The 72,089-nt window shown below is 36.5% G+C and overlaps 1 pseudogene; it reads right to left on the bottom strand.

The window, feature by feature from the left end:
- Positions 1-50,436: 50,436 nt before the first annotated feature.
- LOC116466469 (keratin, type I cytoskeletal 18-like) lies at positions 50,437-67,913 on the bottom strand (annotated as a pseudogene).
- Between the last annotated feature and the right edge of the window lie 4,176 nt (positions 67,914-72,089).

The raw sequence follows: 72,089 nt of genomic DNA, 5'->3' as shown, positions 1-72,089 counted from the left end.
CATCCATGTCCCTACAAAGGACATGAACTCATCATTGTTTATGGCTGCATAGTATTCCATGGTGTATATGTGCCACATTTTCTTAATCCAGTCTATCGTTGTTGGACATTTGGGTTGGTTCCAAGTCTTTGCTATTGTGAATAGTGCCGTAATAAACATATGTGTGCATGTGTCTTTATAGTAGCATGATTTATAGTCCTTTGGGTATATACCCAGTAATGGGATGGCTGGGTCAAATGGTATTTCTAGTTCTAGATCCCTGAGGAATCGCCACACTGACTTCCATAATGGTTGAACTAGTTTACAGCCCCACCAACAGTATAAAAGTGTTCCTATTTCTCCATATCCTCTCCAGCACCTGTTGTTTCCTGACTTTTTAATGATTGCCATTCTAACTGGTGTGAGGTGGTATCTCATTGTGGTTTTGATTTGCATTTCTCTGATGGCCAGTGATGATGAGCATTTTTTCATGTGTTTTTTGGCTGCATAAATGTCTTCTTTGAGAAGTGTCTGTTCATGTCCTTCGCCCACCTTTTGATGGGGTTGTTTGTTTTTTTCTTGTAAATTTGTTTGAGTTCATTGTAGATTCTGGATATTAGCCCTTTGTCAGATGAGTGGGTTGTGAAAATTTTCTCCCATTTTGTAGGTTGCCTGTTCACTCTGATGGTAGTTTCTTTTGCTGTGCAGAAGCTCTTTAGTTTAATTAGATCCCATTCGTCAATTTCGGCTTTTGTTGCCATTGCTTTTGGTGTTTTAGACATCAAACCCTCTATTACTGGTTGGAAATCTTTTCTCCCTTCAATGGAAATGGGATATTGTTTTCTGCAAACTACTTTTACTGGTTGCTTTAGTTCAATCTATAAGGGTGTGATTTTTAACCCTCTTCTGTTGCCTTCCCCAGCCCACACAGGGGGATTAATTTTTTCTTTCCTCCTCCTCTGTTAGGAGGCTCATCTTTCCTTTTATTTGTCCTTCCTCTATTCCTTATCCTAAACCCAGTCTCACAGTTAGTATCTACCTAGGAGGTTAGTTCCTGCTTCATGAACATATAAGAATGGCCCGTCAATTTGTTTTCGTCCCAATCTAAGTAACATTGTCTTGAATATCGGAACTGGAAATCCCTCCCCTTTTACCTCTCATACTGTCAATTTTTCCCAAAGTGTTCTGTACCCCTTGGTTGGTGAATTAGGGAAGAGCGAGCCTCCCCAGTATTAACCAAATATGTCACTCCTTCTCTGGTCCTACCTTCAAATTTATCAAGAGTTCCTGGTGGGACCTACTCAGAAGGAACCCCTGAACCCCCCTAGTCTTCATTAAGGGTCATGAAGGGGATCACCTCTTCTTCTTTTGCTCCATTCAGGACATTGTCTCTTAAAATGCCTTCGCTTTCCACACTGGTAACATCCACTTATAAAAAGTAAAATAGAGGTTCCTCTTCAAAGACTTTCCTCCCCGTCTAATTACGAATAAATAGTAACTTCTCTTAGAAGCAAAATTTATTCAAAGACCTGTGCTAACATTCTTAAATATCTGCTAGCCATAATAAAGAAATCAATGTACTTTATGTTCTTAGCTCCCACAATCTAGCCTAAATATTTGCCCTGGCATGCTTATACTGGTCCAAGCAAGCATTGGGTCATAGCCTGTTCCTCTTCCTTGTTTAAAAGTGTTTTTACCTTTCTCAGCATTCCACAAGTTCCTTCCTCCTTCCTTTGTTCTCCTCTACCTTTTCCTCTTTTAAAAAGTTCTAAGTTGCTAGCCAATCGGGACAAATACAGAATGTGAGGTCCCGTTCCAGCCAATGGAAACCAGAGACAGCAGTAGGGTGGACGCATCAGGTTATAAACGACCCTGTCTCTTTTGTTCAGTGTACTCTCGTGGCAAAACTGCTGGCGAGTGTACCCTCTCTTCAGGAAGTAAAAATGGCCTTACTAAATAAATTATATTTATGTTCAAGTGCTATTTCTTTACAGCACCGAGAAACAAGTATTTCAAACACACTCATGGTCTTAGGATTTCCCTCCATCTCCCATCTTTCTCTGTGTCAAAATCCATCACTCCCTTGTCTCCTACCAGGGGTATCTTGATCTAACCTTTTTCTGACTACCTCTTCCACAGTGGAAGCCATGATTTTCGCTTTTTGTTTCTACTTCTCTTCCTCTCTCCTTACAAAGACGTGAGCTTCCCTCAGGAATTCCTCAATCAGTTTTATTCCATCCATCAACCTTTTGCAGTTTCTTTCTGTTCTTCCTTATGTAGCCCCACCAGCCCTTTTGCAGCTTTACCAACAGAGGCCCCTGCTGGACTCTCAGTAAATCAATAACAGCCTCTCAATAAATCAATAACAAAACCCTTTTTTTTTTCTTTTTTAATTTTGAGTCTCTCTCTATCTCCAGAATGGAGTGCAGTGGCACAATCTCGGCTCACTGCAACCTTCACCTCCCGGGTTCAAGTGATTCTCCTGCCTCAGCCTCTTGAGTAGCTGGGACTACAGGCATGTGCCACCACACCCAGATACTTTTTGTATTTTTAGTAGAGATGAGGTTTCACCACGTTGGCCAGGATGGTCTTGATCTGACCTCGTGATCTGCCCACTTGGCCTCCCAAAGTGCTGGGATTACAGGTGTGAGCTACCACGCCCAGCCCAACAACAAAATCTTAATGGTCATCTTATCCATTTACCCTTCTATAACCTGAATTGTTTCTACCGCCTCCTGACAAACAGCCATCTAGTCTTTGCTGTAGGCAAACCACTACTCCTCAAACAGCTTGATCCTAAACTCCTCTCCACATCCCTTTCTCACTTGCATCCCCCAGTTCCCAGGCTCTGTCCCTCCTCAGTGGCCACACTGCACCCTTTCCTTGCACCGCCTTGTTGCTTGAGCCTCTAGAACCTTCCCCCATCTCTGCCACACTCTCCATATACTCTCACTTCCTCTTGTACTCTTTCTTCCTTTTATAGTATTTTTCTCCCCGTCTCACCTTCTGCATCTCTCTTTGATCTCTGTCATTTCCAGTCTCCTTCCTCACTCATTTTCTTCTTCTATTTCACTCTCTCTTCCTCCCCTGTTTCCTTTCTCCCTTTCCCAGTTTCTCCTTTCTTTCTTCTTTGAGGGGGAACATGGGGGCTAATTCTTTGATCCAGCAGAGAGCAGAACCTATGTCTTCTTGTGAGGATGGGGTTTTGTTATTCACATAGAGAATTAAAGCTTGGCGTGCCCAATCCTTATCTGAGCCAAACTTAGACCAAAAGACCGAAAGCTTACAAATGGAGTCTTTGGGCCAGATAAAACAGCAATACTTGATCATCTTTTGCTTTTCCTTGTCCCTGGTTCGAGGCTTGTCCCCTTCCAAACCTGCAACATTCTCCCCGAAGGACTATCCAGGGTAATGCCAGAGGGACTCTCTTTGGCTCCCTCTTTCTTTTGTCCCCTAGACCTAGAATTCCTGTCTCCCATTTTCGGCCAGTCTCTGTGTCTGAGTTTTTCCTTGTGTACTCAGCCCCTCTTACTGGAGGTTTCTTGCACACCCGTGTGTACTCAACCCCCACTTACTGGAATTTTTTTGCATACCCCGAGATCTCTGAAAATGCCCAAGCACCAAGGCAGTACTTGCAGTCCAAATTTCCTACCTTGGCTGATGCAAGAGGTTGCCTTCGTTGCCACGGTGCCTGCTTTTCTCCCTGTGTCACCTCCACTGTCTCCTGAATAACAGTCTCCAGTTGATCTATGGCTTCTGTGGGGAGCTGGTACTGCCCAGACAGAGTAGGCCACCTAAATCGGGTGGGACGCGTCTCCCTTCTCAGCTGGAGTCCCACTCTACACAGGCACAGAGATCCCGGACAGGCCCCCAGGTTTGTGAGAAACACACTCACAGGTCCAAACCCAAAGAATGGACTTAGAGGCACAAACAGCGAAAGTGAGACTTTTTAATAACTGTCTTGCAAGATTGGGTATCTGGTGGAAGGCACACCTGGGACAGTCACAACTGGTAATTTATCTCTTAGCGTGCAAGTCCCTCCCCCAGTTCCTCATTGGTTGAGTACTATGGGGTTACAATCTTCTGGGATGTCACCTAAGTTTCCTTATCCCCCTTATAAGGTTGTACTCTGGTCCCCTTCCCCACTTAAGTTTCAATTTCCCAATAAAGAAAATTTCTTCCCTTTTATGGGCTGACCCCTCCTCTACATTCTGTTCACTTATTGTGACCCTCTAGGTGCATGAGCTGTGCGGTTTGCTACATTTGCAGGCTGGCTGCCAGTACTTAGATTTATCATGTCTTGAAAATAGATCATTTAAAATGTTTTCTCACAGTTATTACTGTGACATATACCTGTGTAGCTGTAAAATAAACACCTATGTAAGGGTAGTATTGTTATAATATTTATATACATCCCTTCACTTAATAGATATATTCTGATAAAGTTATGTGAAAAGCAATTTTGATGAATCTTATTATTAATTTTCTAGAATTTTTTATTGTTCATACACATGAAAGAACTTCTATGAAAGCCAATACTAATTTTAATAGAAAAAAGACTAGTACCATCTTACAAAATCTTTAGAGAAAAAATAGAATTTTAACATTAATATATAAACTTTTTGTAACTATAGTTATATTTTCCCAGACTCTGAAAATTTCCTAGCAAAATTCTCTACATTATATGCAAGTATTTAAACTTTTAAACATTTTAATTTTGCGATTCATTTAAAACTATCAAAATTGTCAGCTAGTGTAATGAATTTGAAATGAGTGAAAAACTAAATATTATGTAAAAACAAGAAGATGTAATATGATGTAATATATTCATGTATAATTTCTTACATGCATTGATAGTGGAAAAACATGTCTCCATTCACACAGTATTATATATATGTAGCAAAATTACAAAAATTGGATTCTACTAAAAGAAAATTATTCACTCAGTCTTTGAAATTACAGTTCTTTATCATTGTCCTGGACCAATAACTAATGCACTAACACTGAGGCATAACAGAGGATTATTAAATACTTATATATGAATATATATATATACACACACACACACGTGTACACACAAGGAATAAACATTTTATTAATTCACTATATGCTACTCTAATTTCTGTCCCTTTTCCCTATGAGGCATCAAAAAGCAGCTTGTAAAACAGAAATTCTCAAACTGTAATGGAACATATATTATTCATTTCACGAACAAAAGCACATTTTTAGATTCGTATGCCATAAAAGACCAAAGATGCAATCATAGACAACTTCAAGAATTAATGGGCCTTAATTATTTTTGAGGTAAAAGCATAATGTACATAACAAAACATGCTTCTTGAAAGAATTTTAAAAAATTAGAGTTTAGTTTCTGAATGGCCATAGAAAAATTATGACTGTCACCTCAGGATGGTGGAATCAGGAATGTTTTCATTTTTTCTTTGGGTCACTGTGTTTTCTAATGTTTCTGTAGTGACTGTGACAAAGCTAATAATATGAAAAATAGTTTATTTTTACTTTTGTGCCACCAGCTTTTTCCCTGAGAATGCTGAGTATTAGCTAATATCACACTACAGAAATCACATTTCAATTCAACTGTATGCCTTCAGCCAAATATAAATCTAGAAGAGAAGGCTTAAGGAAACAAATGAATAAAACTAAATTGATAAAGAAAATGATTTCATGCCTTTTGAAAGCTATTTAGGGGCATATTTTGACCTAAAAATTAGCAAACACCCGTGTCCCAATCAGACTACAAAAAGTGATTTATCTTTGTGTCTATAAGGCAGATGATACTAATAAGTTAGGGCTTAAGGCATCATGGTCACTAGACTCAGCAAAATCAGGATTCAAATCTGATTTTCTCAAGCGAGTATATTTGATACTTCAAATTAGTCATTTGCACCTCTCTGAATCTCAGATTATTCTTTCTATAACATTAATAAAATGTTAGCAATTGTTTAGAAGGCATTTTACCTGTCCTAAATATTAATTAAAATAATGTATATAAAGCACCCATAAGGAATACACATTTTTAAAAGATTTCTTTTCTTCCTCTTTGTAAAACAAAAATTTTAAAGGTAATGATGTTTGACCAGGTGCAGTGGCTCACATCTGTAATCCCAGCATGTTGGCAGGCCAAGGCAGGTGGATCACTTGAGGCCAGGAGTTTGAGACCAGCCTGGCCAACATGGTAAAACCCCATCTCTACTAAAAATACAAAAAGAAACAAAATTAGTGGGGCGTAGTGGTGCGTGCCTATAGTGCTTGCTACTCAGGAGGGTAAGGCAGGAGAATTGTTTAAACCTGGGAGGCAGAGGTTGCAGTGAACTGAGATCATGCCACTGTACTCCAGCCTGGGTGACAGAGAGAAGACTCGGTCTCAAACAAACAAACAAAAAAAGATAATGAAGTTTATTGTAAAATGTCTCTCCCAGCCGTGTGCAGTGGCTCACGCCTGTAATGCCAGCATTTTGGGAGACCGAGGCGGGCAGATCACTGAGGTCAGGAGTTTGAGACTGGCCTGGCCAACACGGTGAAACCGCATCTCTACTAAAAATACAAAAGTTAGCCGGGCATGCTGGTGGGCGCGTGTAATCCCAGCTACTCGGGAGGCTAAGACAGGAGAATCGCTTGAACCCGGGAGGCAGACGTTGCAGTGAGTCAAGACCGCACCGCTGCACTCCAGCCTGGGCAACAAAGAGTGAAACTCCATCTCCAAAAAAAAAGTCTCTCCCTACATGGCCTTTTCCCTTCTCTGCCCACTCTCATTGAATTTGTAAAAGAAAACAATTCTGATGTTTGAAATCCATGTTTTTGCCTGCCTTTTCATGATTATACTAGTTAACAATTATTAATATTTTCACTGAAAAGTGAAGCTATCCATTTCCAATTTTCTCATCAAATGCTGAAAATTTAGAGAATTCTGCTTTGATATATTGGAATTATTCTTTTGCTTTTATAATTGTTGGTCTTAAAACAAAATTTACCTTGTCAGGTTCTGTTTATGACAGAGTTTTGCTTACTGGAATAACCCTCTCACAGGTAACAATCACAAACTCTAAACATGATGCAAAAATTGTTTGAAGGTTCTGCTGTGAGAACATACACAGACAAGAACTAGAGGCACTCAGCTCTTGATTAGAAGGTTGCAATGTGATTGCACGGCAAGGTCATCACTAGAATGACATGATAGCAGGAAATATAAAGAACATATTCATGAGTGAAAACATGTTTAAGGAATCTACATTTCTTATAATGTACTTGCAAGTTTCTCATAGGTTTGAGTTTGCTTCAAAATAAAATTATGAAAAATGAAATATGTAAATATAGGCAATTTGAATATTAATTGACAGCACATCTACCGTTCCAAATAAGCATAAAAAAGCCAGTGTGTCGCTATTAAGATAAGGCAAATTCTATCAAAAATATTGTGATAGAAATATGGAGGTAGCTACTGCAAAGGAACAAACCTAATATTCCAAAATAAGAGAATTTTTGAAGGTATTTTTTAAAAAGAATCACTACATTTAGTAAAATTCTGTGACATAAAAATCTAGCCTGAGGCATCAAATTAAAACACTTGGCATCAAATTATATCAGCTACAAAATCATCATCTTATAGTTAATAATGAAACAGGCCCTACCAGTAAATAAATAAATAAGATCAGATTTTATTGAAGAATTTCTCTTTTTTTCTATAAAACAATGGAAACATTAAATAAGCATCCCAATCTGACATGAATCACAGTGTTGCAAAACCAATTTCAACTTTAAAACATCTATATGGGAAGTTTTACAAGTTAAATCCACAAAGAACACTTTATCTGGTATGATTCTATATCTACAGCTAAAGATTCTGCAGCAAAATAATGAATGGAGTTTTTCTAACTCAGGTTGAAATGCAGGGTACTTTGTATCAGATTAGACAAGCAATGCATCTGAAGACTCTGCTTATAATCTGATTGCAGTGCTGAAATACTGTTCTATTAATTCCCTATTGGTGACCAAATATTTGAAAGTAGAATATATCATTAGAGCATGGAATTTTGATGTTTGTTATGACTCATGCATTTTTAGATATACGCATTTCTGTCATGTCCAAAATATATGAAAATCTGCCTTCTCTTAAGTTCCCTTCTTAAAATACATGAAAGGAAAATGCTTCTAGACTTTCTGGATAGGGTATAAATATTCCAAAATCGGAGTTTATTTTTTAGGAAGCTTTCTCCTGATTTTCTTACCAATGGTAGCAAATTCATTAGTAAAGATTAATTCCATCTTTCTGACTCTAACCCTTGAATTTACCCTTACTCCTTGTTCAGTGTGCTTCCGTGCACCTCTCCATTCCTCCCGACTCTTGCCCTGGAGATCACTGCTTATACAGGTAGCTATCAGGAGTATCCAGAAATTACACCACTTTTTATTACTGTGTGGAAAATCACAAGTAACAACCTTGGTTACAAAAAGACACACAGAACAGCTACATCATTAACTTCTCCGTCTGGCGTTTTGCAATCTTTGGGTTCTTTTCCATTCTCAGTTGCTACGAGATCCAATCCTTGTTAGAGTGCTCATCTTCCCAGAGTTACTTAGGTTTAATTTTTTTTTTAATGAAATACCTCCAGGTAACCTGTAGAAATTTCTCAAATGGTGGTTTCTAGTGTATCACCATTGTAGCTACATTCCCCTTGTACTGCAAAAATCAGAAAGCTCGTGAGGCTGACTGAATCAATGTTTTTTGCCCTTCTCAGCTTATTCTTTATTCTCTTACAATTCTCATTGAGATATCCTATTTGTGTTTATATAAGCCTGAATTTCTCCTACATCAAGTGCTATTTAATATCTCTGACATTTTTCATGATACATTTCCACCCACTTATGAGTTTATATTTTAAAATATGCAGATTTATATGGATAAATTGCAGAACAAACACAAACCATATAGTTTTTGTAACACAAAGGGTACATAGAATATAAAAATTTGAAAAGATTTGCTACGTATCTTTGTCAAAAAGTTTACAAATCTCTACCCTTGATAGCATCCCTCAATAACATTACATCATAAGAATATTCTGGGTTTGCTGTACAAAGGTGCCCTCTGTGCAAAGCTGGATGAACTCCAGGTAGTTTATATGCTGTTGTTGGCACAATGCACAGATTTATACATCATTCTTTATTTTGACAGTATGCTGACATGGAGTTGAGCCAACATACAGACCTTGCAGTGTCCATGTGGCTCTGCCTCTGTGAGGGGTTGGGACACATTATGCTTTGTGCTTGTACCTCACAAAAGAAATCACAATGCAATTGAGATGATTCTATAAGTCGTAAGTGTTATCCAGAAATTTTTCACAGCCGACTGAAGTTTCTATTCTTGTTGTATTTCTTATTTGAATGGCTTGAGGTCAAGTCTGACTTCAGTACAATTCCTGGTTGGACTGAATTCTGAAATAATACAACTTTTCTTTTATCTCATTCTGTCCCTTCCCTTGGTTGATCTACCCTGACTGCCAGCCCCCCTCCAGTAACATGAGGAGTGGATGCTATTCCCCACAAGCAACTCACCTTAAATGCTTAGTAGTTATTAAGCCAGAAAAGATGGATTTAAAGCTCTTAAGAAATGTCTCACTTCTTACTGTAATAATTACAGTTTCCTAAAGAGTAGCAGGTATCTAAAAAAGCAAAAGCAAAAAATAAATCATTTATAAAGTATTTTGTGCAATGTGGTCTATAACAGATACATTTTCTCACTAGTCAAAACCAGAATAAGTTTTCAGATGCAAATTTTTAAAAAGGACAACAATGCCACCTAACAATAAAGCTTATTGGGATCTATACTGGCTTGGCAAAAACAAAAGGATTAAAATCATAATAATTGTACATAGATAAATGTAATTAATGTAATATTATTTTAAAATAAGCTAAAATTTTGTACCATGATAAAAATAAAATATGAATAATATCTATCAATTAGAAAGCACCATTCAAAATGTGCTCATTTCATCCAAATACTTTTAAAATAACTTCTTTTGACAGTGTTTAATCTTATGAAGGTGATATGTTCAACTCTCTTCAAAACTGAATTCCATTTCAGAGTATGATAAAAAAAAAGTCACTGAAGTGTCTATCATCATTGAAATCAAGGATTTCAGAATATATTTTATCTTCTTGTATTGGAATATCAACTCTGGGTGTGATGACCTGAATTCTGAAATATCTCATTTTTAAAAACTGTTGTAGCCTAAAAAATGAAGAGATCCGAGTCCTTACCTTGAAATTAGTCTATAGATAAGTAGGATAGACCTAATGACCTTGGGCAAGTTATCTTTACCAAACAGAACCTGAAATTCAATTTTATAAAAAGATCGGATCAAATGAATTGTGACAAATGATCTTCTATTTTATTTCAACTCTGTCTAGGTTGTCTTTAATATTTGGCTATCTTGATCAGAAATTACTAAGTCCCTACAATTGACCATCGAATACGGTTCTTAACCCTGGCATGATCGATATTTTGGTTCCAGTATTTATTTGTTTTGGGAACGGTCTTGTCCATGGTAGCTTGTTTGCAGCATTCCTCGCCTGTGCTTACTAGATGCCAGAAGCAGTGTTAATCAAAATGCAGCAACCAGAAGTGTATCCAGATATTACCAAATAGTCCTGTCCCTGGAGGTATAATCACCCTTGGTTGAGAACTACTGCTGTGGAAGTAAAGGAACAGTACTTGTATATGTACTGTTACCTTAAATGTATTAATATTACCGTTTTTTCAATTCATTCATTCAAACTCTGATACAGTAATTCCATACTAACTGGCATTGGAAAAGTGTTTGATTTCCACTATTCAGTATTCTATTTTAGAAATAAAATATCATCATGTAATTATCTTACATTCGAAAGGAAATGAAAGTATGTCAGCAAACAGGTTATTCAGTTTGAAGTACTTTGCTTAATTACTTCTGCCAGTTATTATTTAGTACCTGAGCAGATACTACAGAAATTTTTTTTAAAATTCTTAAGAAGCTTACAATCTCAGAATGTGATTAGCAAATCCAGACCCAACTCATCATATTCAAATAGAAAAAAAGTTATAAAATTGTCCTAAATTTCAAATTTTCTTAAAGTCATTTTATTTATTGCATTGCATTTGCAGAAATTTAAAGTAAGAAAACAGTTTTGATTTTTTAGGAAAATTATTTTTTCTTACTGTCTTTAAATATCAAGGTATAGATATTTGAAATCTTTTATTTTTAGACAACATTGTTTCTGTCCTTATAAGTTTATTTCTTAAAATAAACAATGTACACAAAGTTGTAAATAAATGTGGTATACTTAAGTATATTTAAGTGAAAAATATATTATTCTACAGATGGCAATGTGTTGCCACATTTGCTTTTGACATACACAAAGATTTCCAAATTTCACTAGAAGAAATAACATTGCTGTTGTTTGGAAACTTTCTAATAAAATTCTGTAATTTCAAAAATATAAGAATGCCAACCTAAGAGCTAATACTGAAATAAATCATACATTTGGTTAAATAGGAGAGTTATAGAGTCATCTAAACAACACAGAATGAGGCAAGTAGTTGATAGTTACTCATCTCAAACAGCTTAAGAGGTCTTCAGCTAGGGTGGGCACAGTGGCTCATGCCTGTAATCCCAGCACTTTGGGAGGCCAAGGTGGACAGATCACGAGGTCAGTAGTTCGAGATCAGCCTGGCCAACATGGTGAAACCCCGTCTCTACTAAAAGTACAAAAAATTAGCCAGGCGTGGTGGTGTGTGCCTGTAACCCCAGTTACTCAGGAGGCTGAGGCAGGAGAATTGCTTGAACCCAGGAGGTGGAGATTGCAGTGAGCTGAGAGTATGTCATTGCACTCCAGCCTGGGTGACAGAGCAAGACTCTTGTCTTGAGGAAAAAAATAAAAAGAGTTCTTCAGCTAATAGTCAAGGTAGATTAAGCCCTCGACATTACGATTTCCCCAGTGGTAATTTTCTCTTCCACTTTGACTTTTAGAAGCTGTCAAGTCCCACTGTTGCTTACATATTTAATTCAATTCAACATTTTAGTATGTTAAGTAAGTGTGAAATGCTAAAATTTAACTGTATATTGGCCCGCACTTTTTCATTGATTTTTTTCTGTACCAAAAAGGAGACTGTTTGCATGTTTTATAAGTATTATATATGATTGCATATGTATGTATATAACTATGCCTATATGTATCATACATAAATATATACACAGACACCCCTATGCATGATTGTGTGCATGTGTTTGCTTTTTTCTCCTATAAAAATAGGCAAGATGTATTGGGCCCTGACTATGTACTATATGTTGTTACATAACTTCGTAAGCATATTATCTCATTCATTATTAAAGCCATAGGCTGAGAGTGGTGGCTCACGCCTGTAATCCCAGCACTTTGGGAGGCCAAGGCAGGTAGATCATTTGAGGTCAGGAGTTCAAGACTAGCCTGGCCAACATGGTGAAACCCCATCTCTACTAAAAATATAAAAATTAGCTGGGCGTGGTGGCGGGTGCCTGTAATACCAGCTACTTGGGGGGCTGAGGCAGGAGAATCACTTGAACTCGGAAGGTGGAGGTGGCAGGAAGGTGGAGGTTGCAGGGAGCTGAGATTCTGCCATTGCACTCCAGACTGGGTGACAAGAGCAAAACTCCATCTCAAAAAAAAAATCAAAACAAAACAAACAAAAAAAAAACCATGGTATAATTACATTTTAACATGAAAAATCAAAGAGGTTAAGTTTGAATCTAGAGGCCACATTATTATCCACTATACTATTTTATTAGGTTAAACAGAAGGAGAGGAGAAAAACATATTTCGATAATTTAGGCACTAATTTCCAACAAAAATTAAGCTGAACAAGTTGAGAAACTGCAGCTCTGGTACATTGGTTGGCATTTTTCCCTTACCCCTCAAACTTAGAAACACATTGAATCATTCTTTTCTCTTTTTTTTTTTTTTTTTTAGTAGAATCTAAAGGACTCTTTTGTAATTTTTCCTGACATTTACACCTGTAGTTCCAAATCATGGAAATTAAGCCTGGGAGAGATGAAACATCTTTAGCTCCAAGAGGAGATTACACCGGTTTTATTAGATAATTGACAAATCATTTCTTTTTGTAGTAAAAAGTTTCAGGGGAAAAATAAATTTCTAAATTTCTCTTCGTGAGGGGAACCACAAGAGCTAATAGGTAGCCTACGGGGGATTTTAGTAGGCACTACCAATTCAAATGCACATTGTGGTCAGTGAGGAAACATAAGTAAATGATATGTGACAAGAATAAATGCCTATGCGATTATTGTGCAAATGGTGGTTGCTGGTAAGGGGGTAAGGGGATGTCTGTACTGCTCTGAAAGAAGTAGCTGCTGCTCAGTCTATGGATAGCAGTTACCACATGGAATTCAGTTGGCTCTTGTTTGAAGTTTCCATCTGTTTAGGAGATTTCAAAAGCATGTGTTTATAAATATTAAGTAAATTATATAATTTAAACAACATTTAAAAATATATATGTAGCCCAGGTTTTTGTGGCTCTTCGTTTATCACCAGGTTGCTTTACAAAATAATGGGTGGGCTATCAGGAAATAGCTAACAAGAAATATCTCACAAGGAAAATATTCAATTAGAAAAGGAATAAATCATTTTCCTAATGTCGAGGATAGTAGATCATAGGGATAAGGTTGTAGAGGGTACTGTACTAAGGTGACATAATCACCCAACATGAAGGGATGATGTAGGATTGACAGTTTAAAGTGGAACTCAGCAATATACAGGCTGTCCTCCACCCATTTGGAAAGGACAAAGAAAAAGTCCAAACCATCTTTAAGAATGCATTAATACATTATTTGGGTGATGGATATCTTAAAAGCCCTGACTTTGCCTCCATGAAATCTTGCATGTAACAAAATTAGACTTGTACCGTATAAACTTATACAAATAATAAAAAAGGCATTAGCACTTATAACTGTAATTATTTAATAATCTATTTAATATTTATTGTCTGCCATGGAATATAATATACTGGTTAGACATGGAAGGCATAAAGTCAGATTGTTTAGTCAAATATGACCCCCTCAACTCTTATTACCTCTGTGGCTTTAGTGTTTACAGATATGCAGGTAAAACTGATACTAGACATGAAACAAAATCTACCAACTTGAAAACAGTGAAATAATTGCAAATTTGAAGAAGAGAGATTTGCAAGTAAAATCAATCCAGATAGAAATGCTGGGCTTATGTACATGTAGAGGGGATAAAAGTTGGGTTATCTGTGAATACATTGACTGGAAAATTGCTCTGAAGCTTTGATAATGACACAATTACTTCCAGGTAATACCACCACCTTTTCTGGGAATATTTTTTGCTGTTCTTAATTTATGAGTATAACAGAGTCCTGTTTAAACATGTCAAAAAAATGTATTACAGGTATAGGACCTTTGACTTTGATCAAAATGCTGATGTAGTTGGAAGCATCTGGGATATAGCACTTTAACCCTTGGCATCAATTTGATGTTATGGATGACTAGATTGTACACCATTTGAGTGTGAATGATATGAAAAACTAGCTTGTAGTTTGTTGAGTCTCACCACTAGCCTCTCTTTTAAGACCTTGATGAGTGCTTCTAAGCATCACCTCAGTAAAAATAGATTTGTATTGAAGCCAGCTGGATCTTATTCAGGAATAAATTCCAGACAGGCAAAGAAACAGCTGGAATACAGTTTCTCCTACATGGGGTGCTAAAGAAGATGCCTATATGTTTTTTGGTTTAATAATGTGAGCTAGCAGAATAATGTAAATATAGTAAGCTTGAAATTTTCTTTATCTGCAAAAGTATGAAAAAGTGTTTCAATTATGTCAAGCCCATGATGGCTTGAGATTTTAGGATTTTGAGTATAAAATATATTTAAAAAGTATAGAAATCTTAGGCATGAAGTTTAATTTTCCAAAGTAAATATGTCCAGGCAATTAACAGAGAGATCAAGGAATAATGTAATATCCCAGTTCCTCTGTGGCAGCACTCAAGAACTATCTCAGTTCTAGCCCCATTTATCTCTCAAAGTATACATTAGCCTAACTTCTAGCACCACAGGTTGGGTTTTCCTTTTACAATATTGACTTTTTTTGTCTAGCTTCTTTCAGGTGTGTGTGTGTGTGTGTGTGTGTGTACACGTGCGTGAGAGTGAGTGTGAAAGAGAAAGGGAGACAGAGATTCAATCACTTTACTTCATGAATTATGTTTTCTTAGTAATTTTATTATTATATAATATTGTGTTGTATCATTACAAAACTATATGCATTCTACTATTGTAGGGCAGTTGCCACATCTCCAGTTTGAGATTATTATAAATAATGCTTCTATAAACATACATCTACATGGCATTTAGTACGCACTTTTACTTGTGTATGATTGATATATGATAGGAAAAAGAACTGCTGGCTCTAGAAGATACAAATAATCTAATTTATAATATTCTACTAAATAATTTTCTAAAATGATTGTATTACTATAAAATTCCTCCAGTGTCAGCACAAATAGAAACACTATCTCCCCAAATTTATCATTTGTTAGTCTCCTAATTTTGGTCATTTCTGTTGGTGTGATTTGCCATTGGGATTTAAACTGAATCTTCTCAATGGTTAATGAGGTCAAGCACCTTTCTCATATGTCTCAAGGGCATTTGCATAACTTTTTTCTTTAATGCCAATATCACATTGCATTAATTACTGATACCTCAGACGCTTGGTTTTCTTTGGCTCTTATGACTTCCATATACATTCTAAAATCAGCACATAATGTCCTAAAAAGTAAAAAAGTATATATAGAAACCTGAGATTTTGTTTGAGAATGCATTAAATATACAGAGCATTTTTCAGAGAATTGACATTCACGACATTGAGGATTGCAGTCTATGAACATGGATAGTGATAGCATTTAGATTTCATTCACTGTTGTCAATAATATTTCATTGTTGACTGAGTGGAATGTTTCTACAATATTTATTAGGTTTATCCTTAGGTATTGAAGTTTGTGATGCTAATTGCAAATGGTTTCATTTATTATTTTCATTTTAATTATACATTACTGGAATATTAAATTACATTTGAATTTTGTATATTGATCCTTTATCCAGCACACTTCAAAAATTCAATTACCGATTCTAATCGTTTTTTTGAAAGATTAATTAAAATTTGTTATACAAAATCATGAGTCTCCAAAAAATGAGAATTTTATTTCTTCTTTTGTATCCTTATGTTTTTCATTTCTTATTCTTGCATTGTTGAATTGGATAGGAGTTAGAGTGGCATTTTCAATAGAGTTTGTGAGAAGAGAGATACATGTTTCCTTTTATCTTAGAGAAAAGCTTTTAATATTTCGCCATTGAACACATCAAATGCTGACATTTGTTAGGTGTGTGTGGTAAGCAGGATTCTTAAATGGCCCATGATTTCTGGCCTCTGATATATCTACACCTTCTCCCATGTATTCAATCAAGGACGAGCCTAGTTTTGATTAGTTTTCTGATAAGTTTTATCATTAAAGAGCATTGTATGTTTTCAATTATTTTTCTTTATATTCCTTGAGAACTTTTTTTTTTTTTTTTTTTTCAGTTTTCTGTGAACATGAAATTGACTCAATAGTTCCATAGACAGTTTTTTGGGGATAAACATGAAATTTGGCCCTCCTAGTCTTAAAGCTTGGAACTTACATTTTTTTAATCTCAATTTTTTCCTCAAGAAAGGACCCCCAGGCCTCTCAGAAAGTATCGAAGAACTGAAACTCACCAGATCACTGCATCAAGACAATGAGATGCAAAATCCTTCATTCATCATGATCACTTCCTGGCCCCTCCATAGTTCCTGTTTTCTTACACATTGTTACATTTCTTCTCTGTCATATAAACCCCTGGTTTTAGTTGGTCAGGGAGATGGATTTGAGACTGATCTCCCATCTCCTTGAGTGCAGCACAGGATTAAAGCCTTCCTTGGCACTTCCTTAGCATTACTTTTCATCTCAGTCATTGGCTTTCTGTGTGGCAAGCAGCAGAACCTACAGCAAACTCCTGGTGTTTTGGTAACAAATGTGGTAAATTAAATGATTTTGACTCTTACAATATTAAAATAAACCTCATTTGATCATGGTGTTTATATTATTCTTTCTTTATATAGCTGTATTTACTTTGCTAGGATGTTGGTTTGTATTTTGTTTTGTTTTGTTTTTGAGACAGAGTCTCGCTCTATTACCCAGGCTGGAGTGCAGTGGCATGATCTCGGCTCACTGCAACCTCTGCCTCCTGGGTTCAAACGATTCTCCTGCCTCAGCCTCCTGAGTAGCTGGGATTACAGGTGTGCGCCACCATACCCAGCTAATTTTTGTATTTTTAGTAAAGATAGGGTTTCACCATGTTGGCCAGGCTGGCCTTGAACTCCTAACCTCATGTAATCTGCCCTCCTCAGCTTCCCAAAGTGCTGGAATTACAGGTGTGAGCCACCATGCCTGGCCAGTGTTTTATTTATTTATTTATTTATTTTTTCTTTTCTGTGATTATGAGACAGGTGGACAATGGACAGGCTACATATAAAAACAGAACATTGACCCACATCCTGCAGCAACCCAGAAGACCAAATCCCTTTTTACAATCAATAACCAGGAAGTTATCTTGTTGTAATTTAGACTTGCAGGAAGCTAGATTTCTATCTCTAGTGACAACTCAGAAATCTGAATAGTAACTTCTATAACAATTGGATCTAAATGGCCAGGACTTGATTAACAACTGACAGCTTTCCTAATTTTTGTCTCCTCTTCTAACTTAGGATGATGTGGTTTGCCTGTGTCCCCATCCAAATTTCTTCCTGTATTATAGTTCCCACAGTCTCCACATGTCATGGGAGGGACACCATGAGAGGTAATTTAATCATGGCAATGGGTTTTTCCAATGCTGTCCTTGTGATAGTGAGTAGGTATTGCAAGATCTGATGGTTTTATAAAGGGCAGTTCCCCCACACATATTCCTTGCCTGCTGCCATGTAAGACGTGCCTTTGCTCCTCCTTTGTCTTCTGCCATGATAGTGAGGCCTCTCCAGCCACGTGGAACTCCAAGTCCATTAAACCTCTTTTTCTTTATAAATTACCCAGTCTCAGGTATTTCTTCATAGCATTATGAAAACAGACTAATACGTAGGATCAGCCATAAAAAGCTTAATATGCACCCCTAATCAATCGTATAGAATACCCGTCTTCTGATTAACCCAAGAACATCTTCCCCATCAATGGCCTCCAATCAGAGCTAACTGAAACCTTCCCATTTTTCCACTGTGAACCTTTCCCACTCTTGTGCCTACATTTGAGTCTCTGCCAAAATTCAATTGAAGGTGGCTAAGTTTCCCACCATAACAAGTTCAGAATAAAAAGCCTTTGCTATTCCCATTGTTTCTTCTACATATAGTCATGTGTCATTTAATGACTGGGATAGGTTCTGAGAAATGAACCACTAGGTGATTTCATTGTTGTGTGGTCATCAGAGTGTACTTGCAAAAGTATAGTTGGTATTGCCTACTACACACCTAACCTATATGGTAGAGCCTATTGCTTCTAAGCTGTAAATCTGTACAGCATATGACTGTACTGAATACTGCAGGCAATTGTAACATGATGATTAGTATTTGTATGTCTAAATATATCTAAACATAGAAAAGGTACAGTAAAAATATGATATAATCTTATGAGGCCACCCTCACATACGTGGTCTATCATTGGCTGCAATGTCATTATGTGGCACACGAATTAACATATATTGGACAGAAATCATCATGGGACTCGAAAACTTAAAAATATTTAAATTATGCTTTCTATATCTTTAACAGATATAAAACTATTTAGTTTTACTATTATTTATTTCAACCAGAATATTCTGTAACTTTTGTCTCCATAGCCCAAGGGCATCATCAAAGCCCATAATTAGCTTCGCAGCCCATTACTGGCCACTTTCTGCTGGACTTTCTAGCTTCCACTTAAATTTGGCAAATACTTTGAAGGAATTTTTGTTACTTTCTCTTAGGAGCTCTCTTCTGAAAACTTGAGTCCTAAAATCTTGTTTGAGGGTAGATTTCTTGTGGTTTCAACTCAATTTTTTGCAATATTGTAATTGTTTAATCATGTTTTCTAGCTTTTCTAGATATTCTTTGCTGGTATTATTTAGTCTTATTTCAGTCTAGCCTGTCATAGCTAGAAACAGAAATTTGCCCTGATTTTAGTAAAAGGAATAAGTAGTTAATGAAAGGCTAACAGGAAAAATGTTCCAAAAGATTATAGAGACAATAGAGTGATAAGCAATAAAGCTTTTTTGTTTTTGTTTGTTTGTTTGTTTGTTTTTTTGTGGGGTAGGGGGAAGGAGTCTCACTCTGTCACCCAGGCTGGAGTGCAGTGGCACCACCTCAGCTCACTGCAACCTCCACCTCCCAGGTTCAAGTGATTCTCCTGCCTCAGCCTCCTGAGTAGTTGAGACTACAGGCACGCACCACCATGCCCAGCTAATTTTTGTATTTTTAGTAGAGACGGGGTTTCACCATGTTGGCCAGGATGGTCTCCATCTCTTGACCTTGTGATCTGCCCTCCTCGGCCTCCCAAGGTGTTGGGATTGCAGGCATAAGCCACCACGCCTGGCCTGATAAAGCTTTTTAATACCCTTATTTTACTAGGATTTGAAATAATGACTTACATTCCCTATTCTTGCACATAGAAATTTATTCTATAATCACTTTTCAAATCTTCAATTATTAACACAGCATTCTCTTTCACTGATTAGTGTAAATAATTTTGCAAAGGTTTTTTCTGAAATCATGAAATGCCCACTATTAAAAATAGGAACAGTCTTATCTTTGTATTAAAAACAGTTTGCTGTTATAGAATACTCTTGTCATTCATGGCAGTTAACAGCTGCCATTTTAACTAACAAGCGAAATTAAATATTTTCATTTTACTGTGGTGTGTATTTGAATCATGCTCCCTTAAGTATGCAATGTGAGAACACATTTCTCAGCTGGGGGAGACAAGTAGAGGGTCCAGACCCAACATTTCCAAGACATTTTTTTTTCTACTCAGAAAAACATCTGTAATACTGGTAAAAATGTGGAGCAAAGATGTTTTTTGTTCAGCTACAACTTACTGCATCTTGGGGGAATAATGATATGGCATAGTATATCTGCAAATAAGATAATTTATAAAGCTTTGGAAAATTTTCCCACAGTGAATTGTTAAAAGCTAATTTGATTGAAAAGAATTGTAATTTTCCCCTTCAGAAACATATTTCTACTCAGCGAGCTTGGTGAATGGCCTTAATGAAACCTATGTTATCTTGAGGAATTAAAGATAAGGTAAAGATGGCAGCCATGTATCTGCCTGACTTGGATCTTCCTTCCAAAAGAATTTTCCATTTAGCTATAAGGACTACAGCAAACGCAGCAGCTTTCTGCTACAATGATTTTTTGAACAGCCATTGGTTTTAAGCCCAAGCCACACTTTTCCCTAGCAGTCCCCAGACAATAACTAAGGAAAGCCAGGCTGCCAGATAAAGCCTGACCACTTTTGCCCAAGTTTGGACTCCACTAAAAGCATTCTTTGCTCCAGAGCTCCACACTGGATTGACCGATGTTTCATCTAATTTGCATCATTATTTAAGGCTCACCCTGCCCCATCATGCTGCCTGCCCAACCATGCTTCCTGTAATTTTTTCCACTTTTATCTTTTACAGTATCATCTGCCCCCCCCCCACACATCCGCTTCCTCAAAGATCCAGTTGGTACTCTAGTTTAAACCTCCCCAATTCATGCACACGATTCAATCAAGTAGAACTTTTTCTTTTTTTCCTTTATTTTATTTTATTTTACTTTATTTATTTTATTTTTGAGGTGGAGTCTCACTCTTTTGCCTAGGCTGGAGTGCAGTGGCGAGATCTCAGCTCGCTGTAACCTCTGCCTCCTGGGGTCAAGCGAATCTCCTGCTTCAGCCTCCCTAGTAGTTGGGACTACAGGTGTGTGCCACTACACCCAGCTAATTTTTTGCATTTTTAGTAGAGATGGGGTTTCACCGTGTTAGCCAGGATGGTCTTGATCTCCTAACCTTGTGATCCGCCCACCATGGCCTCCCAAAGTGCTGGGATTACAGGTGTGAGCCACCGCACCTGGCCCCATTTTTACTTTTTGAGACACCGTCTCTCTGTTGCCCAGGCTGGAATACAGTGGCACAAATACTGCTCAGTGCAGCCTTGACCTCCTGGGCCCAAGAGATCCTCTCTCCTCAGCCTCCCTAGTAGCTGGAAGTATAGGCACACACCATGATGCCTGGAAATTCTTGTTTGTTTTTTATAGAGACAGGGTTTCACTATTTTGCCCAGGCTGGTCTTGAACTCCTGGACTCAAGCAATCCACCCATCCTCATCTACCAAAGTGCTGCACCTGGCTCAAATAGAAAATTTTTAATAGTGGACATTTTAAAAAGGTCTCTGGTCTAATATGGATGTGAGAAATATCGTGAGCGGACATAGAATGAAATGAAGACTTGGGCCAAACTTTCTTCTCTCCTACCTGACAGTTCACTTCCAATTGTCCAAGCAAAGTTTAATGGAATAGATGGAATGTTAAATAATGACTAGGAAATTAGTGTAGCTATTGTGGGCCACACATTTTAGCATCTTATAGACAATGTCACATAAGATAAGGCAGGTATCAGAGTTTCTTTGGAACAAGTACTTGCCACTAGAAGGAGAAATGGTGCCTCATGCTTTAAAATTCCCCCTTTTCTCATTCTCTCCCCCATGGCTCACAGTATTTGATGATCAAAACAGGGCATAGTTCTCATTGGTCTGTTCCTCCTGAGAAAGGGCATATAGGTGCTCATTTTCAATATTATAATTTCAAAAATGGCTTAGAGATACTGGAGTTCAGGCATTATTGCCTTGAGCTATTTTTTCTTAGGTAAGAAGTGAAGTCTCAGTGATACTCAAGAACTAAATTATTATTCATTGTCATGCTGTTTTCTTGTTTAAAAAATTCAAATTAGAATTTTAAACCCAAAATTCAAAATCCAAAAACTGAGTATAATTCTAATGTCTTATTTTCAATAGCAAAACCATCATGACAATATTCTGCAAGAAATTTTCAATCATGGGCTAGTAACCAATTTTCCCTTCTATCATCTCAGATGTTAAATAACAGTAATGAAAATGTTAGGTGTTTGTAACTCTAAATGACAATAATTCTGTCTTATGTTAAAGGGCGTATTTATTAGTTTTTCATAGCAACATTTGTTGGAATTTTCCTGTGTTTCTACCCTGAACCCATCTTAGCTTGAACTAATCTTGGCTGTTGTTAACTTGTGATATTGATACAGGAGGGAGGCAGGGAAGTGCTGGGTAGAGAAGGGCGGGTCCCTGGTGAGGGCTCCACCCCCAGGCCTGTGCCCATGAACCTGGGTGAGGACAGGCATTTTTGTTTTTATGCCCAAATGTTGCATTTCCCAAGAACACCGTGGCTTGCCCCATCCCCATCCTGTGCCTATAAAAACCCCATTAGCACACCAACAGGCACCGGCAGATGCTGGTAGACCATTTGCAGTGGAATGACGGGAATGGGAATCTGGCCAGGTGGTCTGAGGAGAGCCCAGCTGCTGAGCACCCCAAATCCAGGGGAAAACCACCTTCCCACTCCATCTCCCTTCTGGCCTCCCCATCCACCTTGCTGAGAGCCACCATCACTCAATAATAAACCTTGTACTCATTCTCCAAGCCCATGTGTGATCTGATTTTTCCAGTATGCTAAGGCAAGAACCTGGGATACAGAAAGCCCTCCGTCCTTGTAATAAGGCAGAGGATCTAACTGAGCCGGTAAACACAAGCCACCTTTGGATGCCAAAACTGAAAGCGCACACTGTAACACACGCCCACTGGGGCCTCAGGAGCTGTAAACATTCACCCCGGGACACTGCCATGGGGTCAGCACTCCACAACCTGCCTGTGTGTATGCTCTCCTAGAGGCTTGAGCAGTGGGGCACTGAAGAAGGGACCCACTCCCATCGTGTGTCCTGAGAGGGGGATAAGGAAACGTATCCCATTTCAGTATCAAAGAGTGATTTTATATCTTTACTCTCATTTTGTTCTTGAATGCTGGGAAGGGAGTGACACCTGGCCGCGTGCCACATGGGTAGCTTTGCTTCATGTGCATCCTTCTAACTCTGTACTGAAAGGTTGTTTACTTATACAGAATTTTGCGCTCACAGCCAAGGGAACCATACATTCCAACTGTCTGAAGTGACAATAGATCATATAATGATGAATAAATCCTTGCATATTCCAACATAGACAGATGCTGAGGAACAAGAGTTACACTCTGCATCAGTGCCTTAGTCCCAGATTTAGACAGAACACTGAGGGAGAGATGGGTTAGGACAAACTGATAAACTCCCAGTTTCACTGAAATTAAATTACTATCAATTAACAATATAAATATTCAATTTAATTACAGAAAATATGTTAAAATCACATTTTTTAACACTTGATTTCAAAGTAGAGATTTTTGTCTACTCTCTCTTTCTCTCTTTATAAATACACACACTCCTACAAATTGATTTTCCTTATAAATAGTGAATACAGGATTCATATTATTTGATTTTTCAGTTAAATAAATATATATAAATATAATAAAATACTCTTCCATTTTCTTACATGTGGGTATACTTCATTCTTTTAAAATGCTTCAAAGTACTTTATAAATAGATATACTATAATTTATCTAACTATATACCTACTGATGAGTACTCACAGTATTGTTTGTTTTTATTTACACAAACAGTATTGTGAGAAGCTTAGTAATTAACTGCTTACTTGATTTCTGTAAAAAAATGAGAATACTGGTCAAAGGGAATCTGCATTTGCCATTGTGAGACATCTGAGCAGACTCAACAGAGAGATGATGATTGCTTTCCAAGACTTCTTAAAGGCTTATTCACTTTTACCCATTTTCTGTCAAAAAAAAATAAATTAGCTCAATCACTCTTTCTGGAAAATCTAAATCAAAGTATATATGGGGATAAGTGTTTCTAATTTCAGTTTGTCTAAGTAAAATAAACGGACTGCTTATCTTTTCAACAGTTTTTCAATAGTTTTTTTAATAGTTTTCAATAGTTGTTTTTCAATAGTTTTATGGGGGTCTTCTTTTATTCTTAAGTTTTAAAATTACCAATAAGTCCATCAATAGATGGGGTTCTTTAATGACAGCTTATATTCACAATAATCTTTCCCTCTTTCGTTCAGGTCATTGTACTAACTACATATAATTTTTTCCTTCAAATTTTTGGCATCCTATATAATACTTTCTAGTGAGATGAACTATGAACGCCTTAACAGTAAGTTATCAGCGTAAGCATCTAATTTGACTTTAATAAAAAATTGTTTTCTAAAAGTAGTACTTAAAACTGGCAACTATCTGATGTTTCAAATACTTCCCTCTGAAATTACTATGAACATCAAGGCTATGATAAACTCAAACTTAACTAAATAGTTGTAAGGTTGTAATGATGTATTTTACTCAAGAATATTCCTACTTGACTAGCAACTTGATCAGTAAACATTAGACTTAAAATGAGTATCTGCGTATGATGAAGTAGTTAATAAAAATAACTTCAGCTGGGATGGAGAAAATATTTTTGGTTTTTTTAGCATTTTAATGAAATGTTTATATGAAATATATGCCAGTTTTCATCAGGATAGTTACATGAAATGTTGTACATGCTTGGATTTTTAATCTTTTGCTAAAATTTGTATCCCCTTTTCTACACATCCTTTTTTTTTCTGCATTGTCATTTATAATATGACTAAACAATGTGGGAATGCTGCTCTTGAGACCTAGTTGTCATATGAAAGGAAGCAAACCTTTAAAGATAATATAATGTGTGATTTATGTATTTTATTTTTTTTCAAAGCTGTTTGTGGATCATTTACAGCACCTACAGTCACTGTGACAGCAAAGGAATGACTCTGTGTTAAGAGCAAACAGAAGTGATGTCTCCTTTGATCCCAGCAAATAAAATTCACCAAGTCTTATATGAAATAAATCTGCTTTCATACAATAAAATATGAGAATAAGAGTTTATCATAATAATAGTAATTCTAAGAAGCTTAAAAATGTTTATTCTTATTCTAACTGAAGTTTTAATTATTGATCACAAATTAATTTCTATAATGGTAAGTATATAAAATCCTTCATATTGTACAATGGTGTAATTGTATTCACTTCTCTTATATGGTTGCCATGAAAAAACCTATGAGTGATTATCAAATATTTGGGATTCAGATTGGAGGTTCGATGGGCAGAAAGTGTGGGGACTGCTTAGTATGAACTCTGGAGACGTCTCGCTTAAGACACTTTAGTAGAAGGCCAGATAAGATGGAAAAGCCAAGAGTGTCTCTCATGTGAAAAGAGTATTGTCTATAGCTCATTTTAGTTTCAGATCGGAAGGAAACAAAGTGAAGAAAATCTTTAATATTTTCTGGAGGGAAGAACAGTGTTTAAAATATGTAAATTGGACAATGAAGTAAAGAGGGGAGTTGAAAGTTGTACGTAAGAACAGGATGTGCCAACATTCAAATTTATAAACGTTTAAGAGCGGAATTTCTTGTTTTATTTTCTGTTATCACCAGAAAAGGACCGACAGTGCAAGCAGTTAAACCAGAATATGCAAATAGAAGTGTCATAATGAACTCATTTCTGTGGAAATAGCTACTAGAAAATGTTAGCACATAGATGAGAGATTCTGAAAAAAATTAGTTATCAACACTAAATATCTGAAGAGAACGAAAACTTTGAAGCTATTCTTTTATTCTTTTTCTTCTTTTCTATCTTCAATTTTACCTGATTATTCCTTCACCTTTATAAAACTACTTGTTATTCTCTCTGATTTAGAATAAATATATATAGATAAAAGTTAAGCTTTGGGAATACTTGAAGCCTGGAGACTCACAAAATAAATGCATAAAAAGTAAACTTTTCAAAATTATTAGGAATTAGTTATCTCACATACTGTCTAAACTATATTTAAATAAGAAAAAGAAGTTAGAGTTGGCCAGGCGCGGTGGCTCACGCTTGTAATCCCAGCACTTTGGGTGGCCGAGGCGGGCGGATCACGAGGTCAGGAGATGGAGACCACGGTGAAACTCCGTCTCCACTAAAAATACAAAAAAATTAGCCGGGCGTGGTGGCGGGCACCTGTAGTCCCAGCTACTCGGAGAGGCTGAGGCAGGAGAATGGCGCGAACCTGGGAGGCGGAGCTTGCAGTGAGCCGAGATTGTGCCACTGCACTCCAGCCTGGGCAACAGAGTGAGACTCTGTCTCAAAAAAAAAAAAAAAAAAGAAAAAGAAGTTAGAAAAGTGACTGAAGTTGAGACCCTGGAAACAATAATGCTCGAATGTTATACTCCCAATTCCCACACAGCCTCAAAGCAACTTGAAGGACAGCATGCACGGCATGATTAAGATGATTTTATTCAGGCTATTGCATAGGAAGGATGATCATACTGAGAAAGATTTCAAAGAAAAAGAAGGATATCTTGGGTTTTATAGAGGCAGATGAACAAATGAAACCATCTGCGAGTCTTCCTGGAGTGGTGAAAAAGAAGAGACAATGAATCATACAGGGAAGGGTGGTTCCTTTGCAGTTGGCTCTTTTCTGGAATAACAAAAAAGAAAAAAGTGGTGCTAGGAATAGGGAAATGTCTTAACCATAAGCATTTTCTATGAGCACAGGGCCCAGGTTAAATTCAACATTCACCATTTTATTTGAAAATTTTATTTTATTTGAATTTGAAAAGAATTATTTATTCTACTGCAAAAGTAGTTTTAATTGCATTATATGTTATGATCAGTATACATTGAATAGGGTTCCAAATGACAAATTCCTTTTAAAATTCACTTCTAAGAAATAATACTAATGATCCTGAGGAATTGATTTTTTTATTTTATTCGACAATGAAAAGTATATGAAACCACTGTTATAGTTTGTCTCTACCTAAGCTGAGAGCTCAATTGAACATTCAATTACAGAAACTGTATAGGCATATATGGTGGTCTGTATGGTTCCCCATTATTTTCATGGTATTAGTTATAAGCGTTATATATTACCAGTTGTCTTGTTTGCATATATTTTTAACATCACCTAAATCTTTTGGGAAGAAAGCAACATATAAGTAATAAATTTATCTCAATGAAAACAAGGGTGAATTGACTTTTTGTTGTTTCTTAAACAACAAAACAAGCCCGTATTTGTTGAAATATTAATTCATGAACTGTAAAGGATTTTGAATTACGTTTGTGGGGACCATGGTATCAGGACAAGAATTATGTAGCTATCAGTGAAAATGGATATATAGGAATTATCTGGGTAATAGGTATTTGATGGAAGTAGCACATGATAAGAGGATAGAAATTAAAAGAGAATAATTCCAAAGCCATGATCTCATCCCAATGATACATAAAATCAGTGCTTAGAAAAAAATTCCTAATGAATATTGGAATGTCAAGAGAAAAAAAACTTGAAAATAATCCAGAGGTAACTTACTTTGGTAATTGGAATTCCTTGTAATAATCATGTCATTATAGTTCTTTATACATACAATAGCAACAAGTAAATGTTCACTCAGAGGGGAAAATAAATTGGTATTAGATTGCCTACTGAATATTATTTATAATTTATTTATTTATTTTTTTTTTTTTTGAGACGGAGTCTCGCTCTGTTGCCCAGGCTGGAGTGCAGTGGAGCAATCTGGGCTCACTGCAAGCTCCGCCTCCTGGGTTCACGCCATTCTCCTGCCTCAGCCTCTCCGAGTAGCTGGGACTACAGGCACCCGCCACCACGCCCAGCTAATTTTTTGTATTTTTTAGTAGAGACGGGATTTCACCGTGGTCTCGATCTCCTGACCTCGTGATCCGCCCGCCTCGGCCTCCCAAAGTGCTGGGATTACAAGCGTGAGCCACCGCGCCGAGCCTATAATTTTTCTTTATTATTTAACTTTTCTTTTTATTGGTGATTATCAACACTCAAACATATTTAAGGCTCTTTCTCATTTGACAAACTCTATCTTAATAAATAGCACTGCCTGTCATCCAGTTGACTAATCCAGAGTTCTAGCCATCATTTGCATCCTTCATCCCACACTCACTCATTTAACGTATATGAATTGAGCTCTGTGTTCAAGATGCTATTATTATAAATATGTTAAAAAACACTTCTTCTCTACTTATTCCTAATCAGTTGTCAAGTTCCACTTTGCCACCTTTAAATGTATTTTTCTGTCACCATCTAGAAATGTGTGTGTGTGTATCAGCTCTTTTGCCTATAGAAATATAGTTGTGAGTGTGTGTGTGTGTGTGTGTGTGTGTATATATATATATATATATATTTATGTGTGTGTGTGTGTGTTTTCCCTTCACCATCCCCCATAGTTGTAAGTTTCCTGAGGCCTCTCCAGGAGCTGAGCTGAGCTGATGTCATGCTTCCTGTACAGCCTGCAGAACTGTGGGCCAATTAAACATATTTTCTTTTTTCTTTTTTTTTTTTTTTTGAGATGGAGTCTCACTCTGTCTTGCCCAGGTTTGAGTGCAGTGGCACGATCTTGGCTCACTGCAACCTCTGCCTCCCGGGTTCAAGCAATTCTCCTGCCTCAGCCTCCCGAGTAGCTGGGACTATAAGGGTGCACCACTATGCCCAGCTAATTTTTGTATTTTTAGTAGAGACGGAGTTTCACCATGTTGGCCAGGATGCTCTTGATCTCTTCAGTTTGTAATCCATCCCCCTCGGCTTTGCGAAGTGCTGGGATTACAGGCATGAGCCACTGTGCCCAGCCAACATATTTTCTTTACAAAATACCTAGGCTCAGGTATTTCTTTATAGCAGTACAAGAACATACTAATGCAGAAAATTTGTATTAAGGAGTGGGGCATTGCTATATAAATAGCTGAAACAGGTAAGTGACTTTGGAACTGGGTAACAGGCAGAGGCAAGAAGGGTTTGGAGGGCTCAGAAGAAGACAGGAAAATGAGAGAAAGTTTGGGACTTCCTGGCGACTGGCTAAATGGTTGTAAACAAAATGTTGATAGTGATATGGACGGTAAAGGCTAGGCTGACGAGGTCTCAGATGGAAATGAGGAACTAATTGTGACCTGGAGCAAAGGTCATTGTTGTTATGCCTTAGCAAAGAAACTGGCTGCGTTGTGCCCCTGCCCTAGGGATCCGTGGAACTTTGAACTTCAGAGTGGTGATTTAGGGTATCTAGTGGGAGAAATTTCTGAGCAACAAAACGTTCAAGAGGTAGCCTGGCTGCCTCTAACAACCTAAGCTCATACACATGAACAAATAAATGACCTGAAATTGGAACTTATATTTAAGAGAAACAGAGTGTAAAAATTAGGAAAAATTTGCAGCCTGGTCATGTGGTAGAAAAGAAAAGCCCATTTTAAGGGGAGGAATTTAAGCCAGATGCAAAAATTTGAATAAGTAAAGAGCAAAGAGATAATGGCCAAGATGATTGATGAGGAACAGGCCTTGAGGGCATTTCTGAGACCTTTGTGGCAGCCCCTTTCATCACAGGCCAGGAGGCCTAGGGGAGTATAATGGTTTCATGGGCCAGGCCCAGGTCCCTGCTTTCCTGTGCAGCCTAGGGATACTGCTCCCTGTATTTTAGCCACTCCAGCTCCAGCCATGGGTCAAAGGGGCTCAGGTACAGCTCAGGCCTTTACTTCAGAAGGTGCAAGCCATAAGCCTTAGAGGCTTCCACATGGTGGTAAGCCTGTAGGTATGCAGAATGTAGGAGCTGAGGTTTGGCAGCCTCCATCTGGATTTCAAAGCATGTATGGAAAAGCCTGGATGTCCAGAGAGAAGCCTGCTGCAGGGGTGGAGCCCTCATAGAGAACCTCTATTAGAGCAGTGTGCAGGGGAAATGTGGAGTTGGAGCCCCCCACACAGAGTCCTTACTGGGACACTTCCTAGTGGAGCTGTGAGAAGGGGACTCTCATCCTTCAGACCCTGGAATGGTAGATCCGCTAGCAGCTTGCACCATGTGCGTAGAAAAGCCAAAGACACTCAACATCAGCCCATGAGAGCAGTAACGGGGATAAACCCTGCAAAGCGACGGAGCTGCCCGATGTCTTGGGAGCACACTACTTGCATCAGTGTGCCCTGGATGTGAAACATGAAATCAAAGGAGATTATTTTTGAGCTTTAAGATTTAATGACTGCCCTGCTGGGTTTTGGACTTGCATGGGGCCAGTAGCCCCTTTGTTTTGGCTGATTTTTCCTTTTTGGATTGGGAATATTTACCCAATGCTTGTACCTTAATTGCATGTTGGAAGTAACTAACTTGTTTTTGATTTTACAGGCTCATGGGAGAAAAGGACTAGCTTTGTTTCAGAGGACACTTTGGACTGTGGGCTTTTGAGTTAATGCTGGAATCAGTTAAGAATTTGGGGATCTGTTGGGAAAGCATGATTAGTTTTGAAATGTGAGTAGAACATGAGATTTGAGAAGAGCCAGGGGTGAAATGATATGATTTGGATCTGTGTCCCTACCAAATCTCATGTCAAATTGTAATCCCCAGTGTTGGAGATGGGGCCTGGTGGGAGGTGATTGGATAATTGGAACAGTTCCTCATGAATGGTTTAGCACCATGCATTTGGTGCTGTTCTCATGACAGTGAGTTACATCTCACGATATCTCATTGTTTAAAAATGTGTACCACTTCCTGTCTTCTCTCTTGCTCCTATTCTGGCCATGTGATGTGTGTGCTTCCCCTTCCCCTTCTAACATGATTGTTAGTTTCCTGAGGCTTCCCCAGGAGCTGAGCAGATGCCAGCATTATTCTTGTACATTCTGTGGAACTGTGAGTCAATTAAGCCTCTTTTCTTTATAAATGACCCAGTCTCAGGTATTTGTTTATAGCAGTAGGAGAACAGACTAATACAATCATTTAGTTGTCCTTGAGAGAAAGTAGATATTCTTGGAAGAGCTTCTGATTTTAGTCCTGACTGCCTTTTTGTGTTTTAAACTCTCCCTCTTTCTTTTATCCAAATATAATGGAGTCATATCTTTAAATTCAGCAACTCCTTTATTTGCCTCCAGGTCCTTGAACTTTGTTTCTTCTGTTTAAAACTTCCATTTATTCAGCTGGCTAATTGCTACCAAACCTTCTGACCCTAGTCTTTGTATTGCCTCATTGGGAGGAAATGGCCTAATGTACCTGTGGTACACTTTCCAATTAGACTTGTAGTTCCTTTCAAAGAGTTCATTGTGTTGTAAATGCATGCTGAATTTCTATAGTCTGTATGTTAGGATTATTTTCTATGGAAGGATTTATACAGATATAAAATGAAAATATGTTAAATATTTCATTTAACTAATTATTAAGATGATGTTTGAACCAATGGGATGGAGAATTCAAAGAACAGACACATTTACAGTTCAGGAATTCAAATGAGTATGTAAATGGATGCAATGAAGGATTTTTACATGGGGGTGGATGGAAGTCAACTGAACCTCCAGTAGGCAGAATTTTGCATATCTATTAGCAATAATTATTTTGCATTGCCATCAGATATCTATAAGCTGACTGAGTGGTAAAATAGCTCAAATAGAAGAAAAGATTAAAATTGGATAATCTGGAAAAATGTGATCTACAATGCACACGGAAACCTTCTTTTCCCTTCATTCAGTAAACTGGCAACTCCAAGGAAATAAGGAATCTGTCACCTTGTTCACAAGATATTTTCCTAGAACCTATCAAAGTGCCTACCTTAAAATAGTTATAATATTTTTCATTAAAAATTAGATAATATCTTCCAAATTTTTCACTATAGCCCATGTCTCTTTCTTAAGAATTAAATAAATGTCTAATTTCTTCAGTAGATAGTCCATCTTCATACACACAAGCACCTCGAACACAGCATTATCAAAACTATATCTTGTTTTCATTAAAACAGTCGTTTGTTCAGTATTCCAGATCAGCTAATATTTATGTGTTCCAGAGGAGTTAACGATGCAATAAACTATCTGAACTCCCAGAATTTAAACCTATGTGTCAGCTTGGAACTATCCACCTGGCATCTTAACTGCATATAGGTACAGTTAATTTTTCCATTTTATAAACTTAACATTTTTCCCGGCATAGCTCCAAGTGTTTGTATTGTGAAAACTGTGAAGCTTCTGTACAGTTCACATGATTCTGTGATTCTCTGCCTTTTGCATCCTATAATACTTGAGATTCTATTCACCTGCTAAGCCCAATTTTAGTAATTTTTTCTGTGAAGATTGAATTAGGTCAAACCCAGTCTACTTCACTCTGTGCTTCTTTCCACACGAAGAATAGCTTACTTCAAACTTTGTGCTACCACAATGCATGACACTTGGCACATTCATTTACTGTGGTACTTCACTGGCTTCCTGGAATTATTTTGATTAAAAGTTTATTTCCTTTACTCATCTATAAGGTTTCAGAAGTTAGAAAACTTATATTTCTTATCTTTGAAACTCACTTGACTAACAACAAATAAATCAAAAGAATAAATGATATAGGAGCAGAAAAAAATCAATTCCTCTTATTTTATAAAAGAGAACAGTCTATATCCACATATTGAAGAGTAAAACAGCATTTTAAAATATCATATACTAGGGGAAAAATAAAAGTTCAACTAAATTTCTGGAGGTTTCAAAGCATTTTCTATCTCAAAAACCATAATGATGAAACAAACACATATGGGGCATTCATGATTGTAATTGGTGCTAAACCATGACCAACAGCTTTTGCTTAAAATTGATATTGTAAATGTTTCAGTCACTATAGAATAAAAGACATGAACGGAGATTTTATCTAGAAATACAGCTTTCTAAAAAGCACAGTCATATAATTTGTTTTTCTTTTCCAACAATGCAGTGTCAAATTGCAGTGTAATAGCACAGCATGGAGACATTGCTGATGGTCCCTGAGACATCGCTGATGGAGTCTGAGCTCTAAGGGCTAGCATATAATTTCAGCTCCTCCTAAACCTCTTCTCTTAGAGGAAGACTGTGGAGATATTGTACAGCATAATCATATTTTGCAGAATATGAAACACTTTCTAAGGCAGAATGGCAGAGTATATTTGTATTTTATTAAAATAAAAAGTAAGAGTTTTCCAACAAGTTCTCTTTCCCCATAGTTCCAACCACTGACCGGTACAAAGCACAGTTCATCAGATCTCATTTTTTGTGTCTTTTTCGCCACTATCTTTACTATTTCAGTCAGTTTCGACTCTAGTCATGCAAATTTTCAGCAGGAGCATAGGTATTCTATATTTATAATAGAAATGTATCAGTGTTTAGTCAAAGATGGAATAAGAAATATGAATTCAAACTACTCCAACATTTTACTGAGTGAGTTGTACAAAACATTAGTACTGTGAGATTTCAGCATTTTAGGGTAAATTTTAGATAAAATTAAGCAATTCCTATTTTAAACATTTTTAAGAGTATTTAATATAATGTGCTTTCTAAATTTCTAAAGGAACAAAGAGCAAAACTTTTATTCAGTTATATTTGATGATGTAACCTTTTCCTTAGGAAGAAATTCCAGGCAACTATATTTTATAGACTATGCTAGGAAATGATTTTCTTCCCACATAGTCTTGTTTTGGAAACAAATATAGACAAAAGCACCTCATCTGTTAGCATATAATACTGCTGATATTTTCTTAATGTTACTTTTGCAATTTCCATTTCTAGAAACGTAACTAACAAAAGTACAAACAGACACATAAAGATATGGTTTTCTATTGTTCATCTGGTTATTAATAATCTTGGCCAGGCTTGCTTTTCTGTAGATTTCCCCAAAGATTTCAGGGCTTGATTTTCATATGATCTGAGCCAGGAACTCATCATTAGTCAGTGATCAAATAGAAGCTATGCTTTGCTGAACATTGGGAAAATGTATATGAATTTATTTTTAATAAAGATAGAAGGTAGAAAAAAACAAAATAAGAGGACAGATAATATTAACAGTTTTTAATTGATTGTTTACTCTGTGCCATTGACTATGCTAAGTAAATCACTGAAATTATCTCATTTACTTTTCACAAGAACTCTAGGGTAAAGATATTACCGTTCCCTCCATGTTACAGATGAGAAGACTTAGCATTCTGTAGGTTATATGATTTGACAGTGCCCTCCTCGTAAGAAACAAAGCAAGATTCTAACCGAAGTGAGCTGATCCTGAAGCCCACATTCACTGATGATCAGTGTGTTGCCTCATACCAGCCCTCACTATCACTATGCAATGCTTAGAAGCAAGAGCGATTGGTTCAGTTGGCCTCATTCACGAATGAAGCTTTGTAGAGTTAAGTCTAGAAGAAAACCTAAAAGAGATGAGAGAGGAGGCTTGCTGCCTGATTCATTGCTACCATCTTTGATATAAGGAAATAAAGTTCCCTTGAGTTGCCAGTTTTCTTTTATGCCTTTTCCCTGGGGAATCCTTTGTGTGTGGAATGCAGTTAGTGTGGAGAGGAGGTGAACCATGAGGTCTCCATTCTATGAAACACGTGGTGTTCTTTTAACAAACTCAGGTATTAGCCTTTAGAACATTGCCAGAACTATGGAAGTTGTCATGTTCTCATCATCTCTAAAGCCATGGCTGCCCCCATACACTCAGAGATGCTTAAGAAGTTCTTCCTCCAAGCCTAAGAGTGAAGTGATAAAGGTATGATGAACATTCCAACAAGCTGTAGTAGTTCAATGATGGTTTGGACACATGACCAAGACCATCCCACAAATCAGACCAACATACAAAATATTTTGTACACAGTCTCCAACAATAAAGGAAAAAAAAATTAGTGATCTAACCATCCCAGACAAGAAGTTGGCATCTACACAAATTGCCTCTTGTAAATAATTTTCTACAAATTCAGGTTCTTGGGTATTTTTTGTTTTTTGTTTTCTCTAGCAGTGGCTCATTAGTCAGGGATAGTAAACATTCTCATTTTGATAACTTGAAATATAGTCCTTTAAACCAGTGTTTCCCCAAACTCCATTCTTAATCTTTCTATTTGTTCACTGGCAAAATTATCAAAATAGTACTATTACCTACAGTGCTTTTTCTTCCAGTCTCAATTTACTCTTCGTTATTTTTCCTCCTACAAATTTGCTGAAACTACAGCCTTTGAGAGCTCAATTCACCAACGATCTACTAATTAACAAATTCAATGGTCTCCTCTAAGTCCTTATTTGACTAGTTTTCTCTACAATAATCAAAATCACAGATCACTTGTTCCTTCTTGAAAAGCTCTTATAACTGGAAGAAGAAAATGAATGTCTCTTTCCCATAGAGAGACTGGGGAGAAGAATGACCCTTGGCTGAAAATGTAATCAAGTACTTATAAGAAGTAATTTCAAGGCTTCCACCTGCTCTTAGTGTAGCTAAGGTAGCAGGTTGTAAAAGATATACAGTTTAGCATTAGCCATTTATTATTCCAGGTAGACCCGAAATGGCATGTTTTAAAAGGAGGTTGGGGAGCCGAAGGAGAAGAATTATCATGGCGCTGCATAACAATGAGACTATGCTAACTCTATCACACTCAGGTGAACTTGTGAGTTATGAGGCAGTTAAAAACGTGTTTGTTTTTCTTATTTAGGCTTGGCACTATTTTGAAAGATCTATGCATATGAGTAAGTGCATATGAGAGAGAAACAGAGACAGACAGATATAACAGATAACAACTGGAAAGTTGGAGAAACAAAATGTTTGTGACTCCATCTGACCTTTGGGAAACAACTACAGGATCCAGATTCAAAGTTCCCAGGACCACTCCTGGAGTGCATGAAAAAACTGCAAAAATAGGCAATTCCTGAGTGTTTCTTTTAATGTCTACATGGTTTTATTCCAGCTTTGATATGACTAGACTAGTGACACTTAATCCTAGATGGGACCAACCTTAATAGATTTGCTGTAAAGGAAGATAATTTTTCTAAAATTCATCTAAAAACAATGAGCATATCAACAAAGCTTTTAAATATGTTTATATATCTGTTTCTTCTTCATCAATTTTCGAACTCTTGGAGCACAGTCATTCTACCTAAGTTTTCTTTGAACATCATTGTACCTCCCATAGAGTCATTAATAATTAGTAAGTGCTCAAGAAATATTTTTAGAATTGAATTGTTGAACTAAACACAGACATATGTATGGTAAATCAGTCATACACTAAATGTTATATTAACTTTGATAAATTTATTTAAATAAAATACATATAAAAGTAGATGAATTGAAACATATTAATATTAAACATACAAAAATTAATTAGCAACATGGTGTGCACACAATGAAATAGTGTAAATATCTTGATATTTATGGTAGAGGGAGAAAGTAGGAACTAAGCTAACATTTATTAAGTGCCTTTAAAATATCAGACATTTTTCATACATCATCTTATAAAATATAAACAAATTCTTTAAAAATAAGCATTTTAATTCCAATTTACATCTGAAGATTCAGCCCAAAATTCCATGATGAGTAACTAGCTCAGGGAAGAACAATAGTTCTCAACTTTCTTGCAGACACCTATCAATTTATTCAGGCTGCAGACAAACAATTAAAAATAGTCTTTTGTTGTATCTCTATTCAATGAGAAAGCCTCCCCATGCATCAGTAATATCTGCTTTAACCTCAGAAGGAAAGGGAAACTGATCACTAGCAAGTATTGCTATCACTGCACAAGTCCAAAATTAGAAAGCAAGAATATGAGTGTATGGACATGTTTATTTACAGAGAGATGGAAGAGAGGGCTGAACAGGATTCGAGCTCACATACATGCTCCTCTCAAATAGAGCTATTTCCACTATCACTAATTTAATTTTAAAATATGGGAAAGATATAGGTTTTTTGATGAGTGCGTGATTAATGACAAATGTCATGGTAAGAGCAGACTCAGGAAGCATTAGTTCAAATTAAAAGTATCCTAATGGGTAATACTATATGAAAAATTATGACTAATAGAGCAGAAGTTGGAGAGGAGTCAGCTCTCCATTTCCTTTTTTTTGTTTTTGGCCTTCCCAGACTGGTTTTACCATTTTTGTATCCAGTGATCTTTGTGAGCTTAAGGATAAAAATATACACAAATGTTTTGACGTATTACCACCACAAAACCAAGAAAATAAAATACTCCCGAGTTTACACAGTCTTCCGTTTTCGGGCACTGGTTCATACTTTTCAAAATAAATTGCACCAAAATCAAAAATAATATGTAGTTTCTTTAAAATTTCTATTTATAAGCAAATGTTTTATAAAATAAAATTTATTTGCTATGAAGTTAATTCTGGCCTACAGATGAATATATTAAATAAAATAACTAAAAGATGAAATTCAATACCAATTAAGTTGAAGAAAATGAAGAAATGCAAATTCCCCAAATTACAGTACATTTTATTTTAAAGCAACAATGCTACTGACACTGTGGTTCTGTCTTCCAAAGCTTAGACATTGGCTGGCATGGAGAGCTGGTAATTTGCAAAATTAGAAATAGGCTTTCTATACCACTTATAGTTCAATTAAATGAGTTTATGAAAATGTTACCACAAGGAGGCGGAGAGAGATGGCCAGATGGAACCCTCCAGTAATTGTCCTCCCGACAGAAGTAACAAATTGAACAACTATCCATGCAAGAAAGCACCTTTATCGAAATCACATATAACATAATGACAAGGAAAGAAGCATAGAAGAGGATAGGAAGGATAATCTCGCATTGCCTATACACCCCTTCCCCAGCCTCAGGCAGAGCAGCAGGGAGACATAACCTGTGTGCTTGGGGCAGGGAGAGTGAAGTGAGTGTGGCACTTTGCATTGGAACTCAGTGCCACCCTGATACAGTAAAACACAACATCGGGCGGAATTCCTCTGGTCCACTGAGAGAGCATTTAGATCAGTCCTGGACTAGAAGGCAATCCTCCACCCCAGGGGTGGGAACCCAAGTTCTAGCCCACTTCACCACTGCTAACTAAAGTAGGCTGGGGTCCTGAATAAATTTGAGATGCAGTTAGGCCACAGCAATTGCAATCGTTGAGCAGACCCTGGTGCTGTTCAGACCTTGGAGGCTTTGGCCTTAGGATACAACCCAGTGAGATGCAAGCTGCAGCGGTCAAGGAAGTCCACGGATCACCCCTCTTTCAACTCCAGGCAGTGAAACACAGAGAGAGACCCCTTCTACTTAGGGAAAGAAAAGGCAAGAGTACGGAGAACTTTGTCTTATAGCTGGATACCAGCTAAGCCACAGCAAAATAATGCACTATGCAGACTCCTGAAACACCCAATTCCAGGACTTTGCTCCTAGATGTTGTTTCTAGACACATCCCAGAACAGAAGAGCATCCACTGGCCCTGGTGGGACAGACAGTTTCAGCAGGATTCACACTGGCTGACGAAAATGGCCTTGGTCCTTGAATAAACACCAGTGGCAGCCAGGCAGTCGTTGCCATGGGCCTGGGGTGAGCCCCAGTACTGTGCTGGTCTGAGAAGATATGGGCTTCAGGTGCAACACAGCACAGTGCCAGCTGTGCCCATGAGAGTGCTCACATTATCCTTCCCCCAATTCCAGGCAGTTCAGCACAGAAAAAGACTCCTTGTGGGAAAGGAAGGAAAGAAAGCAAAGGACTTTTTGGGAATCCGGGAAATTCTCCCTCATCTTCTCCAAGTCCACCAAGACTATGTATTTAGGGTCTGCAAGAGTCACGGCATATGTGGGCTTGGGGCATCACCTAGTGCTGGAATGGCTGAAGTGACCACAGGCTAGGAAATAAAACCCAATCCCCTTTGAATTCTTGGATTCCTCTCAAGAAGGATAGGCACAAACAAGGCCAAACTACAAAAACTAGAATAAATAACTTCCAGATTTTATAAAATAAAATCTCTTCTATGCCCAGAAATAAACAAATGTCTATGAGTATCAAGAACATCCAGAAAACCATGACCTCATCACGTGGAGTAAATAAGTCACCAGTGACCAGTCCTGGAGTGATGAAGATATGAAATCTCTCAGACAAAAAAAAATTCCAAAAGCTGTGTGAGGAAGCTCAGTGAACTTCAAGACAACCCAGAGAAGACATGCAGAATTTTATCGGAGAAATTTAACAAAGATATTGAAATAATTTTAAAAAATCAAACAAAAATCCTGGAGCTGAAAAATTCAATTGACAAACTGAAAAATGCATCATAATGCCTCAAAAGCATAATTGATCAAGCAGAAAAAATAATTACAAAGCTCCAAGGTAGGCTATTTGAAAATAAACAGAGGAGAAAAAACGGTCATGAACAAAAAATAATGGCGTATACTAGCAAAACCTACAAAATAGCCTCAAAATGATAAATCTACAACCAGACTGAAGGTAGTTCTTCAGTGTGAAAGAATAGGACACCAAAAAAAAAAAAAATCTCTAAAGTTATAAAACTCACTGGTAGATTAAGTACACACACAAGTACTAAATAATACTATAATTGCAGTGCATAAACCACTCATATATTTAGTATGAAGACTAAAAGGACAACCTATTGAGGCCAGGCGTGGTGGCCTACGCCTGAAATCCCAGCACTTTAGGAGGCCGAGGCGGGCAGATCACAAGGTCAGGAGTTCAAGACCAGCCTGGCCAACATGGTGAAACCCTACCTCTACTAAAAATACAAAAAATTAGTGGGGCATGGTGGTCCATGCCTGCAATCCCAGCTACTCAGGAAGCTGAGGCAGGAGAATCACTTGAACCCAGGAGGAAGAGGTTGCAGTGAGCCGAGATCCCACCACTGCACTCCAGCCCGGACAATAAAGCGAGACTTCATCTAAAAAAAAAAAAAAAAAAAAAAAAGAAGAAGAAGAAAGAAAAAAGAAAAAGAAAAACTCATCAAAAACAATAATAACCACAGAAATTTGCTTAAAGACATAAATAGATAACGAAAATTTTCTTTTTTTCTAAAGCAATCTCATTTACAATAGCTACAAATAAAATAAAATGCATAGGAATAAGCTGAACCAAAGAGGTGACATATTTCTACAATGAAAACTATAAAATACTGACATACAAAATTGAAGAGGACAGAGAACATAGAAAGATACTTAATGTTCACAGATTGGAAAAATCTTATTGTTAAAATGTCCATGTTACCCAAAGCAGAGATTCAATGCGATATCTATCAAAATACTAATGATGTTCTTCACATAAATAGAAAAAAAAAATCCTAAAATTTACATGGAACCACAGAAGACTAAGAATTGCCAAAGTCATCCTGAGCAAAAAGAACAAGACTGGAGGGATCACAATACCAGACTTCAAATTATACTATGCCATAGTAACCAAAATAGCATGGCAATGGTATTAAAACAGACACATAGGCCAATGGAACAGGACAGAGGACAAAGAAATAAATCTACACATTTACAGTCGACTCATTTTCAACAAAGGTGTCAAGAACATCCATTGGGGAAAAGCCAGTATCTTCAAAAAATGGTGCTGGGAATACTGGGTATTCATAGGCACAAGAATAAAACTAGACCACCATTGCTCCTCATATACAAAATAAATTCAAAATTATTAAAGAGTTAGATCTAAGACCTGATGCAACAGAACTACTAGAAGGAATCATTGTGGAAATGCTACAGGACATTGGTCTGGGCAAAGATTTTTTAAGTAAGACCTGGAAAGCACAGGCAACCAAAGCAAAAATGGACAAATGGGATCACATCTAGCTAAGAAGCTTCTGTACAGCAAAGGAAACTATCCAGAAACAGGATGTGAGAAAATATTTGCAAGCTATTTAACTGTTATGGGATTAATAGCCAGAATATATAAGGAGCTGAAAAACTCAATAACAAAATAACAAAGAATCTAATTTTAAAATGAGCAACATAGTTGAATAGACATTTTTCAAAAGATAAGAATGGCCAGCATGTATATGAAAAAAATGCTCAACTTCCCTAATCATCAGAGAAATGCAAGTCGAAAACAATGAAATATCATCTCACTCCAGTTAAAATGGCTTTTATAAAAAAAAAAATGGATGGCAGCAAGTATATGGAGAAAGGGGAATGCTCATACACTGTTGGTGGGAATTTAAATTAGTTCAGCCACTATGGAAAACAGTATGGAGGTTTCTAAGAAAATTAAAAATAGAACTACCATATGATCCAGCAATGCCATTGCTGCCAATATATTCAAAAGAAATGAAATTAATACATCAAAGAGATATTTGCACTCCCATGTTTATTGCAGATCTACTCATGGTAGCCAAGATATGCAATCAACCTAAGTGTCCATTAATGGATGAATAGATAAAGAAAATGTGGTATATATACACAATCGAATATTATTCAGCCATAAAAAGAATGAAGTCCTGTCATATGCAACAGCATCAGTGGAACTGGAGGACGTTACATTATTTTAAGTGAAATAAGCCAAACACAGTAAGACAAACATTGCATGTTCTCCTTCATATACTGGCATTACAAATTTGGTCTCATGGAGGTAAAAAGTAGAATGATGGTTACCAGAGGCTCAAAAGGGTACTGAGGAGGAGAGGTTAAAGAGGGGTTGATTGACGGGTACAAAAATGCAGTTAGAAGAAATAAGATCTAGTGTTTGGTAGCAAAACGTGACAAGTATAGTTAACAATCATTTCCCTCCCTTCCTTCCTTCTCCTTCTTTCCTTCCTTCCTTCCTTCCTTCCTTCCTTCCTTCCTTCCTTCCCTCCTTCCTTCCTTTCTTTGTTGTCTCGCTCTATCACCAGGCTGGAGTGCATGGAATATAATGATGCGATCTCGGCTCACTGCAATCTCCGCCTCACGGGTTCAAGCAATTCTCTTGCCTCAGATTCCCGAGTAGCTGGGACTATGGGTGTGCGCCATCACGCCCAGCTAATTTTGGTATTTTTAGTAGAGATGGGGTTTCATCATGTTCGTCAGGATGGTCTCGATCTCTTGACCTCGTGATCCACCCACCTCGGCCTCCCAAAGTGCTGGGATTACAGGCGTGAGCCACCTTGCCCGACTGTGTATTTCAAAATAACTAGAGGAGTGAATATGGAATGTGGAATGTTCTCAACACAAAGTCAGGGTAAACGGATATCCCAAGTACCTTCATTTGATCATTACCCATTGTATGCTTGTGTCAAAACATCATGTATATCCCATAAATATATACAACTCTCTTCTTTTTTTTTTTTTGACAGTCTCACTCTGTTACCCAGGCTGGAATGCAGTGGCATAATCTCAGCTCACTGCAACCTCCACCTCCCAGGTTTAAGCAACTCACCTGTCTTCGCCTCCCAAGTACCTGGGACTACAGGTGTGTGCCACCACGCCTGACTAATTTTTGTATTTTTAGAAGAGACAGGGTTTCAACTATGTTGGTCAGGCTGGTCTCAAACTCCTGACCTCAGGTGATCTGCCCTCCTAGGCCTCCCAAAGTGCTGGGATTACAGGTGTGATTCACTATGCCCGGCCTATACAACTCTTATGTACCCATAATTTTTTTTTAAAAAAGTTAAAATTTAACCACAATAGAACAACTGGTCTTTTTCTTCATGGTGAACCTTGAAAATTTGAGCATAGATGAATTATGTGGTAATTCTTTTTACTTGCTTGCCCTATCCATTTTTGCTCTCATCACCTCAGGTGTCACCCCCTTTTGTTATTGTCCCTAGGGACCCGATGCTGGCTGGTTTATGATTAGGTTTAACACAGGGAAAGCACCAACATGACATTGGAAGGCAAAAGTGGAGATTCTCCATTCTCCTTTGCTTTGAGGATGATTTTTTTTTTTTTTGTCTGCAGCTGCTTTTCTCCACAACTACTTGGGTAGCCCTTTCGCCGGTAGTTCAAGTTCCCATTGAGGAACTGTAAAAATGTTTCCTATCCTTTTTTTCTTCAGTCTATGGGTAGAAAAATGCTCTGACATTGCTAGTATCTGGATGCCTCACTTGCTATACCTTTTTTGTTTCCTTAACTCTGCCTGAAGGTTTTGAGAAATCTTTTCAATGGTTAAATTTTATTTCCTTTTGGGACTATGATCAACCCAGATTGTGTTCCTGGTTTTGGTGGGGTTTTTTTATTAATATTTTTATTCCTAAGGCTTGTAATGTGTTTGTGTATATGCTTTGGGTTTAGCATCTCTAGTCCACACACTGTCCTTGGTGCTCAAGGACACTTTGTTCCATTTGTTCCTCTCATTTCTTCCTTTCTCCTTCCACCCATTTAAAGTAAGTTTTCTTTGTAGCACATTTCAATTTTGTCTGTCATTTTAATTCACCATAGGGTTCAAATGTGTGAGAATAGCTGATAATAGATCAAAGGGCTGCCTCCTAGGTAATATCCTAATGTTTCTATTGAACAGTAGTGATGCATTGAGAATAGTCCTGAAATTTAAGGAAAAAGATCAGCATCTGAGCTCAGCTCTGGCATTAATTATTTCACATTACAAGGATCTATTAAACATCTATTCTTCTGTGGCAGAGCAAAATAATGTGCTTATGAAGGTGAAGCAAATAATTTCTAAACCTAAAGCAGATTTGGATGTATTTTATTTCTTCTTTCTCTATGAGCCTTTATTTTCTTGTTATTTCCTTTCATTACCATGCAGTGATTTTTCTGTGGGGGGCAGTAATTACCATAGCTTGTACCTATTACTTAGTACTTACATAAATATGTGTAAAATTGAATTAAATTTTCTCTACTTTAAGTTGAAGAACATATGTTCTAAGTTCTTGCTTACATGAAATTTTCAGGACCAGCTGTTTATTTGTGGCACTACTAAAAATATATTGATAGATTGATATGCTTAAATTGTACTCCCTTTAGATAAAACAAGTAACTTGGTTAACATCTTTGGAATCACCCAGGAAATTTAAAGAATATTAAAATGCTCATTCATTCAGATTTATTTTTAATACAATCTAATGTTTAATCAAATTATCAATAGTTATTTAAAGGTTTGCATCATGCAGACATAATCTGTTTTTTGTGGAGGGGAGGGGCAGTGGATATATTTGAAAAATAACAAAGAATAAATTCTACAATATTTCCATTTGGCTTTTAAAAGTTATTACAGGTTTCAAATTCACATTACCCTATTTGTAGAATAATTTCACCCACTGAGTAGACATATTGTATTTTTAAATATTTCAGGATAACTTTGAAGGGATGAAAATAAATGTATACAAATTATAATGATTTCTTATAAAATTATCTTATTTTATTACAATTGATGAAGTTTTCATTTGCTCCCTCAAACATAATTTAAGTATCTGAGCATTAGAGCAACAAGCTATTCTTTTATAGTTTATTGATACCCACGGAAATATCAGTGTGTAATTTTGCTCTGTTCAGATAGTATTTCATCATATAATATGATTCCATTGTTCTTGAATCATTGGGCTGTTTCCTAAGATAGAAAATAAAATTAACCTGGCTTTATGTATTTCTTTGCTACTCTTTCAATAAAGGCTGATAGTGAAACAGTTAAGTAAACACAAAGTTTCTAAGAAGAATCACTGAAGTGCATATGATCTAACATAATGTGCTTCACAGAAACTAGAAATTGGATTAATATTGCTTGCTCGTGCTTGAAGCACAGAAAATTGCTCAAAGGCAGATGGATGGAGAGTGAAAAATCTAAAAATAAAATTCCCAGTGGAAATGAGGATTTTCACAGTCCAGATTGGTTTCATCTAGGATATAAGTCTCATGACATGGACGAAAACCTTACAAACAGGGCATTTACGAATATTGTAAATCACATGTATGTGTGTTTGTGTATATGTGTGTGTGTTGTGTGTGTGTGTGTGTGTGAGAGGGAGAGAGAGAAAATAGGCCTAAAAGACACATAAATTAAAGAACAACAGAGTTAATACTATTCATCATTTGTGGCAAATTGTCATTATTTATTGATATAACCTATGATTTCTTTTATAGACTTCCAGCAGCAGGCATTCAAAATTTGAACTAGTATGATTCTAATGAAAAAAATGCAATGAACTTTGGCATGATTTTTATTGTTTTATTTTAATAAAATCTATATGGTGGATATGTTCCCCTTATGGTTTATATTTACTAACTTCTGGAAAGATCTGGAGTCTAAATGCTGCAGTTTTAATACCTGCAGATAAATCAGCTCAACTGTGTATAATGTGATAAATGATCACAGCAATTATGAAAAAAAGATGAATTCTAAATTAAAATTTATTGAAAAATATCGCATTGTGTATAGCACTGAAATAAATTCCTAACCGAAAAATGTGTTAAGTAATCAGATTTAATACATGTTTTATTATTTTTAAATTTAATTTAAATTAATTAATTTATTTATTTTTGAGATGGACTCTTGCTCTGTGGCTCAGGCTGGAGTGCAGTGGCATGATCTTGGGTCGCTGCAACCTCTGCCTCCCAGGTTCAAGTGATTCTCCTGCCTCAGCCTCCCAATTAGCTGGGATTACAGGCATAATCCACCACGCCTGGCTAATTTCTGTGTTTTTAGTAGCAATGGGGTTTCACCATGTTGGCCAGGCTGGTCTCAAACTCCTGACCTCAAGTGATCCACCCACCTCGGCCTCCCAAAGTGCTGAGATTACAGGTGTGAGCCACTGCACTGGGCCAGATTTAATACATATGTTTTAGTATAAGGACAATTCATAAATCTAGTGTTTTTTGTTGCTGATCACATATTATCTGCTAATTTAATATAGGCACAAGGTATAAAGTGTGCCCATTTATTAAGAATGCATTTATATTTCTTCTCTTTAATTCTAGAAATTTCACTCAAGTAACTGTAGTTAATACTTTTATTAGTGATAAGACAATTAAATCACCTCATTTTCTTTATATGAAAAAGGAGATGTTGCTTAAAAATAATATTGTGTCTCCTCTCTCACCAATGCCAACCTATAACAAGTGCAAACACAATTCATTTGTTGCTAATTTATTTTATATTGACTTCATTTTAATAAACTTTAAATATATGAACTAAAATAGGAAAGTATTATGGGAGGGGTTATTAGATGATATTAAATAATACTCCCCATTAGGCTTTAATGGAGAAGATAACCAACTTGTAAGGGGTGAAGCTTTCTGTCACAACTTAAGAAGTTTCAATAAATTGACTATTTTCTGCTTCTCTGTCCAGTGGTTCTATAAATTAGCTTTAGGAGAAATCATAAAATGAATTTTAAAAATTCTTTAGAGTGAAAAGAAAAAGGCTCTCAAGTGACCCAATAATGTTCTCAAGGCCCTTCCAAAGGCTGCTTCTTTGGTCCTAGACTCATCATGGATTTCCTGGTTGACCTTCAATGTTATCCAGTACCTTTGCCATAAATGGAAAGGATTGGTAATCTGCCAAGGCCTTTCTCAGGCTTATAAATCCACTTCTAGAAAAAGATTTGACAGTTATTCATCTTCACTGATAACGGGGCAACATTATAAAAAATACTAAAAAGAAAAATAAAACATTGACTTAAATTTCAGGAAGGTTTAGAAGGGTAAGAACACAAAGACAAGTCTTTTCGAAAAATAGAAATCACTTAAAACACTTTTATATATGCCCACCTAAATGAATTTAGAATCAAGTTAGTTTTATCATAGATACAATAGAAAGAGTATTAATATTTCTTCAAGTTTTATGACTTTAACATCATATGAACAGATATATCAAATAATATAAATTAGGGAGAGATTGTCTTTAATATCAACATTACTATTAATTTGCAAAGATTTCAGGGACTAATGCAATTTTTTCTCAAGTCCTGGAATCAGTCTCTGTATACCAATAAATGAAAGTTATAACTTCCTGTAGGGAATATAGTCCAGGTTCAACATGCTTCCCCAATTACAATGAAAATATTTGTCTAATTTTTATTTTTCTTCCTAATTTTAGCATCAACTAAAGTTGTCCTTCTTCCTGAACATAGGATTAACAGTAATATAGATATTACTGTATATATATATTTGAAGTATGTATATATTACATAATATATTATATATGTAATGCATATATTACATAATATATTATATATGTAATGCATATATTACATAATATATTATATATGTAATGCATATATTACATAATATATTATATATGTAATACATATATTACATAATATATTATATATGTAATACATATATTACATATATATTATATTATGTAATATATATATTACATATATATTATATATATAATACATATATTACATATATATTATATATGTAATACATATATTACATATTATATATAACATTATGTACTGCATATATTATATAATATATTATGTATATAATAGATGTATGATTTTGATGCTTAATAAATATTTATTAGCAACAATAAAATAAGGCCCAATAACAGTAATTGTTTACAGTGAGATAAAGTAGTAGTCTAGGCAGACATAAAGTCAAATAGAAAAAGAAAGAATAAGCATATTGAAAATTAAATGAATGCATGGAATTTCATCAAAATGTCAAGTTCAACATAGCAATTAATAGTGTAACATAAAACAAACACGTTTTCCATAAAACAAATTAATATACTCATTCATCAAAATAATTTATGAAACTCCTACTGTTAAGCATCAGATGTTGTCCAGGGTCCAAAAGGTTGAAAGGCAGTTTTAAGGACAGAAGGAGATTGAAAATTTTCGAAGAAATTCTATGTAGTCTCTTGAATTTCCGGCAGTTTTCCAGTTGTCTTTTACTTCGCTATCATTATTGTGCTTTCTCCATGGGAGAAGCTATCCATTTTAATTTTCTATTTGCTAGATGAATGGAATAGCATGCTCAATTAGTTGCTTCATACATATTTTTATTTTATAGCTTTATTGAGATATTACACATACCATAGAATTCACCAGTTTAAAACACACAGTTGAATGATTTTTAGCATTTTCAAAGAGTGTACAACCATCATCAAAATCTAAGATTGGAATACTTACCTGAGGCCCAAAAAGCCCCATACACATTAGCAGCCATATTCCATCCTGGCTTCACATCCTGCACTCTCTCATTCGAGACCCCACTTCCAGCCTCAGCTCCAGAGAACCACTAATCTATTTTCTGTCTCTGGATTTACTTAGACTGGTATTTCATGTAAATGAAATTGTTCTTTATGTGGTCTTTGTGACAGCCTTCTTTCACTTAACACGATGCTTTCAAGGTTCATCTCTATTGTAGTATGTATTAATATTTCATTATTTTTATTGTCAAGTAATATTTTATTGTATGATATAACATGTTATGTTTATTAAGAGATATTAAACATTTTGTGTTTTCCCATATTTTGCCTATGAATAATGCTGCTATGCACATTTATTTATAAGATTTTTTTGTGTATCTAACTTTTCATTTATTTTGGGTATACACTGAGGAGTGAAATTTCTGGGTCATACGGTAAATTTATGTTTAATTTCTTGGAAGAACTGTAAGTTTTTCAAAGTGGCTATGCCATTTTAACTTTTCTACCAGTGATATATAAGGGTTCCAGTATATCTCCATATCTTCATCAAACACTTCTTATTGTCTGTCTCCTTTATTTTAAGCATTCCATCATATGAGAAGTGGTTTTTCCTTTAGGTTTTAATTTGCATTTTCCTAATGATGTTCAGCATCTTTTCATGTGTTTATTGGCCAGTTGTATTTCTTTCTTTTTTCCTTTTAGCAATTTCTATTTAAATCCATTGCCCATTTCATTACTTGTTTTTATTGTTGAGTTATAGAATTACTTTATATATTTTAGATACAAGGCCTTGGTCAAATGTGTGATTTGAAAATAGATTTTTCCCATTTTTCCACTTGACTTTTCACTTTTTTTTTTCACTTTTTTTTTTTTTTTTTTTTTTTTTTTTTTTTTTTTTTTTTGAGACGGAGTCTTGCTCTGTTGCCCAGGCTGGAGTGCAGTGGCGCAATCTCGGCTCACTGCAAGCTCCGCCTCCCGGGTTCAAGCAATTATCCTGACTCAGCCACCTGAGTAGCTGGGGCTACAGGCGTGCGCCACTACACCCAGCTAATTTTTGCATTTTTAGTAGAGATGGGGTTTCACCATGTTGGTTGGCCAGGATGGTCTCGATCTCTTGACCTTGCGATCTGCCCACCTTGGCTTCCCAAAGTGCTGGGATTACAGGTGTGAGCCACTGCACCCGGCCCATTTGTTTATTTTCTTAATACTCAACACTTGAAGGCAAATAATGTACAATAATAATCTGACAATTACTGAAAATTCTATATTTTTAAAAAATAAAAATTTTGGTTTCAGAAAGTTTTTTAATGTGAGGTACTATATTTTCTTAATTATAACTCATGGAGAACCTACCCAATTAAGAATGTTCATAAATCAATAAATATTACTTGAATAATGATGCTACATACAAAGACCAAATGAAAACTATGTGGGCAAATTGTTGGCAGCGGCTAGGTTTCCTTTAGAAATTCCTTTCACATAACACTATTTGGACAGAATGTTACCTATTTCAATAACTTCTAAACCATCTTGAGAATGGAAAGTCAAGGAGAGTTGCAGAGTTTTTTAACTATTTGATGAGAAATTTATCACCTTTCCTTTGATGTGTGACTTTCTCTTGAGAGAGGCCTAGGTCAGCTCTGACTGAGATTGGCATCTGAAGAATCTCAGTGTTGTAACATTGTGATCCCTTCATTGTATTTGTTTGTGGGTAAATATTTAATAAAAGTCTTCAAATATAAAACTTCCCCAGTCATGATTTTTAACATTCTCTCTGGTTTAACCAAGTTTCTTTTCTCACTTTGTCTTAATAATAGGGAAACTGTACTAAGCACTTTTCAAACATCAAAATCAGCAAGCTCATACTTAGTTTGAGATTAGTTAAATACTAATCCTAAATCATTTCAAACAAAGCTGCCTAGTAGTTATCAAAAATTAATTCGTTATGACTGGCATTTTATTATAATCTTTAATAATAATAAAGTTGATCGTGTTTGATCAATTTCAAAATTTTAACAGAGGTCTGTGAGCTCTTTATTAATGAACATTACATAAAACTTGAGTGTTGTCTCTATGTTCCAAAAATATCCATACATTTTAAACTTCAGTTATTATGGGATTCATCTTTTTCACTAAGGAAAATAGTTGAAATAACATATTCTGTAAAAAAGCAGTTCTATCAGAAAAATCTTCAAGTCATGGCACACAGTGGCTCATGCCTATAATCCCAGCACTTTGGAAGGCCAAAGCGGAGTGGATCACTTGAGGTCAGAAGTTCGAGGCTAGCCTGGCCAACACAGTGAAACCCTGCCTCTACTTTATTTTTTTAATTAATTTATTATTATTTTTTTACCTCTGAGCTTCTTATTGGCCTCCTGCTCCCCAGATGGTACCCTGTGTCTGCTGGCTTAATGTCTCAGAACTTTGGTGTCATTGGTCTCAGACACCACTTTGTCATCCACTATCCTGCAGGTGGTGGACTTTTGGTTGGTTTGCATGGAGCTGCTGCTGTCCAGGGCATCATCATGATTGAAGTTCTCCCCGTCTTCCAGTGGGCTGCGGTAGGTGGCAATCTCAGCCTCCAGCTTGACCTTGATGTTCAGCAGGGCCTCGTACTCCTGGGCCTGGCGCTGTCCCTCTGCCCGAGTCTGTGCCAGCTCTGACTCCAGGTGCAGCAGGATCGCGTTGAGCTGCCCCATCTGCAGGGCATAGCAGGCCTCCACCTCCCTCAGGCTGTTCTCCAAGCTGGCCTTCAGATATCTCATGGAGTCCAAGTCGATCTCCAAGGACTAGACTGTATGTCTCAGCTCCGTGAGCATCATCTCAGCAGCTCCAACCTCAGCAGACTGCGTGATGACCACTGTGGTGCTCTCCTCAATCTGCTAAGACCAGTACTTGTCCAGCTCCTCTCAGTGCTTCCCAGCCAGCTCATCATATTGGGCCGAATGTCTGCCATGATCTTGGTGAGGTCCTGTGATTTGGGGGCTTCTACCTCCATGGTCAACCCAGAGCTGTCAATCTGGACTTGTAAGCCTTTTACTTCCTCTTCGTAGTTCTTCTTCATGAAGAGCAGCTCCTCTTTGAGAGCCTCGATCTCTGTCTCCAGCTGCAGCCAAGTGACATTGGTGTCATCAATGATCTTGCAGAGCCCATGGATGTCACTCTCCACAGACTGGCGCATGGCCAGCTCTGTCTCATACTTGACTCTAAGGTCATCAGCAGCAAGACAGGCATTGTCTATCTGCAGAACGATGTGGGCATTGTCCACAATATTTGAGAAGATCCGAGAGCTCAGTTCCTCGATGGTCTTGAAGTAATGGCTCCAGTCTCTGTCCTGGGGTCCCTTCTTCTCCAGGTGCTCCCGGATTTTGCTCTCCAGGATTTTGCTCTTCATCTTCGGGTTCTCAGTCTCCAGGCTCCTCACTCTCCAGGTAGGAGGCCAGGCGGTCATTCATGCTTTGCATGGCCTCCTCGTTCTAGATGCCTCCCATTCCTGCCGAATCCCCCGCCATCCTCATGGCCAGGCCCCAAGACCCCATGCCGCCCAGGAAGCTGGTAGAGCGGGAACCAGAGCCCCTGGCGGCTGCATAGACGCTGGCCGCAGTGCTGACTGGCAGGGCACCATAGCTGGACGCCTGGACAGAGCCCGGAGAATGGTAGTTGGTGGAGAGTGTGGAGCGAGTGGTGAAGCTCATGCTGTTTGGGGAGGAGAGCGAGAGGACAGGACTCAGGCTTTGCCAACAACCCCGTCTCCACTTTAAATACAAAAATTAGCTGAGCGTGGTGGCACGTGCCTGTAATCCCAGTTACTCGGGAGGCTGAGACAGAGAATCACTTGAACCTGGGAAGTGGAGGTTGCAGTGAGCAGAAATCCCATCAATGCATGCACTCCAGCCTGGAAGACAGAGAGAGACTCCATCTCCAAAAACCAACCAACCCAACAAACAAAATCTTCAAGTCAACCAAAAAATTGTCGCTAGGCCTTTGTTTGTTTGTTTTACCTGATTTCTCTTAAATTAATGTTGCTCTTAACTCTGAGATAACAAAATAAGGGACTGGTTCCTATGTAGGAATCAGTAGAAGTAAAGAGGAAGAGGAACTATAGGAAATGATATTTCAATGTGAGTGCTTTAACGTGGTATTGTTTAAACCCAGCTATTTCAAAAGATTTTGTAGTCTTACTGATAATAATATGTCATTGCTACAGGAAGAAAGGTACAAACACAAGCTAAAGACAATATCCTTAATCTAACTTGGAAACAACCTGGGTGCTACTCAGAACTCATATTAAGGAACTCTATAATGTTTTGATGCTGAATAAAGTTACTTTAACTAACTTCCAATATCTTCTAATTCATGTATATTTTTAATATGTCTCTCCTTTGTGTTTGTATAGATGTATACAGCATGGGTTTATAAGAAATTTTTCTTGTTGAGAATATATTATTATTAAGCCATAAACTCAGGACAGTTTTGGTTTACTAAAGGCCAAGGTTGCTTTCATCAGTTCCACTAAAAATGGTTTAATGGTACCACTCACCACCCTTGCCTCTCCTTTCCAGCTCCAGAACATTTAGTTCTCTGTCTTCAGTACCTTCATAGTACCAAATGCATATTTCTGTCCTAACACTTGCCACATTGTGCTGTCAGGTTTTACTATACTTGTGGACCCGGGAGAAAAATGTGCAGCCCTGATATAGGTTTCTTGGTATAGTTGATACTTTTTCTTTGTCATTTCATAATCTGTGCTGAACATAATTTCTGGCTCTTGTTGGATCTCAGTGAGAATTTTTGAAAGAATAAATAAATAGTGGGAGCAATGTGAATTTCTGCAAGCAACTTGCTTTTGGAAATAAGTTAATCCATCTGTCTTTATTCCTGTTCTCTATGGATAGGGAATGTGCAAATTGTTAATGTCCAAATTGTGAATGTTAATTTTTATTCTTTTAAGTAGAATGGGCTGAAAAGAAGTCAAACTGTATATTAACTCTAAATTTTACCTGGAATAGTAGTAACTGAGTCGATGAATTCTGGGAAGAAAATTCTTGAGTTTTTAATCTTGACTTGTAAGTTATAAATTGTCTGGATATATGCTCCCTGCCTATGTCATTGCATGAGAATAGTAGTAACAGCAGAGTGAGCTGATCTACAATATCAATTTAACAAGAAGGAAATGGGCCAGGTGCAGTGGCTCACGCCTGTAATCCTGGCATTTTGGGAGGCTGAGGTGGGTGGATCTTTTGAGGTCAGGAGTTCAAGACCAGCCTGGCCAACATGGTGAAACCTCGTCTTCACTAAAAATATAAAAATTAGCTGGGCCTAGTGGCATGTGCCTGTAATCCCAGCTACTTGTGAGGCTGAGGCAGGAGAATCACTTGAATCCGGGAGGCAGTGGTTGCAGTGGCCCGAGATCGTACCACTGCATTCCAGCTTGGGCGACAGAGGGAGACTCTCTCAAAAAAAAATTAAAAAGTAAAATCTAGAAGGGTAGCTAAGATTTTATTCAAGTAATTCTCTATTGAGAGACTTAACTAGACATGATTTTGTTGCTGATGAAATTTGACCTTGTCGCCACTTCTGGCCCTAACTCCCTTTTGAATTTGACTTACACTGCTCATCTGCAAAGCTCTCTGAAACACAGCACTTCTTTGCCAGGGTAAGAAACTTTGTTTTCCTGCTTCAATCTCTGAGTACTATGTGTTATTAATTCTCTTTCCTTAAGGCCCTGTCAACATACGCTGTGTGAGCTTACAGATTTGTTAAGATACAATAGTAGTACCCTACTCCTTCACTAGAGTAGAAATGTAAGGTATGGATAATTAAGTTCAAAAGATTCCTTGAGCCCTGAGAATACAACATACATCAGTATTTGGGAGACAAAAAGATGTATTTTTCTTTTCTTTTTTTTTTTTTTTGAGACAGGTCGTGCTCTGCTCTGTTGCTCAGGCTGGAGTGCAATAGTGCGATCTCGACTCACTGCAACCTTCGCCTCCCGGGTTCAAGTGATTTTCCTGCCTCAGCCTCCTGAGTAGCTGGGACTACAGGCATGTGCCACCATGCCTGGCTAATTTTTGTATTTTTAGTACAGATAGGATTTTGCCATTTTGGCCAGGCTTGTCTCTAATTCCTGACTTCAGGTAATCTGCCCACCTCGGCCTCCCAAAGTGCTGGGATTACAGGTGTGAGCCACCATGCCAGGCCCAAAAAGATGTATTTTCTCTATCTTTTAAATTATTCTGTAAATATAATAAAGATTCAGAGGATTAGAAAATATAAAAATGTGAAAAAATGTTTGGGAGTCTGGCCTATTATGACCTCACAGGATTTTTCAAATTTGCTTCTATGACACTATATCATATTAATACCTGTAATTTTGAGGTAGGAAAAAATTGTATATTGCTTTTAACAAAAACTTTGATTTAGGAACTGAATTATTCTTTCATAATATTCAGTTTGCTTTCAGATTTCAATAAATTTGCTATTTTAATATGCCCAGTTTCTTAGCCTATTATACTCTGACATTCATTATTAGCAGGATTTTGTAAAATAAAAATATTTGAAATTATCTGTGTGGGACCAAGCTGAATTAAGAAATGTGGCTCTAGAACTGTTTTCATTTGAGACTTGTTTTAATTTCGAATACTGACCCCACATGCACATATAGACACAGCACCTCATGGAGAAATTGAGCAAGGTTTGCCTCACCAGTGATTACCTGCTCTTCTCTTTCCTGACACTAACGGTGTCCAAAATAGTAATTACTGCTTTAAGGGTGTCCAGATAACTCTGTTCTAACCAGTGAGATATAAGTTGACTTCACAGAATGAGGCTTCTAAGAACTCATAAAGGGAAAAATAGGCTGTGAAAACATTTTGTCCTTTGTTCTTCTCTGACCTGGGGTGCACTAAGTGATGTTGAAGATGAAGCAGGCAATGAAAACCTTTTCACCTTAATGTCCCCACTGATTATTAAGAAAACTATCACTCTTACCTCCTAAAACAAGCCAGTAGATTGACCAACTATTTTTTTTTTTTTTTTTTTAGAGAGACTATAAATTGAACCTGTAACAGAAGCATTTAAAAATCTGTTCAGACAGAAGAACTGGGTATTCACAACCACCAACCTGATAAACTGTCTTAAACAGATGCTCTTTTTTTTTTTTTTTTTCTTTTCTGCCTCTACATATCCAGAAGTTTGAAATAGTCCTGGGCTAATACAAGAACCCCTGTGTTATGAGGCACGTGAGCATCCTTTAGAATTCCTCTGTTATTTTTCAAGTGGAGTGAGCTTTTCTGTGGTCGCAAGGTGCCTGGTTCAACTTCAACATCACTTACGGCATTGCAATCCAGAAGAAGAACAAAGACAGACACAATAATTTCACAGCCTATTTGCCCCATAATAGACTTTCATGGAAGCCACACTTCATGAAGCTGTTTATATTGTATTGGCCAGAATATACTTATTTGGGCAACTTTAGACCAATGATTGGAAGCTAAATTTGGAGAAAGTAGTTGTCCATAGGGTTAGTCAGCCAACCAACAGTGACCTCCACTGTTTTTACTTAAAAGTGATATGACAGACAAAAAAGAGAAAAGTTAAACAAAGGAATGTAATAATGCATACAATTTTTAAAATGCCCTTTCTACAGTGCCTTTGTGTACAGAATAGCTGACTAAAAAGAGTTACTAAGAATTCAGAACTCTGCTGTTGGTTTTCTTGGCTATGCTTTGCTGATGTGCAGAAAGGCTGGCATACTTGGTTGAGAAAACAATATGGAAATATCATTACAGAAGACACGATTAATATCAATATATTTCTTTTATATATTACATACTTCCTAGGGAAAAATCACTCAAATACAAGCATTAGATTCAAAACTACAAGCTGATATAGGAGTGTTTACATTAATTACCAGTAACGAAATTTGAATTGAACTTCATGGCCAAGGTAAAGCGCAACTGAACCCCAATACCTGAGCTTGATTTTTCCTCGGCCACATTTCAACAGGTGCCTCTTATCCTTCCATTCAGGGAGGAAAAATGGAGTAGCCCAGGAATCCTTTGGAACTTCCTAAGCCTTCAATTAGAACAATATTTCACAATGTTTCTTTCATGTTGTGGCAAAATAGAATAGTATACTATTTGAAGTTCATGGAGGAGGACGCTTCTGGCTGGACTGGGCTGGGTTGACCAATTCCATGGATAAAGTGTTTAAAGATCTTGGGACATCGTTAGACCATTCATAGCCTCCCTGTGCATCATGATAAAATGATTAAAAATATTTCTTAGAACTTAAGTTTATATCACAGCTAGGGTTTATCTACTAAGCTGAAACATATTCTGCCAGGTAGTGATGACACTACAAATGACTGATCACCTTTCTTTGTCCCCCACGTCTTTTTTCCCATCTGGAAACATCGTCTCATTTTACAATTCAAATTTGTCTAATTTCATTTTATTGCAGATCCTTATGCCTGTCCTTTAAAAAAAAAATCTTACTCCTTTCTTAAGTTTTTTTTTTTTTTTTTTTTTTTCTGGGACCTGACTCTTCTCTTTTTATTAAATCGAAGTATGCAATATGGATCCTGAACAGTCATAGGCGAGCTGTGTGCATTGATTAGCAAGGTGGAGCTTGTCCCTGAACTGATTTTCTATTGGCAAATTCAGGGTAAGGCCAAGTATGAAATCTGAAACTTGTGTTTTCTCTTTTTTTTTTTTTTTTTTTGACTTCCCCTCTTTTTGTGACGTTCTTGCCCTCACTCTTCAACCTCCTTGTCCCACTTAGCCCCAAGTCAAGAATGTTTTTTCCATTGGTGCTGGTTTTCAACCAGTCAGGATCTTTGGTCTTCTGACAAAATCTTTTATTATACAAAAGTAATTGTGTGAAATTATTTCAGCTGGTTTTAATATCATTTGGCATTTATAAGTTCCTTGAAAATAACTGAGTCTTCTAAATATTTGTACCCACAATGCTATGCACAGTCAATAAATTATGCTTTTAAAAATATTATATAACTTTTAAAACATAAATAAAACTATAGAGTGTGGTATAATGTACTCATTACACTCATTATTCATACATGGCCAATCTTAGTTTATCTTCATCTAATGCAGTTAGTATTCCCAAATGTCAGACACCAAATAGTATGTCAGTATATGTTTCTAAACATAAGGACTTTAAAAAAATGCAACATAATACTGGGAAGCAGGTTCACCAAAAGAGGACTCCCATTGTGGGGCAGATTGCAGAGATCATCATCATGTGAATCACCAGGAATTGGAGTCCAAACTCTTCCACCCACTGCAGCCTGGGCTGCACTGTTACCAGTGTGAAAAGGAACACATTCATGTGCAACAGTTATTTAAAGCAGGTTTGTTAATTATAGATGGGTAGGAAGGGAAATAAGAAGCGTTGGATCCACTGTGAGCTGATCCTCAAGGTTCAGTAAAGATGCCCAAGGCAGATGGAGTCTCAACTGCACGTGGTCCACTTGCATGACAGCTGAGGGACACCAAAAAGTAGACCACCCTGGGCTACTAACTCAGGAGCATGTGACTCACTGGGCAAAGCTTTGAAGGCCATCCTGCTTCCAAGGGAGAGAGGAACAAAGCCCCCGTTAGTTCCAGATAGTTTCTCCCTAACTCAAGATGTTACATTTCCTAGGAGAGAGAGACAAGTCCCAGGCAGTTTCTCTCTGCCTAAGGATATTGCATTCCTAGCACATTCTACACTTGTTGTTGAGAACTATAAGCAAGAAGGTGGGGAAAACTAAGTCAGTCCAAGACCATGTGAAGAACTGCCCTGAAAATACCACTTTCACACTAAGAAATGAATGATAACTTCATAATGTTTTTCCAGTATTCATATTATAAGGGTCTTACAAGAGATTTTTAACATATTACTTTTTTGGATCTGAATACAAAGAAAGTCCATATATTGCAATAGGATGTTACATCTTCTTAATATTTGTATCTATTCTTCTTTTCATCTACTTTTTCAATTAAAGTAAAATTTACATACAAGGAAATGCACAGATTGGGTGACAATTCTGTGAGTTTTGACTAATGTATACATCATGTACCCTATACCCCAATCAAAACAGAAAACGTTTCCATCACCCCACAAACTTCCCTTATGGCTCCATCCTGTTTTTGTCATCACCCCATAGTTCAGCTTTTCTATCAAAAATTAAGGTTGTCTAATCTAAAAATTCATGTATATGAAATCAGACTTACTATTTTGCAACTGAAGTATTCCTTTCAAAAAATGTTTATAAAATTCAACCATGTCTTCCTATATATCAGTTTTATTTTATTTTATTTCATTTTAGAAATGGGGTCTCACTCTGTTGCCCATGCTGGAGTTCAGTGGCTCTATCCTGGCTCACTGCAGGCGAGGACTCCTGGGCTCAAACAATCCTCTCACCTCAGCCTCCCAAGTAGCTGGGACCACAAGAGCAAGCCACCATGCCTGGCTAATTTTTGTATTTTTTGTGAAGATGGAGTCTTACTATGTATGTTGCCTAGGCTGGTCTCATGCTCCTGGGCTCAAGGGATCTTGTCACCTAGGTCTCCCAGTGTTGGGATTACAGGTGTCAGCCATTGTGCCCAGCCCCATGTATCAGTCTTTTATTATTGATGAATGTTGCAGTATATCAATATATCCCATTTTATCCATTCTAATGCTGATGGCCGTTTGATTTGCTTTCAGTGTTTTGCTATTATTAATAATGATTCTATAAACATAAGTAATGTGTAAATTATTTTTCTGGACATATACCTTTATTTCTCTCGTGTAAGTAGTTGGGTGTGGAATTACGTGGTCTTGAAGTCAGTGTAAGTTGGACTTTATAAAAAGACTATCAATGCAGATTTTTAAAATTTTTTACTGTTATCCTCAACATATATGCATTTTCTAATTCTTTCACATCAGGCCAAACTCACATTGGGTTTTTGCTTTTTAATTTTTGATACATAGTTTGTATATCCTATATATCTATTTTATATGACATAATATGTGATAAACATGTAAATATGAGTGCAATATATTAAACAGTTAATGTAAAATGTAGCATACTATAGTATAATGTAATATAAATGTAGGGCAGATGGAGTCTTGACTGCAAGTGCTCCACTTGCATGGCAGCTGAGTGGCACCAAAAAGTAGACCACTCTAGGCTACTTTATTTATAATTTTGTATAAATTATAAATTATCTATAGAAATATAACTATTGATATATGGTTATCTATAACTATATGTAAATATACATATAACAGATTATAAATTATATAAAATGTAATATATAATATAATATAACTTAGTATAATATGATATGATAAAACATATAGTTTATATAATATTCTATATATCAGTAACAAAATGTCAACCATATATATGAGATTTTATATATATATATATATATATATATATTTTTTTTTTTTTTTTTGAGATGGAGTCTCACTGTGTCACCCAGGCTGGAGTGCAGTAGCAAGATCTTGGCTCACTGCAACATCCGTCTCCGGGGTTCAAGCGATTTTTCTGCCTCAGCCTCCCCATTAGCTGGGACTACAGGCACACACCACCATGCCTGGCTAATTTTTGTATTTTTAGTAGAGACAGGGTTTCATCATTTTGGCTTGGCTGGTGTCAAACTCCTGACCTCGTGATCTGCCCATCTTGGCCTCCCAAATTGCCAGAATTATAGGCATGAGCCAGCGCACCAGGTGAGATTATATATTCTTTATGTCAATTCTATGTATTATGTATGTCATATAATATATAATATATATTATCTGTGGTTACATGTTGCAGGTTAGAAGTTAGGATATAAGTCCTTCGTAAGTGTTATACCTACTAGATATGGAAACATTTTCTCTCAATGTGAGGCTTGATTTTTATTTTCTTAATGGTGCTATAAAAAGAAAAAGAATTAAATTTTGTTAATATCCAATTTATGTATTTTTCATAAAAGCTTAGTGTTTTATATTTCTCAAAGAAATCACTGACTACTAAATAATTACAAAGGTATTCTATGTTTTCTTTGAGAAAATTTAAAATGTTAGTTTTACTATTAGATCTATTAGGATTCCAAATTAATATTTGCTTGTGCTGTGCAGTAAGGATCAAGGTTTTTAGTTTGATGTGATTTTGTGTGTGTGTGTGCTTTTTTTCCCCAATGTTCATCCACTTATTCCAGCAGCAGGTTTTGAGATTTTCGTTTCTCAGTTGAATGGCCTTACAAGTCTGTGTTTAATTGATAGTATTTGTGAGGTTAATTTCTGAATTCTCCATTCTGTTCCACTGGCTGATTACTTTTATATCAATCACACACTTGCATGATTATTGCGGACTTACAAATAGCCAGAAAGTCAGGTATATCTATGATTTTCCTGTCAAGATATCTTTGGTTCTTCGAGTTCCTTTACATTTTTATGTACATTTTAGAAATAATTTGTCAATTTCTGTAAACATATGCTGTTATTTTGGTTGGATTTCCATAGAATCTATAGCACATTTTTTTAGATATTTGACGTCTTAGAAATATTACATTTTCCAATGTATAAATATATTGTGTTATTCAGTGGCTTCCTTAATTTCAGTCAGTAATATTTTCATCTTTTAAATAAAGAGGTCTTGCACATTTAACAAGCATATTTCTTAATATTTTCTTTTTTATGTTAATATAAATTGACTTTTTAAAATTTCATTTTCCAGTTGTCAGTAGTATGTATAAATACAACTGATTTTTCTTCAAAAACCTTCTAGTCTGTAATCTAAATTCATTTTTAATTCAAAAGATTTAGTACTCTCCTTAAGATTTCATTAATAGTCTATCATACCGCCTGTGTAAGAACACTTCCTTTTTCCTGTCATTATGTAAAGATTTATTTATTTATTTATTTATTTATTTATTTATTTATTTATTTATTTATTTTTCTTGCCTTATGGTGCTAACCAGGACCATGGATATAATGTTGAATGGAAGCACTGAGAGAAAATATGCCTTTTGTCCTATCTCAGAAGAAATGCTTCATCAGTAAGTATGATGTTAGCTGTAAGTTTTTACAGGTGCCCATACTTAGGGTGAGATATTTTTCTCCAATTATTTTTGTATGAGTAATTCTATTATGAACAGGAGTAGAGTTTTTTTCATATGAATTTTCTTTGGGTATGTAGATGGTAATAGAATTCTTTGGCTTCTTAATATGGACATAAGCTCCTTAATTTTAAACTGTTCTTTTTTTTTATTATAGTTTAAGTTTTAGGGTACATGTGCACAATGTGCAGGTTTGTTACATATGTATATATGTGCCATGTTGGTGTGCTGCACCCATTAACTCGTCATTTACATTAGGTATATCTCCTAATGCTATCCCTCCCCACCTCCCTCCACCCCACAACAGGCCCCAGTGTGTGATGTTCCCCTTCCTGTGTCCAAGTGTTCTCATTGTTCAGTTCTCATTTATGAGTGAGAACATATAGTGTTTTGTTTTTTGTCCTTGCAATAGTTTGCTGAGAATGATGGTTTCCAGCTTCATCCATGTCCCTACAAAGAACATGAACTCATCCTTTTTTATGGCTGCATAGTATTCCATGGTGTATATGTGCCACATTTTCTCAATCCAGTCTATCATTGATGGACATTTGGGTTGGTTCCAAGTCTTTGCTATTGTGAATAGTGCCCCAATAAACATACCTGTGCATGTCTTTATAGCAGCATGATTTATAATCCTTTGGGTATATACCCAGTAATGGGATGGCTGGTTCAAATGGTATTTCTAGTTCTAGATCCCTGAGGAATCGCCACACTGACTTCCACAATGGTTGAACTAGTTTACAGTCCCACCAACAGTGTAAAAGTGTTCCCATTTCTCCACATCCTCTCCAGCACCTGTTGTTTCCTGACTTTTTAATGATCGCCATTCTAACTGGTGTGAGATGGTGTCTCATTATGGCTTTGATTTGCATTTCTCTGATGGCCAGTGCTGAGCATGTTTTCATGTGTCTGTTGGCTGCATAAATGTCTTCTTTTGGGAAGTGTCTATTCATATCCTTTGCCCACTTGTTGATGGGGTTGTTTTTTTCTTGTAAATTTGTTTGAGTTCTTTATAGATTCTGGATGTTAGCCCTTTGTCAGATGAGTAGATTGCAAAAATTTTCTCCCATTCTGTAGGTTGCCTGTTCACTCTGATAGTAGTTTCTTTTGCTGTGCAGAAGCTCTTTAGTTTAATTAGATCCCATTTGTCAATTTTGGCTTGTGTTGACGTTGCTTTTGGTGTTTCAGACATGAAGTCTTTGCCCATGCCTATGTCCTGAATGATATTGCCTAGGTTTTCTTCTAGGTTTTTATGGTTTTAGGTTAACATTTAAGTCTTTAATCCATCTTGAATTAATTTTTGTATAAAGTGTAAGGAAGAGATCCAGTTTCAGCTTTCTACATATGGCTAGCCATAAATTGTTCTTCTTTTCTGATATAAACATGTAAATTATGAATTTCTTTCTAAGTACTCCTTCAAGTGCGTGTCACAAATTTTGACAAGTGTAGTTTTCATTATCATTTATTTTAAAATATTTTTATATTTTCATTGTGTTTCTTCTTGGACAAATGGGTTATTTCAATAGGTTCTTGTATCATTTATAAATATTTGATGCTTTTAAAGTTTATTTTTATTGACTTTAAATTTAATTTAACTTGATTTTTTATTTTATTTTATTTTATTGTTTTTTTTTTAAGATGGAGTCTCACTCTGTCACCCAGGCTGAAGTGCAGTGGCGTGATTTCAGCTCACTGAAACCTCCACCTCCTGGGCTCAAGGGATCCTCCTGCCTCAGCCTCCTGAGTAGCTGTTATTACAGGCATCTGCCACCATGCCCAGCTAATTTTTATATTTTTAGTAGAGACAGGGTTTCACTATATTCGTCAGGCTGGTCTCGAACTCCTGACCTCAGGAGATCCACCCATCTTGGCCTCCCAAAGTGCTGGGATTACAGGCGTGAGCCACTGTGCTCAGTTTAATTTTATATCATTATGGACAGAGAACAATATTGTATCAGATTTTATTATTCTGAAATCTGAGTCTGGTTTTATGGCCCAAATATAGTAGAGCTTACTGAATGTTCTATGTGCATTAGAAAAAAATGTATATTCTGCAGTTGTTGGGAATAGTATCTTATAAATGTAAATTAGTTCATGCTGACAATCTTGTTCCAAAGACATAAATCTTCTTTTCCTTCTTCCTCTTCCTCTTCCTCTTCCTCTTTCCTCTTCTTCTTCTTCTTCTTCTTCTTCTTCTTCTTCTTCTTTCTTCTTCTTTTTTTTTTTTTTTGATACAGAGTCTTGCTTTGTTGCCCAGGCTGGAGTGCAATGGCATGATCTTAGCTCACTGCAACCTCTTCCTCCCGAATTCAAGTGATTCTTGTGCCTCAGCCTCCCGAGTAGCTGGTATTACAGGCATGCACCACCACACCCAGCTAATTTTTGTATTTTTAGTAGAGGCGAGGTCTCACCACGTTGGCCAGGCTGGTCTTGAAACCCTGACCTCAAGTGATATGTCCACCTTGGCCTCCCAAAGTGCTGGGATTACAGGTGTGACCCACCATGCCCTGCCCCAGATCTGATTTTTTTGTGTACGTTTTATTAATTAGTGAGGAAGCAGTGCTAAAAACCTCTAAATATGTTTGTGACCTTCTCTGTTTTTATTTTTGTCACTTTGTATATTTTCCTACTCTATTATTAGATATGCACTAATTTTGTATTGCCAGGTTTTTCTAAAGAAATCACTCTTTTATTACATGATGTTATCTCTTAATCTGTGGTAACACTCCTTTTAAAGTCTTTTTTTTTTTTACAATATTAATATATCCACTTTTTTTGAGCTTCTACTTGGTATGGTTTATCCTTTTTCATCTTTTTCCATTCAGCTTATCTCTGCATAAAATAGGCAAGTCTGACGTGGAATAACTTTAAATTGCAGTATTTAGTTCTTTTTATTTGATAAAATTATTTCCATTTTTTTTTTGTTTCTATCTGCTTATTTTTTCTTTTATGTCTTTTAAAAATAATTGTTTGAATGTTCTGTTACTTCTGCAATTTGCTTTTCAGAAGAAATTTTTTGTATATTTTTCTAGCCTTTTCCAGAGGCTAAAGTATGTCTAATGAATCAGTCTACTAAAAGTTATATTGTACCATTTCAGGTAAAATCCAATAATTTAATTGCAATAGCATCCCATTGCATTCCTTATCATATTTTGTATTATTATGGTAACATATTTTACTTCTAAATATAGTGTACCACATTCTAATTTTTTTCTCTGAAGAATTACTTTAATTGCTTTTAATGAATTCAAGGAAAAAAATTAAAATAGTCTATATTTATCCATATCTTTATTATTTCTATTATTTTGCATTTCTTTCTATGGATAAAGTCTCTATCACTTAATTGTTCCCTTAAGCTTGAAGAGCTTTATTTAGATTTTCTAGTAGCACAAGTAAAAATTAATTCACTTAGCTTTTCTTATATGAGAATGTCATTATTTCATCCTTATTTCTAGAATATTATTTCACTTGATAGAGTATTCAAAGTTAACTTTATCTCTTTCTCATGAACTTTAAAGATATCATCACTTTGTCTTCTAGCACTGAAGATGAGAAGTCAGCCGTCATTCCTATCATCATTTTCCTCTGTTTGTAAAGTGTTTTTAACCTCTCTGATTGCTGTTGAAATTTGTCACTGAGTTTGACTGTATTCTTATGGTATGCATAGATTAGATTTTCTCCGTTTTTAACCTGCCATGGTTACTCTTAGCTTCTTGTATCTGTAGTCTAAATTTTTTCACAACATGTTAAAATTTATGCCATTACTTCTAGGTGGTCATTCATCCTACAGAGAGTCATATTATCTTGATATTTCTGATAGCACCCCTATAATGTCATACAACATTCTTACTGTTTCTTGCATGTTCTGACAAATGTTACAGAGTCATGCTCAAAACAAAGTATGATATTTTGGGAGAAAATAGAGCTCAATACTATTTTATATGTTGTGTATTCCTTTCAGGAAGCAAACACTACTATGTTGTTTCTCTCTCTGCAATTTTTTTTTTTTTTTTGAGATGGAGTCTCGCTCTGTCGCCCAGGCTGGAGTTTAAATAGTAATAATTATAGATCAATTTCTTCATGTGCGGTTGCAAAATAATGATAGTATAATTTATCATATTTTTTAAGTTGAATAACATATAAATTGAAATGCCTCATTTCAAATATGTGGTTCCATAAAGCTCAATTCATACAAGAAAGCAGGATAGGTGCTAATTGTTTGATATTTATTTACAATTTTTCAAAATAACAAGGTGGTTCACTAACATTCTCTATGGCTATACATTTTAAAATTAAAATTAAAAACTTTTGAATTAAACATTTTAAGTATATTCATGCATAGAAATTAATATTTTCTTTCCAAACCAACAGATGTCCAGCTGCCTTAGTTAGCTCTGTTTCCTCCTAAACAAACACTGCTGCCATTGGATATTGTAGCAGCCAATGATTTTTCACCATTTTCTCCTGTTTTAAGGTTCCTAAGGACACCTTTTCCTCTAGGTAAGTTGTAGATTTTAGCTGCAGATTTTTTGTTCTACTATTCTTTTTGAAAGTATATAGGAAGAAGCAAGAAGTATTCTGCCTGTTCTGCTCTTAATAATCTTTAACTGAACTTTTTAAATAAGTCAATGGTGATGTTACCATTATTGCTCCAATTGTTGCATGTCTTTCCAGTTACTTTTTATGTGGGTGTATGTGAAAATTCGACATTATGATAATGAATTAGTTATAGGGCAGGAGGGTGCCACAATCTCCACCATAGTAGATTGCATGCAAATATGCTCTGCTGAACATAAGGAGTGGCCTCTGTTGTCTAAGTTTCTTTGTAGGTGAAAGAGAGGTTATATTTGAAAGGAGTTATGATAAATGATCTCTGGGGACCATATGGGTACTGTGTGCACTTTAAACCTTATTCAATAGGGAGGCAATTCATAAGAAATGAAAGATCTCTCATTATCAAAAACAAAACAGAGGTTTTCTTTCTATTTAGAAACATTATTTAGTATTTTCCCATTATAAACTTGCATATTAACTTAGAGCCCGATTTTGTATCTTTTTCTAGCCTGTTAGTATTCAGTACAGAAGCACGTGAAACAGGGAGCAGTAATTTACAGAAACATTTTCCAGTAAACATAAACCCTGTTGACATTGTGATTAACATAAAAATCTCCCATTAGTAGTTTTCCGTAGAGATGACTGTACTTGTTGAATGATGATGCATTTGCTTCAGATATCTGTAGGTCTTTTTGTTTCAAACAGACACAGACAATCAATCAAGACATATTGTTCCAAAGAAGAAATAAGCTAAACCATCTTCTTACCAAGGCCAGAGATTGACTGTTCTGATCTATTTCCACTCTGTAACTACTTAAAGCAATTCACTTTCATTTCCCACATGAGGAGATTTGGAAGTGCATCAGACAAACTTGAAATTGGGTTAACCCCTTTGTTTTCAGTTTTTGCCACTTGGCATCAACTAGCTCTATAAAGAAAGGAGAAGCTTGGAGTGCCACTTATGACCTGATTTCAAAGGCTATAACTGAAACTCTTTGGGAAATAAGTGGTAATTTTTGTTCAATTATTTCATGTAATTTTTTTCTAATTAAATTAGTGGAAACTGTTTTTGCTTCTAGGCACTAGTTAAGGTCTTGTTACACCAGTTTATTGGAACCATATTTTAATTTATATACTTTTTAACTTCAAAAGGAGCAGTCATTTTAATTTCATATCCATTGCCTTGCCATCCACTGCTTCAATTTAATTTCAAATTTATTTTCAATTATGTGAACACGACCCGTTCAAAAAAATATTTGTGAAAGACACCTTTTTTCTTAGTTAAAAATTGAATATTCCTGCATACATTCTTAAATGTACAATAAACCACACAACTATGTAATTAGCTTTAAGAACATGCAACATGATAAAGTGAAAGTTAGTCACACATAGATTAAAATATTTATGGCAATATGCTCGCTCAACCCATTCCTGCCTTTTTCTAGTTGAAGATATTTGTGGTCTTAGAGGTTTATTTCCCATACTAGTTTGTACTTCCATTTTCAGTTCTAAATAGAATCTGTTTTCTCCAATTAGCCTGCACAGGAGTTATCTGTTGTTCACTCTGTTTTTTTAGAAAGCAAGTTTGGCAAAAAATAAAAAAAATAAAGAGAGAGAGCGTTTTCTACATTTATGGGTGTGCAGAAGCAGTACCAAGGGCAGAAGCAGTTGTAGTGACAACTTCTTTATTCTTTTAATCCCTGCATTGGAGCTATGCTATACATTCTCCGGATTCCAAGATGTCAAGAAGCCATTGCTTTGGCAGCTATAGGGGAGAAAAGGGAATTTATTTTCCTCAACCATATCAAGGTTAATGGCTTACACTCCTATAACAGAACATAGATTAACATGAGGAAAGCATAACGAATTTATTTAACCAAAGTTTAATGTGACATAGAAGCCTTCAGAAGTGAAGATCCAAAGATCCAGGGCAAACTCTATTTTTATGATTAGGTTCAATAAAGGTGGACAGTTGTGTAGAAGTATGATTGGACACAAATGGTGTATGACCTACTAGTAATACACTTGGAGGAACTTAGCAAGGCTTATATGTTCAGATTCTTCTTGGCCTCTGGATCTAGGGTAGAACGCACGTGCAATTAGGTTCTTATGACCTACTATCAGGTAAGGAAGGCCAAAGAATTTACTTACGACCATTCATCAGGGGAGAAAGGTGGGAGATGTTCAGAGTAACCTTCTCGCCTCTGCAGTTTTCTCAATGACCAAATTGCCATATTGCGAAGTGTCTTGTTCTCAGCCCTGACACAGCATTTTAGGCAACTGATGATTTCTTGCTTTCAACATATAAAGAGTAGCCTAGAGCAAGTTGTATATGTTCTGAGAAAGATTCTTTGAGATTCAGCCTGGAATCTGGACTTTCAAAATTTTCACAGATTTTATAGGCAACAAGCTCTTGGTTAAAATAACTACACTTGGCTGGGTGCAATCCCAGCACTTTGGGAGGCCGAGGTGGGCAGATCACTAGGTCAGGAGATGGAGACCATCCCGGCTAATACGGTGAAACCCCGTCTCTACTAAAATACAAAAAAAAAATTAGCCGGGCGTGGTGGCAGGTGCCTGTAATCCCAGCTAACAGGGAGGCTGAGGCAGGAGAATGGCGTGAACCTAGGAGGCGGAGCTTGCAGTGAGCTGAGATCGCCCTACTGCACTCCAGCCTGGGTGACAGAGCGAGACTCAGTCTTGAAAAAACAAAACAAAACAACAACAAAAAACAAACAAACAAACAAAACTAGGCTTTTATGAACTAAATCTTGACTGATCCAGGCACTTAAAAGCACTAGGATTCACATGCACTCATTCACATTTTTTTACTACTCATTTGCAATTTATTTTCACCCTCAAATGCCTATTTGGGTATTATTTTCACTTCTGATAGAAGAGGACATGTGTTTAAAGTCCAATTTTTTACCAAATTTCTATCATATTAGGATTAATGCCATGCTCTTCCTGTGTTCTTTCCTGCTTAGAAGTGTTTTTTCTTTAATTAAATAAAAGAGATAGTATAAGCAAATGGAAAAAAAGCAAATACAACAACAACAAAAACAAAAACATAGATACCAAAATAAGACACATCTGCTGACCAATTTACCATCTATATATTGGTTAATTGGAAATAGCTTTCCCATTAATTATGTAATAATTTAGTACCATTTTGTGATCTAAAGCAAAGAGCTTTATGTTCACTTGTCAAAATGCCCTGAAATAAAGCACCACGGAGTGGATCTGGAAAAAGAAGGTCTTTATTCATGGTTAGCAGGAGGGTCATTGTGAAAGTAAGACTCCCCTGCCTTCTGGCCATAAGCAAAGGTTTTATATGTCTCAGGGAAGCAGGTTGATCAGGAGTAAAAGGAAGAAGGAAACAAGAATGTGATGTGCCAGGCAAAGTAGTTTTCTAAAGCAAATGGCCTCAGGGTAAGCAAGGCTGGAAAAGTATATTCTGCAGGTTCAAGTTAACAAGGAAAACTGACAGTTTAAGCAAGTTTTGAGTTTGGCACGTACTTTAAGGCTAGAGAAATATTGTCATAGGTGTTACACAAAAGATCTTAATATTTATAATCTGGAACTATGTATCCGTTTGTTCTGGGTGCCTCAAAAAGGTACGTACCTTTGTCAAAACTAAGACACGATACACTTCAGATCTGCACTTTCTATTGTAAGTAAAACCTCAAAAGAAAGAAAATTAAAATGGTGAATTCCGATTAATGATGTGCATGCTATTTATGGAAAGCTGAACTGACTTCTAAATTTTAATTTTTAGACATCATAAGTAAAATAGAATAATAGATGGATATAGTGTTGCATAGATATATATTAGTAACATGCAGTACCATGTCAATGGTAGACACTTGACAGATATATTAATGGACACTGTAAAATTATTTCAACTATGCTACATATTTGAAAGATTTTCTAAAAATATTTGGAAAAAGAAGCAGCATTTTAAGAAAGACAGAGGGTGCAATAAGAGTTTATGAATACTATGATGTTTGAAATAAAAAACATAAATAAGTGATTATATTTTCTTAAGAAGCAGGGCAGGCATGCAGCATGTGTAGGAATGATAGAGCAAAAGAAATTAACTTCACGATCAGCTTTATTACTATCCTTTAAATAACCTTGGTGAAATCAAATACATGATATAATGAAGATAATAATATATCTCATGACTTCTCATTGTATTGTGAAGATTAATGTTCAAATTACTATGCAAATATATATTTGTATTACTCAAATTAAGGATTCCATTTAATAACACTCTAGCAACATAAAAATTCAATGCTTGCCTTTTAAGCACAGATTGGAAGGTCAGTAAGTGAAATTTTCCTGTCTAATCCTTGGAGGTTTCTTTCCCTTCTATTTTAGGCCGGTGATAATTGCTGATAAATGGTGGCAATTTGTTAGAAGCAGACAGTATTGTATCTAACCAGTGGAGCAGAGTAAAGCATTGTTAAGCAAAACCCCTCAGATTTGATGGAGATCTGTAAAAAACAGTATAAAGGCAGCACTGAGGTTAGTCTCCATTAGAAAAAGGAAGAGACCAATACAATGACAATACAATATGTCCCACTATTAACTAAGACACATGAAAGTGAGATATCAGCAGTATCCACAGGGTTATTGACAGAAATGAGGACTAGTGCATTCATTTCCTATTGTGGCATAACAGAGAACCACTCCCATGGCAGCTTAGAACACACGTGTTTATTACATGACAGTTTCCATGGTTCAGGAGCGCTGCACAGGTAAGCAGGGACTTCTGCTCAGGGTCTCTCTGGTTGAATTAAACGTTGGCAGGGACTACTATCTCATCTGAAGTTCAAAGAGTCCACTTTTCAAGTTGGCATGTTTTTTGATAGAATTGAGTTCCTTTTGGTTGTAGAACCAAGGTTCCCACCTCCCACCCTTTTTTAAATTTATTTTTTATTTTTTATTTTTATTTTTGGTAGTTGTCAGACAGAGTTTATTCTCAGCCCCTAAAGGCTGCTCTCAGATTCTATCCACATGCCCTCCACAGCATGGAAACTTGGTTCTCCAAAGCCAGCAGGAGAGTCTCCCTCTAGTCTGCTGTAATGGATGGAGACTTATATAATGTTACATAATCACAAGAGTTACTATCCCTTTATATTTAGAGGTTCTGCCCACATTCAAGCAGAAGGGAACACACAGAGTGTCCATCAGAAGGCAGGAATTTTAGGGGCCATCCTAGAATTCTGCTGACCACAGACAGGTATGTTGACAAGAAAATTAATATTGTCTTAATTTTAAAATTTCAAAAAAAAAAGTTCATCCAGCTTGTCAAAGAAGATGACTGATTCATGAATAGAGTGAAAAAATAATACTAAAATACTAGGTCATTAATGATTCCAATAAAACAGGGAAAATTTGAAGTGAATAAACTGAGAACATTGGGACTCAGAAAGGAAAATAACAGAAGCAAATTACAGCTCTGGAGTTTTGCAACCTATACAGAAACCTTAACAGAGGCAGTGAGACATTCAAAAAAAAGAACATCATGATCCAAACACATCACTGGGCTCATGAAGGATGTCATCACCAGTCTGCATGGTAACTAAAGAATAAGAGCTCAGTATAGTCTGAACAACATCAAAATGCATTAATTTACTCATGTTTTCATTTACTTAGCAAACTTGTCTTCATTTGTGTCCATATGCCTATCACCAATTGTCATCTTTCTGGTGTTATATAAAAGTGAAAAAGACAGGTCTCACTCTCAAGAAAATCCCTTCCTACTGTGAAAATACTCAAGAAAAAAAAAATGGCAACAGCAGGGAGTAAATGATGGTGGTGTGCATAGGACTTTCTAGTTGCATAAGAGGGGCGCTTAACATGAACATTGCTTGTCTGTGTCATTTTCCCAGCATTGCTGACACTTTGTTGCCCTAAGTTCAATTTGTACTGGGCTAAGAAAGGAACCCATGATCACTGTTACAAACAGAGTGAAGTACACATTTAAAGGGATAAAATTATGACAGGCTCTTGGGGAAGCAAACAAATGGATAAAAAATAGTACTTGGTTTGACTAGAACGCACCTGGTGTGACAGAAACTGGCAAAGAGGTGGATCAATAGGGAAGATTTATATGTGAATGATAAGTGATTATGAGAGATCTGGATAGGAGTCTTGTCTCCATCAGTAGCAAGGTAGATTACTTGGGCTAATTAATCAAGCTTTCCAATTCTCAGTTTCATCATCTTGGAATGGGGTAATATATATCACGAGGATATAGTAGACCAAAAAAGATCGAGAATATACAGCTTGTACTCATGCTCTGCACTGACGGACTCTTCAGTACATAGCAACTATCATTAATCAGGTAATTAGGCAAAGGGAATTAAAAAAAAATCCAATAAGTGGTTTAAAGCAGGTGG

This window comes from Hylobates moloch, unplaced genomic scaffold (genome assembly GCF_009828535.3).
Source record: "Hylobates moloch isolate HMO894 unplaced genomic scaffold, HMol_V3 SCAFFOLD_4, whole genome shotgun sequence".
In the NCBI taxonomy this organism is placed as follows: Eukaryota; Metazoa; Chordata; class Mammalia; order Primates; family Hylobatidae; genus Hylobates; species Hylobates moloch.
This window is presented reverse-complemented; position numbering and strand designations above follow the sequence as displayed.